The 72,089-nt window shown below is 42.7% G+C and overlaps 2 protein-coding genes across 3 annotated transcripts; one reads left to right on the forward strand and one right to left on the reverse strand.

Annotated features, from left to right (window-relative positions):
• Nucleotides 1-16,843: 16,843 nt before the first annotated feature.
• On the reverse strand, nt 16,844-32,098 carry LOC139461131 (ras-related protein Rab-1B-like). Its single transcript, XM_071242676.1, has 7 exons — nt 31,797-32,098; nt 23,229-23,289; nt 21,570-21,630; nt 20,669-20,746; nt 18,869-18,958; nt 17,946-18,056; nt 16,844-17,440 (listed from the first exon to the last, which is right to left on the reverse strand). Exons 1-7 carry the CDS (start codon nt 31,972-31,974, stop codon nt 17,360-17,362), a joined length of 660 nt encoding a protein of 219 aa, XP_071098777.1. The 5' UTR covers nt 31,975-32,098; the 3' UTR covers nt 16,844-17,359.
• A 2,650-nt stretch (nt 32,099-34,748) lies between these two features.
• LOC139461124 (vacuolar protein sorting-associated protein 72 homolog) lies at nt 34,749-48,304 on the forward strand. Of its 2 annotated transcripts, none has more exons than XM_071242669.1 (7): nt 34,749-34,830; nt 35,284-35,403; nt 36,660-36,812; nt 38,721-38,820; nt 42,478-42,672; nt 44,500-44,647; nt 46,875-48,304. In XM_071242669.1, exons 2-7 carry the CDS (start codon nt 35,293-35,295, stop codon nt 47,200-47,202), a joined length of 1,035 nt encoding a protein of 344 aa, XP_071098770.1. In that variant the 5' UTR covers nt 34,749-34,830; nt 35,284-35,292; the 3' UTR covers nt 47,203-48,304. The 2 variants fall into 2 exon arrangements, with proteins under 2 accessions (XP_071098770.1, XP_071098771.1); XM_071242670.1 differs by having other exon boundaries at nt 34,771-34,776.
• Nucleotides 48,305-72,089: the final 23,785 nt, after the last annotated feature.

Raw genomic sequence — 72,089 nt, forward strand, 5'->3', positions numbered from 1 at the left:
GAGGTGTGGTGAGGAGCGGGGCGGTGAGGAGCGGGGCGGTGAGGTGAGGTGAGGAGCGGGGCGGTGAGGTGTGGTGAGGAGCGGGGCGGTGAGGTGTGGTGAGGAGCGGGGCGATGAGGTGAGGTGCAGTGAGGTGAGGTGAGGAGCGGGGCGGTGAGGTGTGGTGAGGAGCGGGGCGGTGAGGTGTGGTGAGGTTAGGAGCGGGGCGGTGAGGTGAGGTGCAGTGAGGTGAGGAGCGGGGCGGTGAGGTGAGGTGAGGAGCGGGGCGGTGAGGTGTGGTGAGGAGCGGGGCGGTGAGGTGAGGTGAGGAGCGGGGCGGTGAGGTGTGGTGAGGAGCGGGGCGGTGAGGTGTGGTGAGGAGCGGGGCGGTGAGGTGAGGTGCAGTGAGGTGAGGTGAGGAGCGGGGCGGTGAGGTGTGGTGAGGAGCGGGGCGGTGAGGTGTGGTGAGGTTAGGAGCGGGGCGGTGAGGTGAGGTGCAGTGACGTGAGGAGCGGGGCGGTGAGTTGCAGTGAGGTGAGGTGCAGTGAGGTGAGGTGAGGTGAGGTGAGGAGCGGGGCGGTGAGGTGTGGTGAGGAGCGGGGCGGTGAGGTGTGGTGAGGAGCGGGGCGGTGAGGTGTGGTGAGGAGCGGGGCGGTGAGGTGAGGTGCAGTGAGGTGTGGTGAGGAGAGGGGCGGTGAGGTGAGGTGTGGTGAGGAGCGGGGCGGTGAGGTGAGGTGTGGTGAGGAGCGGGGCGGTGAGGTGCAGTGAGGTGAGGTGCGGTGAGGTGCAGTGAGGTGAGGAGCGGGGCGATGAGGTGAGGTAATGAGTGGGACGGTGAGGTTAGGTACGGGGAGGTTAGGTGAGGTGAGGAGCTGGGCGGTGAGGTAAGGTGTGGTGAGGAGCGGGTCGGTGAGGTGAGGTGCAGTGTGGTGAGGTGAGGTGAGGTGAGGAGCGGGGCGGTGAGGTTAGGTACGGGGAGGTTAGGTGAGGTGAGGAGCTGGGCGGTGAGGTAAGGTGTGGTGAGGAGCGGGTCGGTGAGGTGAGGTGCAGTGTGGTGAGGTGAGGTGAGGTGAGGAGCGGGGCGGTGAGGTTAGTTACGGGGAGGTTAGGTGAGGTGAGGAGCTGGGCGGTGAGGTGCAGTGAGGTCAGGTGTGGTGAGGAGCGGGTCGGTGAGGTCAGGAGCGGGTCGGTGAGGTGTTGTGTGTTGAAGTGAGGAGCGGGGCGTTGAGGTGAGATGGGGAGCGGGTAGGTGAGGTGAGGAGCGGGGCGGTGAGGTGAGGTAAGGATCGGGGCGGTGAGGTGCAGTGAGGTGTGGTTAGGTGAGGTGAGGAGCGGTGCGTTGAGGTGAGGTGAGGAGCGGGGCGGTGAGGTGTGGTGCGGAGCAGGGCGGTGAGGTGAGGTGAGGTATGATGAGGTGAGGAGCAGGGCGGTGAGGTGAGGAGCGGGGCGGTGTGGTTAGGTTTGGAGCGGGCGGTGAGGTGTGGTTAGGTGAGGTGAGGAGCGGGGCGTTGAGGTGAGGTTAGGAGCGGGCGGTGAGGTGTGGTGAGGAGCGGGGCGTTGAGGTGAGGTGTGGTGAGGTTAGGAGGGGGAGGAGCGGGGCGTTGAGGTGAGGTAAGGAGAGGGGAGTTGAGGTGAGGTTAGGAGCGGGTGGTGAGGTGCGGGGCGTTGAGTCGAGGTGTGGTGAGGTTAGGAGCGGGCGGTGAGGTGAGGAGCGGGGCGTTGAGGTTAGGTAAAGAGCGGGCGGTGAGGTGAGGTATGGTGAGGTGAGGAGCGGGGCGTTGAGGTGAGGTTAGGAGCGGGCGGTGAGGTGTGGTGAGGAGCGGGGCGTTGAGGTGAGGTGTGGTGAGGTTAGGAGGGGGAGGAGCGGGGCGTTGAGGTGAGGTAAGGAGAGGGGAGTTGAGGTGAGGTTAGGAGCGGGTGGTGAGGTGCGGGGCGTTGAGTCGAGGTGTGGTGAGGTTAGGAGCGGGCGGTGAGGTGAGGAGCGGGGCGTTGAGGTTAGGTAAAGAGCGGGCGGTGAGGTGAGGTATGGTGAGGTGAGGAGCGGGGCGTTGAGGTGAGGTAAGGAGCGGGCGGTGAGGTGTGGTGAGGTGAGGAGCGGGGCGTTGACGTGAGGTAAGGAGCGGGAGGTGAGGTGCAGTGACGTGAGGAGCGGGGCGTTGAGGTGAGGTAAGGAGCGGGCGGTGAGGTGAGGTGAGGTGGTCCACTCACATCAAGCACTGTCAGCGCTAGCATCAGTGCAAGGACAACGAACGGATGTGAAGCTGTCTTCCCGCAAACACCAATTCCCGAGTGACCCATAGTCTGGACCTGGAGGTCGCCCACAGGGCTTTGGTAGATGGAGAAACCTGCATTAGATTTAATCAATGTTACTTCGTTACTTCTCGTGCTGCATTTATTAAGAATTGACCTTCACTTGGTTCATTGGAGTATGAACCCTCATAGAGTGAGGGCCAAACTGGATGAACTTCGGAGCTTGCTTGCGATTGTTATCACCTCAAAGGATGTAGGCCAAGATCTAAACACAATTTTATTTAGTACGTGTGATTTCATGTTTACACTGACAGCCATACAACAACCAGCTATATCGCGGAGTAAAATAGTTCGTGAAAAAGAGAGGTGACAGCGTATAGATGCCCAACTTGCTCTTCAGAAACATCTTGCGCAACACATAAATAATATGTGTCCATTATAATATCACAATTAGATGAGAAAGGTCTGTAAAGAACTACCTCAGTAAGTCAGTCACAATGACAGCGCCTCGTAATACATTTATAACAAGTACAAGACGTCAAAATGGCCGATCATTGAAAGGTGATTAAAGATGCTAAGGTAAATTCATAGATTGCTGGACGGCCAGTGTCAGCCTAGACACGGATCGATTCGATACTACGATAGTTAGGAGGCTCCTGGCTTGGGTTAAACAGTAAAGAACAGGACCAGTCACCACACCAGCTCATAAGCCGACGCCGTGCCTTCCCACGCCAGATTCAAACATTACTTCCCTGATTACGGTAAAACACAGTTGGAAAAATGCTATTTAGAAATGAAACCCGAAGACATGAAAGTTGAACCGAGGCGAGCGGGAAAAAAACAGGCGAGCGAGCCTCCTCTTTTGCTGTTTCATTCCTTCTCGGCCTTCGGTTTCAAAGGGTAGTTTGGACAATGAATATGCATGAAAGTCGTTAAATGTCCTGTGAATGACTATACACGTGAGCAGAAAGGGAATTCCCTCGACTATAGTATGGGATTCCCCGACATTCCGCAGTAATATAGGTAGTGCGCCTCGGTGGGCATGGCTAATTTTTTTTACATTCATGGGGAAATGAATGCAATAACACGTGACCAATTCAGCAAATCAGAATGCAGGAATTTCAATGAACACAACGAAAATGTAGTTATTCATCGATGAGCAAACAGTTCACAAGTTCCTGTCATTTGTTTACATTATCATGCTCTCAGGATCTGTCTCAGGACCTTCGCGAATTTCACCTCAACAATGTAACTTTCTCCATGGTACCAAAATAATCTCTCCTCCATGAATTCTGCACCACGACCTTGTGTCTTCGACTACGGATGACTTAATACTTCTGGCGGGTCAGGCTTCGGTTCAACAAGGCTCAGGTGAACACTTGACTTGCCTTTCCATGTATTTGTGACGGGTGTCGGAATCGTACAATGCATTCTGAGTTTAGTAGTGACTTCTAAGCATTATGGAAATGGTTTTGTAACCTTTATTTACACTCTTTTATTGATTATGTCATGTTTTTCACGCTGGGAGCGGTGGGGTAGCCTTGTCGTTAAAGCGTTGGCTCGTCACGCCAAAGGCCCGGGTTCGATTCCCCAAGTGGGTACAATGTGTGAAGCCCATTTCTGGTGTCCCCTGCCGTGATATTGCTGGAATATTGCTAAAAGCGGCGTAAAAACCATACTCACTCACTCTTCACGTTGAGTTTATTATTAACAGTCATGAAGTAATCACTAAAGCGGTTTTTGAGAAATTGTTCATGTAACACGTATTAAACTGTCCTGGGTGTATCTGATTCCATCCAATATATCGAATTATGAAATGCAGTGGAAAGTTTATTTGACTTCAGAGTCAATATCGAATTCATAATAGTAAGTGAGTGACACTAGAGATTAATTTTACACATGGTACACATGTGGGGAATCGACTGACTCCGAGCTGACTAGTCCTTGTTTTAGCCCCTTAATGCCGAGCGCCAGGCAGGGTAATAATAAGTATCTTCTTTAAACGTCTTTTGGTATGACGCGGCCGGGGATCGAACCCCGTACCTTCCTTTTTAAAATGATAAAATATGTCATCGTACCTACCTCAAGTGTGAAGCCCATTTCTGGTGTCCCCCGCCGTGATATTGCTGGAATATTGCTGAAAGCGGCGTAAAGCCATACTCACTCACTCACTCACTCACTACCTCAAAAGTCGATCTGGACTCCGTTCCACACGGTGGTCTTAGCGCTACGACTATCTCCAGTGGAAGTAGTCAAGTTCTCAATAAATTTGAAACTACGCACAAGCAGCTGCTACCTGATGCATCCAATTAACCAAAGTCTAATGCCAAATTTCAATCATAATGTTATGACCATTCTATATATAAGGGGGTATTTGCGTCATTTTGTGTTCAGTAAATGGGCACAAAATATGTAAATAACTTACAAGTAACGAGGAATGACGGATTATTTGTCAGAGCGAAATTAGAGTTGTTCAACATTAATTTCACACTGACAGATAATATGTCATTCCTCGTCACGAATAGTTTATTAGTTTCATTACCCATCGCCCAGCTTTAATTAAGAAGAGAAGATAAAATGATAAGAAACAGTTTGGTGTTCTGTTAGGCGAAGTCGCATTTTTTGAATATTCATACGCTGTGAAACCGCATTGAATTCGGTAGTTTTTCCTGATAACATACAGTCTACCCAAAACACTAAGATTCCGCGAATGCGAAATAGTTCGTTTGAGCGGCATTAGTAATTATTCTTCCACAATAAATGCATTTTGGCGATAAATATACATTTTGATTCATGTATAACAGTACCACAATGAAATCAAAATGACATGGAATTATTGTTAATACAAAATTAAAACACACGTCGATAGTGTTTCGTCAGTCGCCTCAAAGCCACAAGTTCATTTCATCGAAAAAAAACCAATCCTTTGTCGATCTGAACATTCTTAACAACAACAATCTGTGTAAACTGATTCTACAACAAGTAAGGTTTATTTGACAGACTCTTTCAAGTGATCTCATGTCTAAGACCCGGGTTCGATCCCCGTTTTACGCCGACTTTAGCAATATTCCAGCAATATCACGGCGGGGGACACCGGGAAATGGGCTTCACTCATTGTACCCATGTGGGGAATCGAACCCGGGGCTTCGGCGTGACGAGCCAACGCTTTAACCACTTGGCCCCATTAACCAATGAAGTTACAGGATATCTGAAACAGCCAATCGTCATTAAGCTGCTGCTGTAACCCCCTACATAGTGCCTCGACTGACTTCAGGATCTCCCCGACGTTTCACAACATTCAAAAGCATCTACTCGAATTTCACCTCTGCAATGTAACTTTCTCCATGATTAAGAACATGCTTAGAATATACCAATAGTCGTACAATAAAATCTGCATTTCTTATAATTGTGGAAGGGGCGGTCGGGTAGCCTAGTGGTTAAAGTGTTCGCTCTTCACGCCGAAGACCCGGGTTCGATTCCCGACATGGGTACAATGTGTAAATCCCGCTTCAATCAGTATTCTAGTATCACAACGACGTTACTCGTGTTCTAACAGTTCTAGATGCACCTGATTCCATCCAACATAACACTAACATAACAATACATATACACATGACACATATACAGATGAAATACACGATAAGATCCACTGCAAGAACAAATTAAGATACGTTTTCTATTAGAAATAATTATATGAATATGATTATAGATTTAATTAACATTTTTAATGATTACGAGACATAAAATGGGAAATGAGAAAGAAACCAACTAAACAGTAATGTTTTGAATGATAACGCCAATGAATTGGAGTACACTCCCATGAATTCGTATGATATACTATAAACATTTGATGAGAGGTGAGGCCGGGTTCATTAAAGATCGTTACAATATGTACAGAAGGTAAAACTTAAAGGTATAAAGGTAACATCTAACTAACTAAAGGCCCATTTTAAATAGAAATGTATTGACATAATATAATGTATGTCTCACATGATTCAATATGACTTGCACACAATAAGTTATTGCTTTAAAGCGACTGACCAAAAGACTGTAGCGTGTAGACACATCTTTATGTATTTGCAAAAGAAAAACCTGAGTTTTGAGCAAAGGAAAATATTCTCACCCATGGGCCTGCCAATCCGCCAGTCCTTTTCGCCCATGGGCGGAATATTTTGTAACGCCACAAGTTAGTTGAATTAAGTTAAAATGAGTTGAATCATGTGTCATGATGCTTGTAGACACACCTTTATGTATTTGCAAAGAAAAACATGAGTTTTGAGCAAAGGAAAATATTCTAGCCCATGAGCCACCCATGGGCGACATAGCTAAAATTTTGAGTTTTCGAAAGTTTTTTTTTAACATCTTCTTCCTTTTTATGTACCCATGAGAACAGCATGTTCAATGCTGTATATAGAGACTGGCCACAGCATGGATAGTTTCTTGATAAATGGGTTTCCAGAATTAAAATGGGACGTGTTTAATTTATTTAAAAACAAAATGTATAACATACCCATCAGAAAATGCAAAAAATCTTATCTATTTTTTACGAGTATTGTTTATGCGTCTACATTCCCCACACCTCTGTCTAGGCAACATATGCTGAACTTCCCAAGTTTAGGCATAATATAATTTTTGATGTCGAAGTGTGGTTTTAGTTGCTGCGACAGGTCGGACAGGTTGGTTGGTTTGTTGTTTAACGCCGCACTCAGCAATATTCCAGCTATATGACGGCGGTCTGTAAATAATCGAGTCTGGATCAGACAACCCAGTGATTGACATCGTGAGCATCGATCCACGCAATTGGGATACGATGACATGCATCAAACCAAGTTGGCGAGCCTGACCACCCGATCCCGTCAGTCGCCTTTTACGACTAGCATAGTCGCATTTTATGGCAAGCATGGCTTGCTGAAGACCTATTCTACCCCGGATGTTCACGGGTCATTTGTTATACAGATCATGTGGGAAACAGAGGCATGTTAAAATTGGAAAGTAATTAAGGATGCCCAAAAGATGTGTGCTTGGAAAAATTGAAGGAAATGAGCTCTTATATTTATAACATTTGCCAAATAATGCTGGGTTATTTGACTAATCTGCCAGAACGACCTCATCCTAACGGGCGACTAACGGGATCGGGTGGTCAGGCTCGCTGAAGTGGTTGATGCATGTCATCGATCCCAATTGCGTGGATCGATGCTCATGATATCAATATACTGACTGGATTGTCTGGTCCTGACTCGATTATTTACAGACTGCCGTCATATAGCTGGACTATTGCTGAGTGCGGCGTAAACAACAAACAAACAAACCAACCAATCATCTTGAACTCCGCTGGCCACCTCTTCACGGAGCTAAAGGAAGCAGCGTCATCCTGTAATGTTGCTACCATGTCAACACGGATAATGGTGAGCCATTTTAGTACAGTAAACTACGGTTATAACGAACACGCTTATAACGAACTGACGGATATAACGAACTTAGTTTTTGGTCCCGACTATTTGCTGTAGTTATGTTGTATATATGCTTATAACGAACTACGGTTATAACGAACTAAAATTAGTAGTCCCTTTGAGTTCGTTATAACCGAAGTTTACTGTAATTTGATTACAAGGCGGAAGTCAGTTTGGACCATTGTCATCAACAGGGTGAGGTAAGGTGAAATAGGGTTTAACGTCGCGTCCAAGATTATTGCAATTATATAGTGACGTGCATGTAAGTGTGTGTGTTTGTGTGGCTGCTTGTACTAGTCCGGACTGATGCCGATTTATAGTGCTAGCTCAATGAGATACCATGCCGCAGTTTAACATGAATACCCCACTCAGACACAGTATACTGACTCCGAGCCGACCAGTCCTTGTTTTAGCCCCTTAATGCCGATCGCCAGATAGGGAAACAACAAGTACCATCTTTTAACGTCTTTTGGTATGATGCGGCCGGGGACAGAACCCCGGACCTTCCCCTCTCCGGGCGGACGCTCTACCACTAGACCACGGAGGCGGTCATCATCAACAGGGAATACCCATTAACGTGAGTGAGTGAGTGAGTGAAAGACAGTCAGTGAGTGATTTTGGGTGGTAGAGTGAGTGAGTGAGTGCGAGCGTGCGTGTTTTTTTAACTATTTACACCACGTTGAACAATATCTTATTTATATTGTAACGTCATCAGATTGACGTGGGCTGGGCCCTCAAAGTGACGTAGGTTTAAGAAGTGAAGCCCACGAAAACGGATATGGTGCTGACAAACCTGGAAATCTCATCAGGGAGAAGCTTGGATTCTAAACAACGATCGTAGTGACTCAACTCTTCACTGGGGATTAGATACGACTGACGCCGCCAACTGGTAGTAGGGAGACAATTTGATACAATAGCATGGGTGGAACAGCTGTCGCCCGATAGTTCCTGTAGATTCTAGTGCGGCTTTGATGGACAGGTGTTACACATATTGGTATGTTTGAAAAGTGGTGCCATGGAGCCAGTCATACAACGCCGTCTTCTTATCTGCTTCGTGGCAGTGCTGTCGATGTTAGACGTAAGTATCTTAAGACTTTGGAGAATCTATAGACTCACCTCACCTCAGCAATATTCCAGCTATATGACGGCGGTCTGTAAATAATCGAGTCTGGACCAGACAATCCAGTGATCGTTGTCATGAGCATCTATCCACGCAACTGGGATAAGGATACATGCATCAACCAAGTCAGCGAGCCTGACCACCCGATCCCGTTAGTCGCCTTTTACGACAAGCATAGTCGCCTTTTACGGCAAGCATGGGTTGTTGCAGACCTATTCGTAAAAGGCGACTATGCTTGTCGTTAGAGGCGACTAACGGGATCGGGTGGTCGGGTTTGCTGACTTGGTTGATGCATGTCATCGTATCCAAATTGCGTGGATCGATGTCAGTCACTGGATTGTCTGGTCCAGGATCGATTATTTACAGACCGCCGTCATGTGGCTGGAATATTGCTGAGTGCGGCGTTAAAAACAAATACACAAACAAACAAAACATAATGTAAATACCCTGAAGGCAGCCGATTGGTCAGATGACGTTATGTAATCAATTTGAACAAGGTTAGGTGAGGTGAAATGGGGTTTAACGTCACGTCCAAGATTATTGCACTTATAGCGACGTGCATGCACGTGTGTGTGTGTGTGTGTGTGTGTGTGTGCTTGTACCAGTCCGGACTGATGCCAATTTAAAGTGCTAGCTCACTGAGATACCATGCCGCAGTTTAACATGAATACCCCACTCAGACACAGTATACTGACTCCGAGCCGACCAGTCCTTGTTTTAGCCCCTAAATGCCGAGCGCCAGACAGGGTAATAACAAGTGCCATCTTTTAACGTCTTTTGGTATGACGCGGCCAGGGATCGAACTCCGGAACTTCCGCTCTCTGGGCGGACGCTCTACCAGTAGACCACGAAGGCGGTCCAAATTGACCAATAAATGATGTCATATCGTATTTTTCTCAAACATGAACGTCATATGGACGTCATATGGCTTCAGTTGACCAATGAGCATTAAGAATCGCTAAAATGCACATGTGCATATGTCGGAAAGTTCTTACACACAATGGGTAAATTAAACTCCATTATCCAATCCTTGGTTGATAGGCTAGTGGTACACAGACAATGTAATTGTCTTATATGATAATCAACAAGAATTGGAAAACAAAAGATTCCTCTTGGGGGCAAAGGTCATTTAATAATGTCAAATGTTTAATCGAAAACATAAAACCTCTAAAACCTCTAAACATGTACTTTGCATGTTACGTTTGGCGCCTGTGTCCCTTCCAACAATAAAAAAAAATAAATACCGCTTACAGCATTATCAGCAATTTGACGGCCTGGGTTGTCTCCCCTTGGCCGTTTATTTCTTACATTATACACTTCGTCCTTACCCCACACAGGGGATAACAGACAGCTTCTTCGGCCCTGCCCTGGAGGAGTTGCAGTGCATCCTGGGTACCAGCTTACAGAACGCCAGCCTCCTGCAGCCGCTGCACAACGGGGTAAAGATAGGAGGGTGCTTCCTCTACCTCCTCATCCGCGGCCGCGTCAACATCTACACCATCGCAGTTTCTTCCACCACAGTAGCATGTATTCTGTTTGCGATGCTGCCTTTGATGCCGTCATTCTGGCTGGGTTTGCTGGTAACTGTTGGAATGGGATTAGCTCTTGGAGTTGCGTTGCATGGTTTGTTTGTTTGTTTGTTTGTTTGTTTGTTTGTTTGTTTGTTTGTTGTTTATCACCGCACTCAGCAATCTTGCTATACTCAGCAACAAAAGTTCCTGTGACACCAATATGTTAGTGTATTTTTCAAACAAGTAAGGTTGGTTTTCAATATTGTAGTACATGTATGGAATCAAGTCACAAAAAACGCAAATGCTACAGAAAAGCATGCATTCCATGCAAAAGTTGACTTTTAAGCCCCATACATTTCACTACATAAGAATGGGTATAAAAACATGTGGTTTAACGGGATTCCATATGCATCGTGTTGATAACAACCACTCAGAAAAACAACAAAATTACGCAATTATTCAACATTACGAAATGCTACGCCTGTCCGAAAGTGAGCGTCTGGGAGCCATTGGTATGCTTGAAGCAGGATCGAGTCAACGAGACAATTTAACGTCCACAGAAATACCATTTGGTGTTTATGGCAACGTTTGCAACAGGCGAATGCAGTCAGAGACCATCCTCGGAGTGCCAGGCCACGCGTAACCAATAATCGGCAAGACAACTGGATTCAACACCTACGAAATCGATTCCGACCAGCAACGCTGACAGCAAAAGCATCCCTGGCCTTCGACGAATATCATCACAAACCCTACGTCGCCGCCTCAGATGTGCAGGGATTGTCGCCAGAAGACCCGCCAGACGTCCCATTTTGACAGGAAACCATCGTCAAGCACGTCTACAGTGGTGCAGACAGCGTCTACGCTGGACGGCCATGCAATGGGGACAAGTTCTTTTCACTGACGAGTCTCGTTTTCACCTTAGCCACAGCGATGGACGGATTCGAATGTACCGACGTCGATGTGAATGTTACGTCAATCATTGTGTAATAGAAGAAGATCGGTTCCGGGGCGGCAGCGTTGTCGTATGGGGTGGGATAACAGCAAGACAGAGGACCCGTTTGATAGTGGTAGAGGGAAATCTCAATGGACAGCGCTACCGCGACGAGATCATCGACCCTGTTGTTCTACCGTTTTTGCGTGGTCATGGCCCAGGCATTACCTTTCAACATGACAACGCCGGCCCTCATATTGCTCGACTTATTCAGGATTCTCTTCAATAAATCAACGTGAATGTCATCCCCTGGTCGGCTTGCTCCCCTGATCTCTCACCAATCGAGCACATGTGGGATGAGAAGGATCGGCGCCTTCGATGTCAACCACGTGTTCCACAGACACTCCAGGAACTTCGAAACATGCTCCAGCAGATATGGACAGATGTCCCACAGGACCTTGTGCGACGCCTGGTCCATTCCATGAGACGAAGATGTGTTGCTTGCATTGCAACCAGATATGGACACACACGCTATTGATTTGTAAATTGACATTTTGGCATGTTCATTATTTTTATGAAATCACGCATTTTCTGAAGTCAGTATGGCAAATTAAACCATTTGAACACTTACAGGAGTCTTTTATCTGTCGCAAACCGAAATTGTTTCAGATTTGGTAAAAAAACATAACTTTGCATTAAATCTTATTCAATGTCACAGGAACTTTTGTTGTTCAGTATATATCACGGTGGTCGGTAAATAATTGAGTCTGGACCAGATAATCCAGTGATTGATATCATGAGCATCAATCCACGCAAGTGGGATCGATGACATGCATCATCCAAGTCAGCATGCCTGACCACCCGATTCCGTTAGTCGCCTCTTACGACAAGCATAGTCATGCATTTAGGACATGCTAAATGTTCAGAAATATAAGCTGAGACAGAAATGAATGAGACCTAACTCAGAGTTTTTCTATTTCTCTGGGGTAGACAAGTCGTCTAAGGCCCATAGGCATACCAGAAACCTATGACCGTGGCTGCGAGAGCTGCTGGTTCGCCAGGATTATGCTGCCATGGTTGTGGCCACCAAAGTGGTAGACGTCTAAGACCCGAATCACTTCTGGTTTTCCAGGGCGGTGGGGCAGCCTAGTGGTTCGATTCCCCACATGGGTACAGTGTGTGAAGCCATTTCCTGGTGTCCCCTGCCGTGATGTTGTTGGAATATTGCTAAAAGCGGCGTACTCACTCAATCACTCTGGTTTTCCTTCCACATAAAGCTAACACACTGTTATATGACTGTTGATACTTTTAAAGATCCCCTTTCCTATTCAGCAAGGACAATCCTAACAGGGGAGTTTGGCAAGGAAGGTGCTTTGTCCGTCCATATCATAAACGTGGCTATATGTGTTGGGAATGCTATTGGGCCACTGATTATCTCCCCTTTTCTCAGAGGCACCAGCAAGTGTGGTGGGAATACAACTTCCTGTTATGGTGCTGCCTCACAAGACAATATCACAAATTCGGGAAACGACCTTCCACATACTTTCCGTTCTAATATAATATATGGATTTCTGATAATTCCCGTTGCTGGGCTACTCGTTCAGCTGGCGTTCATGGCATTTCAGAAGATGCTTCGAGATGGTGCGACCCACCCTCAACACAATTTACAGGAACCAAGAAACATAACTAAATTTGACATATTATTTTACGTAACTTTCACAATACTGTTAACAGTCGGTGGGCCGATGAATTTTGTGTACCAGCAATATTTACCTATCTTTGGAATTCAAAGTTCCCTTAATGCCGCGCCCAGGCTGATGGCAACCATGTCTTTTTCTTTCGGAGCTGTCACAGTTGTTGGGCGCTTCATGGGAGGACTTCTCAGTCTTTTCATGAAAAGCACTGTTCTGGTTGTCGTATGCAGCGTCTCCATCGTTCTAGTGTCAGTGGTGCTGACCCACACATCGGAAACGTCCATGGTGTGTCTGTGGGTTGGAACAAGTCTACTAGCGCTGGTGTATGCCCCTTATTATGCCGCAGTGTTAGCATGGTCTTTGGATGTGAATGAGCACAGTACTATTTTGTGCTGCGTTTTAGCCATCTCGGATATTGCTGGCTATTCTCTGATGGCTCTGGTTACTGGGCAACTCATGGCCGTCTTCTTCGTGCAAGTGTTGAACTATATTTTGACTGCTTCTTCTGTTTTGAAATGTGTTGTTTTTCTTGTACTGTATATGACCTCGCGAGCATCTAAAAAGGAAATGGCAAGGAATGGATATTTACACATTGGAAAACAATAGTCTGAAATGATCAGACGTCCACGTGTGTTATGAGCAAAATGTGCATCCGGATTGTGTGGAAGCTATAAAAATAAATTATTTGTTTTTGAGAAGGTGGGTGGCTGTAAGTGCACATTCGTTAAAAGGCCGTCCTGTCGAGATGGTTGAAGTATGGATCGACAGAGTAACAAATGTGAGTCGTTGAGAAATGGGTAATGTCACAACGAACCCGTGAAGATCCGGGGTAGAATAGGTCTTCAGCAACCCATGCTTGCCGTAAAAGGCGACTATGCTTGTTCTTAGAGGCGACTAACGGGATCGGGCGGTCAGGCTCGCAGACTTGGTTGATGCATGTCATCGTATCCCAATTGCGTGGATCGATGCTCATGATGTCAATCACTGGATTATCTGGTCTAGACTATTTGCAGACCGCCGTCATATAGCTTGAGTGAGTGAGTATGGTTTAATGCCGCTTTTAGCAATATTCCAGCGATATCACGGCGGAGGACACCTTAAATGGGCTTCACACATTGTGCCCATGTCGGGGATCGAACGCTTTAACCACTCGGCTACCCGACCGCCCCTCATATTGCTGGAATATTGTGAGTAAAACCTTGTGTTGCGTTATTTCTTGTGAGGGTGTGCGACAGTACCCGAATATGTAGGTATATAGGAGCAACGGTTCTCGGACCCACCACTTCTGGACAAAGAGATCATCACTGTCATGCGAGTACAATCTCAGGCTCTGGCGACACGAAACGCCAATAGGTACCCCAAAACCAGTTCCAATCTCCTCCTGAGTGAGTGAGTGAGTGAGTTGGGTTTAACGCTTTTAACAGTATTCGAGTTATATCACGGCGTGTCAGCTTAATGTGGGAGGAAAGCCCGAAGTGATGCAGGTCAAGGACGTTTTTAACAGTATTCGAGTTATATCACGGCGTGTCAGCTTAATGTGGGAGGAAAGCCCGAAGTGATGCAGGTCAAGGACGTTTACCACTTCGATGAAACCCACGAGCACGGGTATGGTGCTGACAACCCTAGAAACATAATCGGGGCGAACCGGGATTCGAACCCACAATCTTAGGTTTCAGGCGTGCCCAATGAACGCAACTCTGCACAGCGAATCGCGGCGCCTCAGACGACTGGGCACCCTTCCCCTAATCTCCTCCTGAGGAACGGGGCCAGGATCTCTGACTTGCGAGGGTGATATACAGTCAAACTACTCAAAGAGCAAAGCTACTCCAGAAAAGGGAATATGTCGGCCATGTGTTTTTCTGTCATCCAAAAATTCTACAGAAGATATCGCAAGAATGATATGTTTGTTTGTTTGTTGTTTAACGCCCCACTCAGCAATATTCCAGCTATATGACGGCGGTCTGTAAATCCAGTGATTGATATCATGAGCATCCATCCACGCAATTGGGATCGATGACATGCATCAACCAAGTCAGTGAGCCTGACCACCCGATCCGTTAGTCGCCTCTTATGACAAGCATAGTCGCCTTTTACGGCAAGCATGGGTTGCTAAAGACCTGTATATTCTATCCCGGATCTTTACGGGTCCGCTAGAATGAAATTGCCACACAATGCTTTGCAGAGCTTTCGTCTTTTCATAACAAACATATCAAGCATTGGTCTTTTAAACTATGACCGACTCATTTTGATATATATTTGATTCACAGGTGAGGTGAAATGGGGTTTAACGTCGCGTCCAAGATTATTGCACTTATATAGCGACGTGCATGCACGTGTCCGGACTGATGACGATTTATAGTGCTAGCACACTGAGATGCCATGCCGCAGTTTAACATGAAAACCCCACTCAGACACAGTATACTAACTCCGAGCCGACCAGTCCTTGTTTTAGCCCCTTAATGCCGAGCGCCAGACAGGGTAACAACAAGTACCATCTTTTAACGTCTTTTGGTATGACGCGGCCGGGGATCGAACCCCGGACCTTCCGCTCACCGGGCGGACGCTCTACCACTAGTCCACGAAGGGGTGTGATAAGGCATATAGTTTATTGTGCTGTTGTGATATTGCAGTGACAAATCAACGAGTGACGATGCCATTCGTCTAACAAAGCGACGAATGAAAGGCATTTACAAGAGCTTAACTTGTACATTAAGACAGTTATCAACCAGTGACGATGCCATTCGTCTAACAAAGCGACGAATGAAAGACATTTACAAGACCTTAACTTATACATTGAGACAGTTATCAACGAGTGACGATGCCATTCGTGTAACAAAGCGACGAATGAAAGGCATTTACAAGAGCTTAACTTATACATTGAGACAGTTATCAACCAGTGACGATGCCATTCGTCTAACAAAGCGACGAATGAAAGACATTTACAAGACCTTAACTTATACATTGAGACAGTTATCAACGAGTGACGATGCCATTCGTGTAACAAAGAGACGAATGAAAGGCATTTACAAGAGCTTAACTTATACAGTTATCACAGAATATGACCAAGACATGTCATCAAAGACTCACTGGTATTCAGATTAAAGTTGAGTGTGAACATTGTCGTAAACACCGGGTCGGATAATAAATAAGAATCCATATTTATGTACACATAAAATTGAAAGGAACACAGCAGTCTGTTAAGGAGTGGCAACATACACCCAAAAGAAGTTAAAGAACATTCGATTCTTTCATAAATATATTAAATCTGTCATGCAACAATCAGACTGGTATTCTTAAACTTCTTTTGGGGAGTAAATATTTAAACAGTTTAGATCGAACCCTTGAGTAGTATAGACGATGGGGGTACGACGCCAATCCACATTAAGCAAGATGCTAACCTTTACACAAACATTATGAGTCACCACATGATGCTAAGCAGTTTGTTTGATTTTGTTAAGCAGTTGCTACATTTTGTTAAGCAGTTGCTACATTTTGTTAAGCAGTTGCTACATTTTGTTAAGCAGTTGCTACATTTTGCTGAACAGTTTGCTACATTTTGCTAAGATAGTGAGTGAGTTTGGTTTTATGCCGCTTTAAGCAATATTCCAGCAGTATCATGGCGGGGGACACCAGAAATGGGCTTCACACATTGTACCCATGTCGGGAATCGAACCCGGGTCTTCGGCGTGACGAGCAAACACTTCAACCACATGGCTACCCGACCGCCCCCATTTTGCTAAGCAGTTGCTACATTTTGCTAAGCAGTTGCTACATTTTGCTAAGCAGTTGCTACATATTGCTAAGCAGTTGCTACATTTTGCTAAGCAGTTGCTACATTTTGCTAAGCAGTTGCTACATTTTGCTAAACGGTTGCTACATTTTGCTAAGCAGTTGCTACATTTTTGCTACATTTTGCTAAGCAGTTGCTACATTTTGCTAAGCAGTTGCTACATATTGCTAAGCAGTTGCTACATTTTGCTAAGCAGTTGCTACATATTGCTAAGCAGTTGCTACATTTTGCTAAGCAGTTGCTACATATTGCTAAGCAGTTGCTACATTTTGCTAAGCAGTTGCTACATTTTGCTAAGCAGCGTGTGGTACCTCACATTGTTTGTGTAAAAGTTACCTTGCTGCGTCGTATTATTTCATATGATTGGTGTTGTACCCCATCGATTATACTACTCATTGTGACGCTCTGTGAGTGTGAACGCACCGCGACACACTAGCGCGTGTAGCGCATGCATTCAGTGGGCGTGGATGTACTAGCACGATTTCCACGTGCTGTCAAAAATAGTTTGTTTGACACCGAGCCTGCTCGAGATGTGTCACTGGTTTCAGTCACTGCATCAACAAACGATGGTCTGAGTTCCTGTTGAGATGTTCTGTGGGGAATGAAGGTGAAGGTCGCTGTATCTCCGGCGTCGTCAGCTCCCACAGCATCTTCGGCTGCCGTCTTCACTCGTCTCTTCAAGGCGGATAGCGCTACGCATTCCTCTGTTTGAATTCTGAAACAAATAGCATGAACTGGTTTGTTCGTGAAGCAAGTAGTTGGCTTGGTTGGTTGGTTTGTTGTTTAACGCCGCACTATTCCAGCTATATGACGGCAGTCTGTAAATAATCGAGTCTGGACCAGACAATCCAGTGATTAATGTCATGAGCGCCGATCCACGCAATTGGGTTCGATGACATGCATCACCTGACCACCCGATCCCGTTAGTGACCTTTTACGACAAGCATAGTCGCCTTTTACGGCAAGCATGGGTTGCGGAAGACCTATTCTACCCCGGAATCTTCACGGGTCCCCCCAGAGGAGCTGGGCAGGCTCGGTGCCTCCGCTGACGTGTCATCGCGCCCTGATGCCGCGGCTAACCTTAATCACCGGATTGCCTGGTCGAGACGCCACACCTTACAGGTCTCCATGCAGTAGCTGGAAAAATGCTGACTTTGCGATTAACAGCATTCATCCACATGTAAGAACGGAGCGACTCATTCATCAGCCTCAGGTCGTACCGGTTGTAGATTCCGCCATGTCTCCCGAATCAAGGTCTCAAACGCCTCTTTGACATTGCCTCCCGTCTTGGCACTGACGTCATAATATGGAGCACAGAAGAAACCCGCTCTCTACAAAGACAAAAAGAATATAGGACCGAAATACATATACAATTACAACCCCAACCCTACCCGTCTCCTGTGTGCAATATCCAACTACAAACTGATATCACTCGAAATTTCTTAAAATGTCCAATCCATGTTTATCGTCGCACCACTTTATTGTCATCCTTGATTAACAATGATGTAATATCTTCATTCAATTAACATACTCTTCACTATCTGTCACCACCCTGACCCCAACCTCTTCAGCCTGACCCCGCCCTTTTCAGTCTGACCCCACACTCTTCAGGCCGACCCTGTCATCGCCTCACCACACCCTCTTCACCCTGATCCCGCTCTATTCAGCCTAACCCCATCCTCTTCAGCCTGACCCCAACCTCTTCAGCCTGACCCCGTCCTCTTCAGCCTGACCCCGCCCTCTTCAGCCTGACCCCGCCCTCTTCAGCCTGACCCCGTCCTCAAAAATCTGTCCCTATCATCACACTGACCTCGCACTCTTCAGCCTGTCCCTGTCATCGCCTGGCCCAACCCTCTGCAGCCTGACCCTACCCTCTGCAGCCTGACCCCACCCTCTACACCCTGACCCCACCCTCTTCAGCCTGACCCCGCCCTCTTCAGCCTGACCCCACCCTCTACACCCTGACCCCACCCTCTTCACCCTGTCCCCGCCCTCTTCAGCCTGACCCCACCCTCTTCAGCCTGACCCCGCCCTCTTCAGCCTGACCCCACCCTCTGCAGCCTGTCCCCGCCATCACCTTGACCCAACCCTCTTCTTCCTGTTTCCGGCTGTGACACTGACCCTACGTGACATGTCTAGTTACCGCATTGGCCTGGTTCATCTCTATGGTCCTGTGGGCGGTGAGGTCATGTTTGTTTCCAACCACCATCAACTGAGGCTTTGGCTCAATATCCTGCAAATAACGAAAACATGTCGTGCACTACTAGTACTACCACGACCACTACACTACCACTACCACCTCCACTACCACCTCTACTACTACCACCTCTACTACTACTACTACCACTACCACCTCTACTACTACTACCACTACCACCTCTACTACTACTACGACCTCTACTACTACCACGACACTACCACTACCACCTCTACTACCACTACAACCTCTACTACTACTACTACCACTACACTACCACCTCTACTACTACTACCACCTCTACTACTACCACTACACTACCACGACACTACCACTACCACCTCTACTACCACTACAACCTCTACTACTACTACTACCACTACCACCTCTACTACTACTACTACCACCTCTACTACTACCACTACACTACCACGATCACTACATTACCACCTCTACTACCACGGCCACTACACAACCACTACCACCTCTACTACCACTACCACTACACTACCACCTCTACTACTGCCACCACTACCACTACACTACCACCTCTACTACTACTACCACCTCTACTACTACTACTACTACTACTACCACCTCTACTACTACTACAAATGCACTACCACTACCACCTCTACTACTTTATCACTACCACGACCACCTCTACTACCACTCCCACCTCTACTACTGCTACTACTACTACTACCACTACACTACTACTACCACCTCTACTACTACTACCACCTCGACTACAACTACCACTGCCACGACCACTACACTACCACCTCTACTACTACTACTACCATCTCCACTACTACTACCACCTCGACTACAACTACCACAACCACTACACTACCACTACCACATCTACTACTACTACTACTACTACCACTACACTACCACCTCTACTAGTACTACCACTACCTAATCTACTACTACTACTACCACTACAATTACCACAACCACTACAATTACCACAACCACTACTACTAGCAGCACTACAACTACCACTACCACTACCACTATCACTACTACCATAACAACTGACGCTTTTTACGGCAAGCATAGGTTGCTCAAGATATATTCTACCCCGGATCTTCACGGGTCTCTGTTTCTACTGGACCTTTTTCTTCACGACGCCGTTGGGTAGCCCAGTGGTTTAAGCGCTGGAAGGTTCAAGTTCGATTCCCCGTGTGTTCAGTGTGTGAAGCCCATTCTGTTGCCCCTTGCCATGAATTGCTGGAATATTGCCAAACGTGGCGTAAAACTCACTCACTCACAATGTATAAAGCCGTGAAACTGCTGTAAAACGACAAAAGACCCGTGAAGATCCGGGGTAGAATAAATCTTCAGCAACCCATGCTTGCTGTTAAAGGCGAGAATGCTTGTCGTATGAGGTGACTAACGGGATCGGGAGGTCAGGCTTGCTGACTTGGTTGATGCTTGTCATCGTATCTCGACTGCGTGGATCGATGCTCATGATGTCAATCACTAGACTGTCTGGTCCAGACTCCATTATTTACGGTCTGTAAATAATCGAGTCTGGACCAGACAATCCAGTGATTGATATCATGAGCATCGATCCACGCAAATGAGATTCGATGAAATGTCGCCTCTTACGACAAGCGTAGTCGCATTTTAAGGTAAGCATGGGTTGCTGAAGACCTATTCTACCCCGGATCATTACGGGTCTTCAGCTTGGTCTTCATCTCGTTATATGACATTACCCATTCCACAACGACTCACATTTGTCACTCTGTCGATCCATCCTTCAACCATCTCGAAGCTTTGCTCGTTCGTCACGTCGAACACTACCATAATGCCCTGTGTAACAAAACAACCATCAATTCAATATTTGAGTATTGCCCGGTAGGAGTTGCGTCCCTTATCCGTGCCAGAATCCTATGTTCGGGGTTTCGAATTCCAGATTGTAACTACAGATCTACTAAATCACTATTTGTACGTTGTTTAACGCCGTACTCAGCAACGTTCCAGCTGTAAGAGGGAAGTCTGTAAATAATAGAGTCTGGACCAGACAATCCAGTGATTGATATCATGAGCATCGATCTACGCAATTTGAATACCATAACATGCATCAAGCAACCAGCCAGCCACCCGATCCCGTTAGTCGCCTCTTACGACAAGCATAGACGTCTTTTACGGCAAGCATGTGTTGCTGAAGATTTCGTCTACCCGGATCTTCACGGGTTTGAAGAGTGTGGGGTCAGGCTTGAGAGGATGGGGTCAGGGTGAAGAGGGCGGGGTCAGGCGATGACAGGGACAAACAGCGAGCTTGACCACCCGATCCCGTTAGTCGCCTCTTACGACAAGCATGGTCTCAATTTGCGGCAGCATGGGTTATTGAAGACATATCCCCCCCCCCCCCCCCCCTTATCCGTGCTTCCCCCGAATCTTCAGGGAGTAAATCACTCTGCACAATCAATTAATGTGGGAATCACTATATTAGTTGATTGACATCATGAGCATACGTATCATGGTATACGATGACATGCATCAACCAGGTCAGCGAGTCTGGACACCTGATCCCGTTAGTCGCCTATTACAACAAGCATCGGTTGCTGAAGACCAGGAATCTTCTAACCAGGAATCTTCACTGGACGTATATATATGCTGTCAACGAACTTACGTTAGCGTTTCTGTATATACTCCTTATAAGAGACTTGACGTCAGCCTGCCCGGCCGTGTCCCTGTAAACAACAGACATTGGAATGAGATCGCACTTTGGTGAGATATGGGTTATAACAGGGAGTTTCATTTGTTTTCATATTCCCTTAAATAATTAAGTTGAATACATTTATGTAATAATATTAATAGCGTAGTCAGCTCTGATAGATAACGGGGCGGTCGGGTTGGCTTGAGGGTAAACGCGCGCTCGTCACGCCAAAGACCCGGTTCCGAATATTGACATTAAAATTGAGAACTGGACAGGAAAAAAAAATGGCCAGTAGATTAAATTAATGTTGCACCTGAACACGACCATATGGTGACCCCGATGTGTCTTCAAAGCCTGACGTTTAACAAATATCTAATACAGCACAGATAGTTGATAGTCATAGAAATATCTGGCATGGTGGTGATTTTCATCCTCACCTGGGGGCACGGGTGGCCCAGTCGTCTAAGACGCCGCGATGCGCTGTGCTGAGTTGCGTCCCTTGGGCACGCCAGAAACCTATGACTGTGGGTTCGAATCCCGGTTCGCCCCGATTATGTTTCTAGGTTTGTCAGCACCATACCCGTGCTCGTGGGTTTCACCGAAGTGGTAAACGTCTGAGACCTGCATCACTTCGGGCTTTCCTCCCACATTAAGCTGACACACCGTGATATAACTGGAATACTGTTAAAAACGGCGTTAAACCCAACTCACTCACTCATCCTCACCTCCTTGTCCCCCTCAGCTGGTCTGATCATGCCTATGAGTGAGTAGGTGAGTATGATTTTACGCCGCTTTTAGCAATATTTCAGCAATATCACGGCGGGGGACACCAGACATGGGCTTCACACATTGTACCCATAGGGTAAAAAAAAAACCGCGGGTATTCGGCGCGGCGAGCGAACGCTTTAACCACTGGGCTACCCCGCCGTCCCCCTAAAGATGATGAAGCAAAACTTGACAAATACTGAGTGGAGTGAGTGAGTTAATATTTAAAATCCCATCGGCACTTTTTCAGCCTTATCGTTACATGGGCAAGTTATGCATTAATATTATTCATAAAAAACCTGTCGTCGAAGGACAGTACAACAACTAGCAATATATCACAGATTATAATTGTAAAACTAGTTTTAGAACAATAAAATGATCAGATTATAACAGACGACACATTATAAAAACGGGCTGTAGATCGCCAGCAACTAAAGTTACCATACCAGAAAGACAAACATTTAAGATAAATACCTTTACGAAGTGAAACAAAAAGGTCTGGTCAGCGTTTGATTGGTTGGTTGGTTTGTTGTTTAACGCCGCCCTCAGCAATTTTCAAGCTACATGACGTCGGTCTGTAAATAATCGAGTCTTGACCAGACAATCCAGTGATTGATATCATGAGCATCGATCCACGCAATTGTGATCGATGACATGCATCAACCAAATTAGCGAGCCAGACCAGCCGATCCCGTTAGTCGCCTTTTACGACAAGCATAGTTATCTTTTACAGGTTGCTGAAGACCTATTCTACCCCGGTATCTTCACGGGTCGATCAGCGTTAGCGAAATGCCATGACAGTGTCGGTGCTGTGGTAAACTGACAATCATAACACCTAGCAACGCCACCCGCATGTGTGAAACTTACACAAATTTGAGTTGAATTCGTCTGCCATCGACCAGCATTTCCTTTTCGAATAAGTCGCCACCTGAAAGAAACACACATCTTTACAAAGTGAATGAATTGTGTTAAACGCCGCTTTGAAAAGTATTCCAGTTATATCACGGCGTGTCAGCTTAATGTGGGAGGAAAGCCCCAAGGGATGCAGGTCTCAGACGTTTACCGCGTTGGTATGGTGCTGCCGGGATTCGAACCCACAATCATAGGATTCTGGCGAGCCCAAGGGACGCAACTTTGCACAGCGAATTACGGCGCCTTGGTGTGCCCATATATATATATCACAAGCGTATCACAACATATAACAATATTATCATCACCGATTGATTTTGTAGTCAGTGAATTGCGGATGAGATATATGCTCGTGATGTAATATAGTCAGTGTTTCTTCGTTTTTTTTAGGAGCGGTGAGGTAGCCTAGTGGTTAAAACGTTTAATCGTCACGCCGAAGGCCCGGGTTCGAATCCCGACATGGGTACAGTACGTGAAGCACATATCTGGTGTCCCCCGCTGTGATATTGCTGGAATATTGCTAAAAGCGGCGTAAACACTATACTCACTCACTCACTCGTTTTCTTAACCCGTTAATGTCGGGTTAGAAATAATCAGGAGAAACCTGTGCATGTCACAAGAGGCGAAATAATGGATCTGATGTGTATGTCCGATTCGCAGGGTAACCTCACAGTGGCCCTGCCGTCGCTCACACTTCTATTGTTTGTTTGTTTGTTTGTTGTTTAACGCCCCACTCAGCAATATACCAGCTATATGACAGCGGCTTGTAAATAATCAAGTCTGGACCAGACAATCCAGTGATTAATATCATGAGCATCGATCCACGCAATTGGGATACGATGACATGCATCAACAAAGTCAGTGAGCCTGACCACCCGATCCCGTTAGTCGCCTCTTACGACAAGCATGGTCTCCATATACGGCAAGCATGGGTTGCTGAAGATCTATTCCACCCCGGATCTTCACGGGTATCACGCTTCTAACCAAACAAGGTCACGTGGTATATTAGGAGTCAAAATTGCATTTTTAAATTTGTAACCGGCTAAAAAAAATAATTATATATCCCCTTCCCTTCCCGGGCTGTGAACTCATCAATCAACGCTTCCCTTGATATCGATACGACGTTTGTTTTACATCGAAAGACAGGCCGTGTGATGGGACGATTGAGCATGTGATGAGTGCCCTGACCTCATAGGTCAAAGGTGACTGAACTTCCATCAGTGTCCAAACGTCCGCGCAACACGGGAAACATGTGAATCTTGCATATATCAGGGTTGGGGCCGCAGGGCGCATAGCAGAGGAGATAACTGCTGGTATATATAGCAGGGAAGCGTGCTTTGTCCCCGGTTATCTGTGCTGGCGGTCCCCGTCAGTATTTCACTGGTTTCTGCAGCACGTCGCTTCATCATCCGTGAGTAAGTGAGTGAGCTGGGTTTTACGCCGCATTTAACAAAATTCCAGTTATATCCAGTGCTCGTGGGTTTCACCGAAGTGGTAAACGTCTAAGACCTGCATCACTTCGAGCTTTCCTCCCACATGTGATGGTATATCGTCGCTTTTCACAATATTCCAGTTATATCGCGGCGTGTCAGCTTAATGTGGGAGGAAAGCCCGATGTGATGCAGGTCTCAGACGTTTACCACTTCGGTGAAACCCACGAGCACGGGTATGGTGCTGACAAACCTAGAAACATAATCGGGGCGAACCGGGATTCGAACCCACAATCATAGGTTTCTGGCTAGCCCAAGGGACGCAACTCTGCACAGCGAGTCGCGGCGCCTTAGACGACTGGGCCACCCGTGCCTGCATGGGTTAGTCAAGATATTTCATATTCTCTGTCGATGTTCAGACAGAGATCAGAAGACTGTGGAAAACAAAATATTTTTAGTATTATCAATGATTCAAAACGACTTGCACATTATAAGAATATTAAGTCATTGCTTGCTGTTGAATATCATGTTACAAATATCAATGTTAGGGAATTAAGGAGATATATGTTTGTTGAGATTGCATGAACTGCCGCTGCGTTGTAATATCAGATGTAAAGAAGCTATAACTGTCAGCCGAATTTGTAGGATGTGTAATACTAATAGCATTGAAGATGAACTCCATTTCATATTTGATTGCGAGGCATGTGTATCGTTGAGACACAAGTACATACCGAAATGGCATATTTCATCAAATATTTGTAAATTTCACAAATTACTGACTTCTAATGATGTCAATCCTTTTCAAATGTGCTAAGTTCGTGAAAGAAGCTCTGAAATGTAAATATGAACTTGATGTTTCATTTACCGCCTTATTGTCATATATATACTCAACAACAAAAGTTCCGGTGACACCAATATTTTAGTGTATTTTTCAAACAAGTAAAGTTTGGTCTCCAATATTGTAGTACATGTATGGAATCAAGTCACAAAAACGCAAATGCTACAGAAAAGCATGCATCCCATGCAAAAGTTGACTTTTATACAAGCCCCATGTATTTCACTACCCAAGAATGGGTATAAAAACATGTGCGTTAACGGGATTCTATATGCATTGTTAAGCATCGTGCTGACCCCTCAGAAAAACAACAAAATTACGCAATTATTCAACATTACGAAAAGCCATGCCTGTCCGAAAATGAGCGTCTGAAAGCCATTGGTATGCTTGAAGCAGGATCGAGTCAACGTGATGTTGCAAGACAATTTAACGTCCACAGAAACACCATTCGGTGTTTATGGTAACGTTGGCAACAGACGAATGCAGTCAGAGACCATCTCGGAGTGGCAGGCCACGCGTAACCAATGATCGACAAGACAACTGGATTCGAACAACACATCTACGAAATCAATTCCAGCCAGCAGCAGTGACTGCAAGAAGCATCCCTGGCCTTCGACGAATATCTTCACAAACCGTACGTCGTCGCCTCAGATGTGCAGGGATTGTCGCCAGAAGACCCGCCAGACATCCCATTTTGACAGGAAACCACCGCCAAGCACGTCTACAGTGGCGCAGACAGCGTCTACGCTGGACGGCCATGCAGTGGGGACAAGTTCTATTCACTGACGAGTTTTCACCTCAGTCACATCGATGGACGGATTCGAGGATTACAGCAAGACAGAGGACCCGTTTGATAGTGGAAGAGGGAAATCTCAATGGACAGCGCTACCGCGACGAGATCATCGGCCCTGTTGTTCTACCGTTTTTGCGTCGTCATGGCCCAGGCATTACCTTCCAACTTGACAACGCCCGGCCTCATATTGCTCGACTTGTTTAGGTATCTCTTCAACAAAACAACGTGAATGTCATCCCCTGGCCGGCTCGCTCCCCTGATCTCTCACCAATCGAGCACATGTGGGATGAGATGGATCGGCGCCTTCGACGTCAACCACGTGTTCCACAGACACTCCAGGAACTTCGAAACATGCTCCAGCAGATATGGACAGATATCCCACAGGACTTTGTGCGACGCCTGGTCCATTCCACGAGACGAAGATGTGTTGCTTGCATCGCAACCAGAAGTGGACACACAATTGATTTGTAAATTTACATTTTGGCATGTTCATGTTGTTTTTTTATGAAATCATCCGTTTTCTGAAGTCAGTGTGGCAAATTAAACCATTTAAACACTTACAGGAGTCTTATATCTGTTGCAAACCGAAATTGTTTCAGATTTGGTAAAAAAGATAACTTTGCATTAAATCTTATTCAATGTCACAACCTGAGACCCCTTATCAGCCTGAGACCCCTTATCAACCTGAGACCCCCTTATCAGCCCCAGACCCCCTTATCAACCTGAGACCCCCATATCAGCCCCAGACCCCTTTATCAGCCTGAGACCCCCAGATCAACCTGAGACCCCCATATCAGCCCCAGACCCCCTTATCAACCTGAGACCCCTTATCAGCCTGAGACCCCCTCATCAACCTGAAACCCCCTTATCAGCCCCAGACCCCCGTATCTACCTGAGACCCCGTTATCAGCCCCAAACCCCCATATCACCCTGAGACCCCCTTATCAACCTGAGACCCCCTTATCAGCCCCAATCAACCTGAGACACCCATATCAGCCTGAGACCCCCTTATCAACCTGAGACCCCCATATCAGCCCCAGACCCCAATATCAACCTGAGACCCCCACATCAGCCTGAGACCCCCATATCAGCCTGAGACCCCCTTTTCAACCTGAGACCCCTTTATCAGCCCCAGACCCCCTTATCAACCTGAGACCTCCTTATCAGCCTGAGACCCCCTTATCAACCTTAGACTCATTTATCAGCCCCAGACCCCCTTATCAGCCTGAGACCCCCATATCAGCCTGAGACCCCCTTATCAACCTGAGACCCCCTTATCAGCCCCAGACCCCCTTATCAACCTGAGACCCCCTTATCAGCCCCAGACCCCCATTTCTACTTGAGACCCCCATATCAACCTGAGACCCCCTTATCAGCCTGAGACCCACATATCAACCCGTGGGCCGAAGGCCACAGGGCTGGTATTGGGTCGAGGTTTGATAAATAATAACCTAAAAATATGATTTCATGAGCAGTTGTGCTACTGCTGTCTCACTTCCGCACTTACACAGGCACACATACAGAGTCAATAAGCAAACACTACATTAATGACGTCACGTGTCACACAAACCGGATATGACTTGTTCACGTATGGTCAGACAAACAGACATATTCACAATGAATGAGATAAAAAATATCACGTGTTTCACGCTTTATATAACAGCTTGTGTTGTCAAGATGAGAATGCCATTCTAAATATATGGAATGTTAATTAGTATGTCAAATGGATTTGTATGTAACCAGTCGTCGCAATTCGCTGCACGATCGTAGATCTGAGATGCGTCCTGTGTGTCTTCAAGGTCACGGGGGGCACGGGGGACCCAGTCGTCTTAGGCGCCGCTATTAGCTGTGCAGAGTTGCGTCCCTTGTGCACGCCAGAAACCTATGATTGTGGGATCGAATCCCAGTTCGCCCCGATTATGTTTCTAAGTTTGTCAGCACCATACTCGCAGCGTTGAAACAAAGTTCACTCACTCTTTATGAATAGGACATATCTATACGATTATCCTAGTACCAAGTTAAGACGGTATGGGGAAGTTTTTTTTAGGCCTTATCTAAACAGACAACCCATTGCTTACGGCAATAGTTTTTAATTTCGGTTTCAAGCATAATGGTTATATTTAGAACAATCGGTGTTTCGTCACCTCGAGGGATTTCCAGAACGCATGTGACACGATGGAAACGATTCAAATGAGGAGTGGGTGTGTTATGTCGTGACAAGTTGTAACACGCGAGGCACATCACGACATAATATCAGTTGTTGCGTGTTGTTTAACCCTGCAATGGTCCAGCTACATGGCGCCGCCTGTAAATAATCGAGTATGGACCAGGCAATCCAGTGACTGATATTGTAAATAACGATCCACGCCTTAGAGGTACGATGAAACACGATCAACCACGCCTGACGCACTGGTTGATTGGTTTGTTTGTTGTTTAACGCCGCACTCAGCTATATGACGGCGGTCTGCAAATAATCGAGTCTGAACCAGACAATCCAGTGATTAATATCATGAACATCGATCCACGCAATTGGGATCGATGACATGTATCAACCACTCAGCGAGCCTGACCACCCGATCCGGTTAGTCGACTTTTAAAGCATCGTCGCCTTTTACGGCAAGTATGGGTTGCTGAAGACCTATTCTACCCCGGAATCTTCATGGGTCTATCCTACAAAGGAGTATGAAACCCAGCTCCTTCACCCCTTCACTAACACTACCCCCAAACGTACCTGTTGGTCCCCGGCTAAGGTCATGTGGAACTCTGACGGCATAAAGATCAATACTACCGTATTTCCTCTATTAGACGCCCGGGCTTCTATTTATTTCGGACAAGCCTTTGACCCGGCGTCAATTAGAGGCCCGGCGTCTATTGGAGGCCCGGCTTCTATTGATACCCCTATTTCACTATGATCAAGAATGTCCCGTTGTATCAATTGATCGACCCGGCGTCTATTGGAGGCCCGGCTTCTATTGGAGGCCCGGCTTCTATTGATACCCCTATTTCACTATGATCACGAATGTCCCGTTGTATCAATTGATCGACCCGGCTTCTATTGGAGGCCCGGCTTCTATTGGAGACCCGGCTTCTATTGGAGGCCCGGCTTCTATTGGAGACCCGGCTTCTATTGGAGGCCCGGCTTCTATTGGAGGCCCGGCGTCTATTGGAGGCCCGGCTTCTATTGATACCCCTATTTCACTATGATCACGAACTTCCCGTTGTATCAATTGATCGACCCGGCGTCTATTGGAGGCCCGGCTTCTATTTTTTGCACTGAAAAATTGACCGGCTTCTATTAGATACCGGGCGTCTAATAGAAGAAATACGGTAGTTTTGTTATGTAGCATTTAGATAGCAGTGTTGCCTAGTAATAACGGCATTAGCCTTAGCGCCTGGAACTTAAATCAGTAGAACAAATTGAAGGTTTGTTCATTGCCGATTTGAATTGGCAATTCTTCTTTTTCATTTTAATACTCACTTGATCGTATAATTAAAATGTCTGTTTCCATATTACTCTTAACTCGGTCTTACTATTGCCGCGTGTAACACACTGGCTGGCGAGTTTCTTGATTACAAAGGCTTAATCTCTTACCCACATGCGACCGCCTCCGTGGTCTAGTGGTAGAGCGTCTGCCTGGAGACCGGAAGGCCCGGGGTTCGATCCCCGGCCGCGTCATACCAAAAGAGGTTAAAAGCTAGTACTTGTTGTTACCCTGTCTGGCGCTCGGCATTAAGGGGCTAAAACAAGGACTGGTCGGCTCGGAGTCAGTATACTGTGTCTGAGGGGGATATTCATGTTAAACTGCGGCATGGTATATCAGTGTGCTAGCACTATAAAATCGGCATTAGTCCGGACTAGTACAAGCAATAACCTTGGACGCGACGTTAAACCCAAATTCACCTCACCTCTTATCCACATTGGCTTGTATGTATTGGCTTGTTGGTCGCCGCATTCCGGTTTATCTTCAATGTCCCAATTCTAAGATTCTAGGAGCGGTCGGGTAGCCTAGTGGTAAAAGAGTTCGCTCGTTACGCCGAAGACACGGGTTCGATTCCCGACATGGGTACAATGTCTGAAGCCCATTTCTGGTGTCCCTTGCCGTGATATTGCTGGAATATTGCTAAAAGCGGCGTAAAACCACACTCACTCACTCTAAGATTCTAACATGCCCTTTCCCTCATATGTTTTATTATTCGTGTTACAAACACCTTTATGTCAATGCAACCTCTTGATAAACTCCCTTATTTGATGATAAACGATCTAATTTACACAACTAGACCCCTCTATCACTCAATGCTTAAACGAATATATATGACGATTATATGTGATATTTTAGTTCTATTGCGTCACGTAAGTCTAAAAAGGCTGGGCGTTGCCTTTATACTTTAATGTTGGAGAAATGTACAGTTTTATGTAACCTGTGAAACGTTAATATTATGCTGTGTTTTCTTCTCCGTGTAAACGCCTTGACCACGTGGGTGGGACATGGGCGTTCCAGTTGTCTGAGGCGCTTCAATTCGCTGTACAGAGTTGCGTCCCTTGGACACGCCAGGCGCCAACGAAATACCTAGAGCATGTTTGGCTTTCCTCCCAAATTATGCTGGCACGCCATGATATATTGTTCAAAGCGACACTCACTCACTCATGCAATCATTGTCATGTGGAAGGTAAAAAACAATTGCATCGTGGGGTAGTTAGAGACCAAGAATAAAAAAATGCTTGAAACTGGGATTCGAACCAACAACAGTGTTAACTGAAGGGTGATACAACATTGAAATGGGCGGCACAAATAAAAATCAACTTGCCAAACGTTAGTTAGCAATAAGATGTAAAGATAAAACTAACAGTGCTTGATAAAAAGGTCGTCTATGCTTGTCGTAAAAGGCGACTAACGGGATCGGGTGGTCAGGCTCGCTGACTTGGTTGATGCATGCCATCGTATCCCAGTTACGCGGATCGGTGCTCATGATGTCATTGACTGGATTGTCTGGTCCAGACTCGATTATTGACAGACCGCCGTCATTTGGTGGAATATTGCTGAGTGCGGCGTTAAACAACAAACAAACAATCAAAATCATTGACATATTGGCATATCAGGGCTGTCAGTCTGAACCAGTTCCTAATTCTTCAGCTTGGATCCAAACTGGAACTGAATAAAACTGACAAAAATGTGACCGTAGTGAAGTGTTTTAGTATTTCCTATGATCCAAATTATGCATTTCAATTTCAGTGTACAAATGAAACACGATGAAAATGATCATTTGGGACAGATTTCTACCCCTCCACACCCATCTACCCACCCATCCACTGCACCCCATCCAACCCTCCACTTTGAAATTCCCTCCCCCGGGTCTGACTAGCTAGAAACTCGGAGTAGTGAAATAAGATTAACACTTGTCCTCTGGAGTAGTTTTTTGGTTGTTGTTTTTTTAAACACAACAAAAAACGAAATTCTAAGGTTGCCTACCTCGTGTGTGAGTATACGCTGGGTTGTACACGTTGTTCACATATCGCTGCAACAGTGACGTCTTGCCGACGTGCTGGTTGCCGAGCAGCACCAACTTCAACCTCCCTGGCCTCGCCTCGTCCGTCTTGGACATCACAGTGACTTGGTTACTCAACATCAGTGTTTGAGGAGCATCCATAATTTATCAACAAATAGAATCAGATCTACACAGGGTTTGGTACATGCAAGACTCTCTCGTCATATGATCCATCCTTGAATATTTAACGGCCAATATACTCGCATGTCATCCCCAATCTCGCATAACTGACTGAGATAAAATCACGTGCAGCGTTTGCATGAGACTGTTAATTGTTTCAGCGTCATCAACGGTTGTGTCTGTATCTAGGGGAGGTAACTGCGGCGGATTAAAATACTGTTGACGTCACATTATTGTTGTTATCTATGTGTTGTCGGTATAAATAGTAATACAGCTCGACCAATCACCAGGAACTGTATTCAATACATATTCATTTTCGCCTGGAGTATCATAGCGATATGCGAGTTCAAGCATTTTGAAAGTAAATATGGTCGAGTAATATGACGGAGTTTCTCTTAAAATAAACATAAGAGTTTTATCATTTTTATGTTTTGTGACATAATTGAAACTTTTTTTAAAGTTGTGTACATTTACATTTTCAAATATTTTATTTTTAAGTTTTCACATTTGTTTTCTTTCCTCGGATGTAGCTTGGAAACACACAGAAAAAAAGATTGCCCAACGGCGTTTCGGTGTACAAAAAGATTATTGACAAATATATAAACAAAAATTATTTTTACATGTCTCCAATTATTTCCACAGTTCGCAAGAAGCCATATTTTTCTGTGTAATTTTTATTTGCAAAGGGGGCACGTGAACATAGGCATAGTTTCCTACGTGATGTCGGCAACGTTGCTGTATTCATGGGCGGATACAGCTTTTTTGAAAAGATACGAATATCAGAAATCTCCGAAAACAATAGATGATGTCACAGGAGGGGTCTAAAGTCCAAGGGTATTATGACATGGGTAATCCCCGTAACAGTGGGATTCCCGAGATTATATATAGACGATGACCACGCGAGCAATATGATATTGTTCAGACAGAGTGGAAGGTCAATGCGGTCGGGTAGCTTAGTGGTGAAAGCGTTCGCTAGTCACGCCGAAGACCCGGGTTCGATTCCCGACATTGGTACAATGTGTGAAGCCCATTTCTGGTGTCCCCCGCCGTGATTATTACTGGAATATTGCTAAAAGCGGCGTAAAACCATACTCACTCACTCACTCAAAATTGACAGTCAACTGGTACTTACAGCAATATTGCTCCAGAATGTCAATTTGTTTATGTAAACAAAATACAGTATCTGATATTGATATCATATCGTTTACAAAAACAAAACAAAAATCTGAGTGATATCTGGATGAAGCTGAATTCAGTATTCATATGAACTGTTTCTTTCTTTCGCTAATTCATTTATAAACATTGAGAATAAAAAAGGACTGAGAGCGCATCCCCGTCGAACACCAATATCACAATCAATCAGCTGTGAATAAAAATGATTAATTTTAGCACAAGCAGATACGTGGTTGTAGATTGATTGAATAAATTTATATATTTTTGGAGAAATACCTCTTTGCTATAACATTGACCAAAGTTTTCATCTATTAGTTAGATATATTTTCCCTTTTCTTTTTGATAAATAACGTTCTTATATTGATTGCAGAATTAAAACAGTATCAATAGGGGAATATCCGACGGAAACCTGCTTCAGATTCAACAATCTGTATGCGGCAGTCCAGAAAGACCATCTTCTGTTGAACATAGAATATTTATACACTTTACTAAATATACTGAAAATAGTTACGCCTCTATAGTTATTTGGCGCGGGAACATCACAGTGAACATTTTAAACAAAGGAACAATTACCCCTACAGTCCAAGATTTAGGAAAATGGTCAAATAAAGTATTAGTTTGTTGTTTAACGCCGCACTCATCAGTATTCCAGCTATATGACGGCGGTTCTGTAAATAATCGAGTCTGGACCCAGACATCCAGTGATTGACATCATGAGCATCGATCCACGCAATTGGGATACATGCATCAACCACCCGATTCCGTTAGTCGCCTCTTACGACGAGCATAGTCGCCTTTTACGTCAAGCATGGGTTGCTGAAGACCTATTCTACCCCGGATCTTCACGGGTCAAAACAAAGTATTAAATGACATCAACATCAACAAGTAAGGTAATAATATGTCATGCGCACCCTCAAACAATTCAGCAATCACCCCGAGACGATTCCTCGGCTAAATGTTATCTATGAAATATTTTCATCAGAGACGAGCATTTAACCAACTAATCATAACTTGTTGAAATGAAAATATTTTGGTAGTCTTTGATTTAATTAAAGGAACATATTAAATGTGAGTACAGTTTGCTTGTTTAACTGGGTTGAAGTCAAAACGGCCTCATGTAAAACGGGCCACGAAAAAGGCTATACTGACCCCCAAAAAGTCAAAACGGCCACAAAAAAATATCAAAACGGCCCCATACCCATAGTCAAAAAGTCGGCTGCACGTGCGGTTCCAAATTCAATTTAGCGCGGTTAAATCTACATGTAACCCCGATCTGCATTGAAAACACAGTTCTCCTAAATGAACTCAAAGTCATTTCTTAATTAATTAAATATACTTGCAATTGTTATGAAGTATTTGAGCATGACACGGTAAATATAGAACCTTGCATGTGATCAGAGACCATATAATAGATTATAATAATCTATTATATGGTCTCTGATGTGATCAAGTATATCGAGCTCCCCACCACAATATATCTTTCCCAGAACTCTACAGTACAATATGGGTTGCATACGCTGGCGTGGAGTTTGTTGGCGAAATGAGACAAGGGAGATAATCGTCTTTACTCTTTGTTTGCGGAGGTAATAAAAGTGTAAACTTCCGGTGGCGGTATGTGTTGATTTGTTTTGGGTATCAGTTGAATAGAAAGGTTACAGAAGAAAGGTGGGTTATAAAAGACATTTTTGTGCAATGATCTACTGAGTGCAGTTTAAATGTTTCAGTTTCTGATTTACTTTGCACTGATTTTGTTGTTGTTTTGCCAAAAAAACTGGTCGATTTCTCTCTTCAGTCGAGACGAGACTAACTATCCAAAGAATCTCTATCGAACCATTCAATTTTGTTGCACATGTTAATCATTTGAACAGAAATATGCAATGGAATGTCTTTTCCATTCTTAATATGGGACAAAAACAATTGTTTTCTTTGACACTTTGACTTCATTCTTTTTCGTGAAATTGATATCAAAATCTAAACATTAATGGAAAATTACATTTGGTGCATGACTTACGTGATGTATGCTCACAAACCTTCATCAGTCACCACCATACTGGATTGTTGTTTCTAGCCTAGATACTTCAAATATATATTTAAGAGAAATCTGGACTTTGTCTTCAGATATCAACCATGGCAGCAACCCGAGAGAAAAGGAGCAATGCTGGTGCTAAGATGGCTCGTCTCCTTGATGACGAGGAGGAAGATGACTTCTATAAGACAACATATGGGGGCTTTACAGAGGTGAGACTGCTTGCTGTCCTCAACAGAATTTGTCAGTAATTCTTGTCCCCTAAGATACATCTTCATTTATCAATCAGTATTCCAGCTTTATCACAGCTGCCTGTGAATGGTGAAGTCTGGACCAGAAAAAGCAGTAACATTAATGACGTGCAATGATTTAGGCACAGTAAACTGAGTGTAATATATCTCCATATCACCCTCGATTTGTTTTTAGCTCGATTCATAAAAAAATGACGCGACCAGTAGCTGTCCAATACAAAATTCTGTGATCAGAGATGCGAGCGATGGTGGTGGCAGGGCTTTTTTTCTTACATGAGATATCAACATTATGTACAGTCTCTTTAAAGATGCTGATAAAATGTACAAGCTTTTAAAATATTTTCCCAAATTTTAATAATGATGGCATCCTGAATAGATTCCGACCTCGGAAATGTCGAACAAGTCCATTCTACGAACTTGTTGGTTGAGTTTGGTATTTCCTGCATATTCTCACAATCCTCACATTGATTAACTGTACCTTTTCTCCTGATACCCATTGTCATATCTCTCCAACCTTTGGATGCGATCATTTATCTGCGTAGCCCTGCTACATCTGTGGTAACAACTTACTACACACTTCCCTCTAAAATATAACGTTCTTCAATATATGATGCCATCATGTTGCAAGAGCATATTCAAACCTCCAAAAAAGACGTCATGATAGAGAAATGTTTTATCGTGAAATAAACCACGCTTCGTTCTTCAGTGTTCTTTGTGATTTATCGTGTAGCTATCCTACATTTGGTAATAAAGGAATTATTACACTCACATTTGTGCCATACTGATTTTACAAAATATGGGTACCGTATTCGATGCAATAAGCGCCCTGCTCTAATAAGCGCCCACGGCGATATTTACTAATATATTTGCTGGTGAACAATTTCAATTAGCACCCCTTCCGATTGATCAATGTACAAAAGATTTATTTATTCGCGTATAATACACAATTAAATTCTGGAAAAATATGTCTGTCGTATATAAACATTTCAGGCTGTCAGCATAAACCACAAAGTTTATCTTTCAACTCTGTTTTTATTTTCACCAAAATAACATTCTATTAAGAGCCCCCTCTTTCTAATTGTGAGAGCGCCCTGGGCGCTTATTACGTCGAACACGGTAACCTTCACTCATGAAATACAAAAATTCTGACCCTGGTTATGTAAATTCAGTATGACAGTATGTGATGATCATCTCTATATGTTTCCTTTGCCTTTCAGGAAGTTGAAGACAACGATTACCAGTCTGAGAATTCTGAATCGGATGCAACAGACTCTGACATAGACATTGATGAAGATGACGAAGCCCGCAGCGATTTGGACGATGATGAACCTCTGCGTAAGAAGAGGGGCGTGGATACCAAAGCTTATAAGGTAAGGAGACAGTCTGCAAACAGGCTTGTTAAGAGCAAGTCCATTGATATGCTGAGGGCCTGGGATTTAAACAAAATAATAATCTGTTGAAATCCTTGAAAAAAATACTTCTCCTGAGGTTTTTAAAAAAAAAGAAGTTTTATGTAAAAACAAATTGTATGGCTGCTCCATTTCAGTACTGTACTGAAGCATGTCATCAATCCCAATTGGGTGGATCGATGCACATGATTTCAATTACTGAATTGTCTCGCCCAGACTTGATTATTTCCAGACCGCCGTCATATAGCTGGAATATTGCTGAGTGCGATGTTAAACAACAAACCAACCAACTCCAGACCATATCTATGACATAATCAAAACAGATTTGGATTATGAGGGTTCTAGAGAATTTATATTCAGATGGTGTCCGATGCAGTCAAATTGCAAGGTGTTAATGGAACGGAAAGATATTATTGCAAAGCGCAAAGAAACCAACAAAGAAACCAAACAAATATGAACCTGAATATAAAATACTTTCCCAGCATTTATTTGACAACTTTGTGGTCGTCTACAACTTTGTTTCCTGTTTCTATGGTCACCATGCACCAGTAATAGACACATAATGTACAGGATTTATTTGACAACTTTGTGGTCGTCTACAACTTTGTCTCCTGTTTCTATGGTCGCAATGCACCAGTAATAGACACATTATGTACAGGATGCTGGTCACGAATATAAGCTTTTTCGATCACAGGGAACAGTTGCTAATTTTTCATTTCGATTTCATTATTTCAATTTGACTTTTGACATTTCATGCTTTTGTTAACTTTGGCATCAAGATGAAAATATACATGATTTTGAAAAACACAATGTACCAATACTTTCCAAACATATTGTGATACGTATTCATTTGTTCTTCATATTGGGGTATGTCATTTACACTGCACATCTCTAGGCCTTTCAGGGGAAGAAATCCCAATACAGTATAGACAATAGATGCCTTCACTTGAGAATGTCTTGAATTTAACCTTGCCCTACTCATCTGATTAGTAAGGGCATGGTGTATTATCGGTATATCGATATATTGAGGAGGTTCATTCTTTCCCCGATACGTATTACTATATAATTTTTTCATGCTCGATATATTGGATGATTTCAATTTGGGAGTTTTATGATGTTTTTAATAGGGCCGCAAGGAATACACTTGGGAAAATACAGTTTGTATCATGAATATAGGGTAGCGAATACGAATAATAATTCACGAATACAATAACAAGTCAGCAGTTGATGTATTATTTGTCATATTCAGCATGTTCAGTGAGGCAACAACAACATAAATTATTTGACATGGTTTGTTAATTTTTATTATATTATTAAATATATTATTCAATTATATACTGCATTTATCCAGGTACTAGTATCTGCTCAAATGCAACAATGACCAGTGACCACAATACTGTCAAATTAAATAGTATAAGAGTGTTGTCTTATGAAGAAATCTATGCATAAAATATGTTCTTATGGGTATTTTTTTTATGTAGATGCATATGCTTGCATATTCATAAATATTCGATTCTAGTGGCCACGAATTCAACTCATGAATGGATACGGTTTGATTCACCGAATACGCGAATGAATCGTAACAGCCCTAGTGTGTAATGATATGTACTTGCCAAATGCCCTCGCTGTATTGTGTGAGATGGATATGTATACAAATATACAAATTTACTTGTAAAATAAACAAAACAACATTATTGGCATTGTACAGTGCAGTAATGCAACACAAGCCCCACCCCTTCTATTATTGGGAAACGTTAGTCCATCTGGTCATTTGCTGGTATAAAGGAGAATGCTTGCTTCGTAGCCAATCATGTTCAACATAATCATTTGTATCAACATGAAGAATGTGTGACACTTTCTTCTCTTCAGGAGCCTGTGAAGAAAGACGCCTCGGAGAGAAAGCCGGCAGAGAGAAAGAAACACAAGGCCAAGTCTGAGATTTCTTCTGTCCAGATCTACTCCTCAAACGGTAGACTTCTCCTCATATTGCAGTGTTAGAAATTGGCACTAGTCCTATAGTCCTAGTCAAACTGCCCAATGGTAAAGGTATCATAAGGACTAGTAGAAATTTGTCTTTTTTTAGGGTTTTGCTATATGCTATCATTATAAGAAGGGGCGGTCGGGTAGCCTAGTGGTTAAAGCGTTTGCTCATCACGCCGACGAACCGGGTTCGATTCCCGACATGGGTATAATGTGTGAAGCCCATTTCTGGTGTCCCCCGCTGTGATATTGCTGGAATATTGCTAAAAGTGGCGTAAAACTAAACCCACTCACTCATTATAAGGACTAGTGGACTGTACTGTTAGTTTCTAACCCAGTAATGCTCAAACAGTGTGTGTTTAGTTTGTCGCCACACTCAGTAATATTTTACTTATATTATTATATGAAGGTAGTCTGTTAGTAATACATTCGGGGGCTCATCTATCATGTCTATTAATACCATATTCGACGTAATAAGCACCCTGCTCTAATAAGCGCCCACGGCGATATTTGCTAATATATTGGCTAGTGAACAATCTCAATTAGCACCCCTTCCAATTGATTAATGTACACAAGACTTATTTATTTGTGTATAATACGCACTCGTATATTATATGCACCATTAATTATGGGCAATTAAATCCTGGAAAAATATATCTGTGTTGTATATATACATTTCAGGCTGTCAGCATAAACCACGAAATTTACGATCTTTCAACTCAAAATAATAGTCTAATAAGAGCCTCCTATTTCTAATTTTGAGAGCGCCCTGGGCGCTTATTACGTTGAATACTGTATACATAGTTTAGTTTCTAAAACAATTTATGACCTAAGTGGAATAGTTATTGAATCATGAACTTTATCAAAGGGACAGGGAAAAATTATTTCACTTGGGAGTTATTTCTCTTTATTGCAAAAATGATTTTCATCAATCATGAACAAAGTACCTCTAAATTTGCAAGCCTTTTACACAGAAACCGTACGTATCAGTTCATGAATCTATCCATAGCTAACATATAATAATGGCTGCCGATAACCCAACAGAACTTGTTATGTTCAATATCAGAACATTTTCAGAGTATTTTTGCGACAACTCTTTACATAGGCTGATGATAGTAGACCTTATCCGTAAATGGTTTGATGATGAGACGACAACATTTTATGAAAGCATATCATTTGCACACATGACAATGTGTATGTAGCTTTTCGTAACATGTTCAGTAATTTTCTTTGTTGAAACAAACGATAATAAAAGTATAAATGAAAAAGTTAATTATTTTTTAAGAAACATCAGCTTTGTTCCTTACAAACCTTTTTATGACAGAGAGACATCACCATTAGCATCAACCACCACCTGGACGTCCATTTGAAATGCTGCATGACCCGGTTTGTTAGTGCAACAAATGTCTTTCTGGGGATGCTTCGAAAATTCATAAGAATTGGGGTTGGACGTAGTGACCCACTATGAGCCTATTTCGGAGGGGGTTTGGTGAAAATCCGAAAGAATGAACCCGTAGATGATGCAGTTAGCCTTCAGAGGATGGTTTGATTTGATCTAATGTTAAGATTTGGCAGGCAGGGGGTTGAACATTCTTTCCATTTCTTTCCATGTCGATGTTTGATGTAATAAGCGCCAAGCTCTCAAAATTACAAATAGAGGGATCTCATTAGAATTATTCTGGTGAAAAAAAAAACAGTTGAAAGATACATTTCGTGGTGTGTGCTGACAGCCTGAAATGTTTATATAAGGCAGATATATTTTTCTAGAATTTAATTGCCCATAATTAAGGTTTCACGAGTGCGTATTATACGCAAAAAAATAAATCTTGTGTACATTGATTAATCGGAAGGGGTGCTATTTGGGCTGGGTCACTAACCAATATATTAGGAAATATTGCCGTGGGCGCTTATTACAGCGGAGCGCTTATTACATCGAATACGGTACTCTTTAAGCTGTCATGATGCAGTGGGGTAGCCTAAAGCACTCACGGAAATGAAAAAAAACCTGTTTTTTTTACCTCAGATCTTAAATACATGCAGTTAATATACAAAATATGTAAATATTCAAACAACTAAATTAGTACTTATTTGGCCGTTGCACAAATACAGCGTATCAAATGTTTTTATGCCTCTTTACATGTAAAAGTGAGTAAAAATGTGAATAAAACAGACTATTGTGAAACAGGGTATAACGAGGTGTAATTAGATCAAGGTGACCTATGACACCTTGACGACAGGTGAGAACAGGTGCATAATGCCTATAGTCTGTTTCTGCTATGTCAATTTGGACTTAGTTTTATTTTTGAATGTTGAAAGTGCAGACAAATTCCTCCTGTAAAGTACATTTTGTATTGTTCACTGAGATCAAACTAGCAAATCCAGACTAGTACTTTTCGAGTTGTTTTGTTATTTCATATTTATAGCTACGTAACACGTTGTGTCGATTTTTAAATTGAGAAAAACAGTTGTTTTTTTCATTTCCGTGAGTACTTTAGCGGTCGCTCATCATACCAAAGACCTGGGTTATATACGCCACATAGTGTGAAGGCCATTTCTGGTGTCCCTGGCCAAGATATGGCTGGGATAGTGTTGAAAGCAGTGTGAAATCTTACTCAGTCACCCAGGCTATGACACAGGGATTAATCTAGGATTTGTAAATAAATTGGGACAATGTAATTATTTTGTTGAAAATTTGTATATTTAATTGTTTTTTTTCTTCTTCCATTCAGAGGTCTTTTAAAATTGGATTTTAACATTACATTAAATGCAATAATGTAAATCTAAACGTTAAGGCCTCTTCTTCCTTATAGGCCCTCTACCAGTGAAATAAATACTAGTGATAGCTATAACACCATGGCATCAGTTATAGTGAGTGAGTATGGTTTTACGGCGCTTTTAGCAATATTCCAGCAATATCACAGCAGGGGACACCAGAAATGGGCTTCACACACTGTACCCATGTGGGGAATCAAACCCAGGCCTTCGGCGTGACAAGCGAACGCTATAACCACTAGACTACCCCACCGCTCCTCATCAGTTATAACTACGCAGTGTATGTACAGGATATTAGAACTTCTTAATTTGGGAATTTTTGCTGATGTTTGCTGCAGATTTGGGGCCGAACATTTGCCTCTGAGCAGGTCGAGATATATTTTCAGCTGCAGCTTGAAAACCACATATATAAATATTTTTTTATTAAAACTATCTTGCAACAATGTATTTTTTGTGGCGGGCGATTTCATAATTTTTTCAAAAGTCTAAAGCATCATTATTATTTTTTAGCATTGTCTGGGATACGTTTTTCAGTACAGGCAGCCACCAGAATATCAGAGTTAGAAATTGGCACTAGTCCTATAGTCCTTCTCAAACTGGCCAATAGTTTAAGGGGGTGGAAGACCCAGGTTCGATTCCTGACATGGGTACAATGTGTGAAGCCCATTCCTGGTGTCCCCCACCGTGATATTGCTTGAATATTGCTATAAGCGGCGTAAAACCATACTCACTCACTCAATAGTTCAGGTATCATAAGGATGAGTAGAAATTTGCCGTTTTTAAGGGTTTTGCTATATGTTATCATTAGAAGGACTAACTATGTTAGTTTCTACCCCTGAATGTCCAATGAAATACGGACTTGTGTCTATTGTAGAGAGGAAGTCGCTGCGCCATTCGACTGCTGTCAAGTCCCAGGCGACCGCCAAGCGAGAGCAAGAGCGGGAGCAGAAGAACAAGATGATGAAGGAGATCGCCGCCAAGAAGAATGTGACGTCCGTCAGGCGCCTCACACAGGATGAACTTCTGGCTGAGGCCAAGATCACAGAACAGCTGAACCTCAAGAGCCTGGGTGAGTTGCTGTCTGTCTGTGAGCGTGTGTCTGTCTGTCTGTCAAAAGATTGCCTTGCAACTCAATGTAATAACTGCTTTACTTGGTGCCTTTGACTCAAGAGCCTGGGTGAGTTGTGTCTGTTGGCCATATTTACAATACAAATAAATAAACTGCCTGTCCGTCCATCCGTGTCTGTCCATCCATCCATCTGTCAAAAGGTTGCTTTGCAACTCAATGTAATAACCACTTGACTTGTTGCCTTTTACTCAAATTTCAACTTTTCTCTCACCTACCTAATGTTAGTGTTCTGTAGCCAAAGTAATGCTTGGAGCCAATGTAAGGTTTGAAGCTATGGTAAGGTTTGGAGCCAACAGCTGAAAATTAAATTAGGATATTTTGTTTTTTTTCCGTTTCATTTTTGTTTATCTTGAGTCTTGAATAGGAAAAAACCTTGATTGATATTGTGGTACGATGACGCAGAATAAACAAAGTCACGAAACCTGCCTCCTAGTCAAGCCCATGCTGCTTGAGACATGGAATCTCCAAGAAGTCTTGATGATGGCTAACTGCTAAACAAACTTTGGATTAACATTGCACTTAAGACCGTAGGTGTTCTGCATCATCAGTGATGTGCCAGAGTCTCATGAATGGCCCCTGGTGTTTGTTCTACCTTTAGGCCAGACAAAATATAATTATGTTTCAGGTAACATGGACCCAACAACTATGGGTCAGTAGGTCAGGTTCTATTTTTTAATAGTATTTTTTTGTACAATGTTTAACGACGTTGTCTTGTTTAGGACTATTATGTAGTTACAATCTTTCTGCAATTTGTAGGTCAAAATAATGACTCCATGTGATTTTTGTTCCAGTGTTAAATATGGACTTTTCTGATTAAATGCAATGTTTTTATTCTTATCTGATGCGACCCGTGAAGATCCGGATTAGAATAGGTCTTCAACAACCCATGCTTGCTGTAAAAAGTCACTATGCTTGTCGTGAAAGGCGATTAACGGGATCGGGTGGTCAGACTCGCTGACTTGGTTCATGCATGTCATCGATCCCAATTGCGTGGATCAATGCTCATGATATCAATCACTGTATTGTTTGGTCCAGACTCAATTATTTACAGACCACCGCCTCCGTGGTCTTGTGGTAGAGCATCCGCCAGGAGAGCGGAAGGTCTGGGATTCAATTCCTGGCCGCGTCATACCAAATGACGTTAAAAGATGGTACTTGTTCTTACCCTGTCTGGCGCACGGCATTAAGGGGCTAAAACAAGGACTGTTCGGCTCGGAGTCAGTATACTGTGTCTGAGTGGGGTATTCATGTTAAACTGCGGCATGGTATCTCATTGAGCTAATACTATAAATCGGCATCAGTCCGGACTAGTACAAGCAGCCACACACACACACACACACACACACACACACACGCGACGTTAAACCCAATTTCACCTCACCTCACCTATTTACAGACCACCATTATATAGCTGGAATATTGCTGAGTGTGGCGTTAAACAACAATCCAACCAACCAAATCTTATCTGATGCTGACCAATAACACTGTGTTGCGTCAGGTAAGGTAAAACATGGGTTTCTCATCAGCTTTTGTCAGCGGTGATAAAAAACATTTGGTTAAAAAGGGAAGCAATGGGTCATTCTGGTACCTGAAACACAAGTATTATTTTTGTTTCCCAGCACTTTTGCTTTTATTTGCAATTTTGAATGAATGTTCCCTCAGTTCTGTTCATTGCCCGTCTTGTTAGCCAGGGAACTGTATCTCCATACTACCATGATTAACACCTGGACTCAGCAATAGCTTCAGTACCATCTGTTATGTTGTCAGAAACCTACGAACGTCTGGAATCCGAGAAGAAGAAAGTGCGGGTTACGAAGCAGGCGTACCGAGGTCCGATCATCCGCTACCAGTCACTAGCCATGCCTGTTGTGGAGGAGGTCGTCACTGAGCCGGACATCAATGTTGATGAAGACAGGTGGGATACTCCAGGTCATGCGTGTCTTCAAGGTCACAGGGGGCACGGGTGGCCCAGTCGTCTAAGGCGCCGTGATTCGCTGTGCAGAGTTGTATCCCTTTGGCACGCCAGATACCTATGATTGTGGGTTTGAATCCCGGTTCATCCGAATTATGTTTCTAGGTTTGTCAGCACCATACCCGTGCTCATGGGGTTCACCGAGGTGGTAAACGTCTGAGACCTTCATGACTTCGGACTTTGCTCCCACATTCAGCTGACACGACGTGATATAATTGGAATACTGTTGAAAGCGGCGTTAAATCCACCTCACTCACTCACTTCAAGGTCACAGGGGGGGTAGCCTAGTGGTAGCCTAGTGGTTAAAGCGTTTGCTCATCACGCCGAAGTCCCGGGTTCGATTCCCGATATGGGTACAATGTGTGAAGCCCATTTCTTGTGTCCCCTGCCATGATATTGCTGGAATATTGCTTAAAGCGGCATAAAACCATACTCACTCACTCAAGGTCACGGGGCCTTTTTGTTAAAACATTTGGATAGGAGATGATTATGTAAAAAGGCTGTGTCATTCATTGCCAGGCCTGGAGGGCATCGGCGCCGTAATTTGCCATGCTGACTTGTTTCCCTTAGGTATGTCAGAAACCAATGATCATGGGTGACAACCATGATTAGACCTGTTTATCACTACAGGCTTTCCTGCCAGACCGCCTCCGTGGTCCTGTGGTAGAGCGTCCGCCCGGAGAGCGGAAGGTCCAGGGTTCGATCCCGGGCCGCGTCATACAAAAAGACGTTAAAAGATTGTACTTGTTGTTACTCTGTCTGGCGCTCGGCATTAAGGGGCTAAAACAAGGACTGGTCGGCTCGATGTCAGTATACTGTGTCTGAGTGGGGTATTCATGTTAAACTGCGGCATGGTATCTCAGTGAGCTAGCACTATAAATCGGCATCAGTCCGGACTAGTACAAGCAGCCACACACACACATACACGTGCATGCACGTCGCTATATAAGTGCAATAATCTTGGACGCGACGTTAAACCCAATTTCACCTCACCTCACCTTTCCTGCCAAATCAAGGTGTCATGCCGAGCTATGACTTTGTTTGTTCAACGCTGCAGCTATATTTAAGAAAACGTTTATGATAACAATTTCTGGTTTATTGCATATATATAGCCATGTTTTGATGTAAATCCTTACACCGTTATCATGCTGGAGTGACAAAAACCTGTTTGCTAGTTGTCATCTATTACCTGTTGATGTCAATGTTAATCTGCCATGCATATATACCTCTCTTCACTTGGTTGTGGGGCAGTCAGGTAGCCTAGTGGTTAAAGTGTTCACTCGTCACACTTAAGACCCGGGATCGATTCCCGACATTTGTACAATGTGTGAAGACCATTTCTGGTGTCGGACGTGATATTGCTTGAATATTCCACTAGGGGTGTCATGATAAATCGAAATTGCGATATTGCTATTGGTAGGCACTTCAAGTCAATAAATCGATTGTTAAATCAGTTAGGAATATCGATAGTTTGGACTGTATTTACCATATTTCCGATTGAGTCACCAAAACACGCTCGCAGTTAAAAATAATAATGTTGAAGTTTCTTTTTCTTAAATTATTAGGGTAAAAAAACTTCACATTTCTCAAACTTTACTTTTATTTGTTGTTATGGTTATCATATTTAAAGGAAACTTCAGTTCCAAAGTTTAATTCAACTCTAAAATCCATCTAAAATGATACACTGAAAACTATCGATATTTATCACAATAGTTGCTTGCAATATCAATAATTATCGCAATAGTGATTTCAAGATGAATAGTCACCCCTATTTTCCATATTCTCCCTGATTATGATCCTTGGGTTGTCATGGCCAGCAACCAATACTTGCCGTAAAAGGCGACTATGCTTGTCGATAGAGGCGACTAACGGGATCGGGTACTCAGGCTCGCTGACTTGGTTGATGCATGTCATTGATCCCAATTGCATGGATCGATGCTCATGATATTAATCACTGGATTGTCTGGCCCTGACTCGATTAATTACAGACCGCCATCATATAGCTGGAATATTGCTGCGTTCATCAACAAACCAACCCAACCAATACCATGCCCAGACCATTGGTGTTAGTTTTACCAAAAAAGTTCTGCATAAAACTGCCTTTCCTGCCACATTAAGCTGACATGTGGAATACATGACAGCCTGCTCACTCTCAATATTCTGTCTTCAGTTCGGATGCTCACAGGAAGACGGATGTTGTAAGGACAGGGGAGCGATGTGAACGGACATTTATTACGTTCACAGATGAAGGCACATACAAGGATGTTTTCCCCCAGAAGAGGTCAAGGCCACCTGCGAAACAGCTCTGTCCAATCACACGCCAGCCTGCTAAGTATTATGATCCAATCACACAGACCCCCTACTCCACACTCCAGGCATTCCGGTGTATACGAGACGCGTATTCCCAGCAGTTGGAGGGACAGAGAGCTCTTCAACAGAAGAAGAGAGAAAAGACCCCCGTGCCATCAACATCGCAGACAGTGACCGTGTCTTCATAGCTGTGCTCGTGGGATTGTGCACATCCTCGAATATCCAGGGTAGCCATGGACTCACACACCTCCATTGTTTCATTTTGAGTCTGATTCGAAATGACATACCGTATTCGACGTAATAAGAGCCCCGGGCGCTCTCAAAAGTAGAAAAAGGGGGCTCTTATTAGAATAAAATTTTGGTGAGAAAATAATTTGAGTTAAAACATTGTAAATTTTGTAGATTATGCTTACAGCCTGAAATGATACAAAAGAAAAGTATGTGCATAGCATACATACATGGCAGACATATTTTCCAGAATTTAGTTGCCCATAATTAAGGGCGAATATAACACAAAAAAGCGTATTATACACAAACAAATAAGTCTTGTGTACATTGATCAATCGTACGGGGTGCTAATTGGGATTGTTCACTAGCCAATATGAGCAAATATCGCTGTGGGCGCTTATTATGTCGAATACGGTAATTAATCCTAAGGTAACGCTCCAATCATGTGACATTGCCTTGTCATTGACAAACAAAGGACTCAACTTGTTGTGTTCCAGCGTTGGAAATATAGAATATTGCAAGGCTGCCATCAGGACCCACAGACTTTAGATGCTGCAGGCCCTGACCAAACTCTTCAGATCCTCATTTAATAAATTGCATCTTATTCTGACCAATAGTAAATTTTACTACATACCCTCAGGACCTATACAAATTTGGAACCTGTGAAGAGCAGGGGTAGAATAGGTCCTCAGCAACCCATGCTTGCCATAAAAGGCGACTATGCTTGTTGTAGGCTCGCTTGTGGTCAGGCTTGCTGACTTGGTTGATGCATGTCGTATCCCAATTGCGTGGATTTATGCTCATGATGTCAATCACTGGATTGTCTGGTCCAGACTATTTACAGACCGCCATTATTTAGCTGGAACAATGCTGAGTGACATGTTAAACAACATATAAACAAACAAACAAACAAACAATCAAAACAAATTTGGAAGTACAGTCACGACATTAGATGTACCTATGGCAGATGCTAATTTCGAAAACTGTTGTATACTGAATACATCTCAAGATCAACTGGGATCTCCTGATAGCACTAATATCCCACCCCCTCCCCTCCAGGGCAGTGGGGTAGCCTAGTGGTTAAAGCGTTCGCTCGTCACTCAGAAGACCCGGGTTCGATTCCCGACATGGGTACAATGTGTGATGCCCATTTCTGGTGTCCCCCGCCGTGATATTGCTGGAATATTGCTAAAAGCGGCGTAAAACCATACTCACTCACTCACCCAAGGGAGCAAGTTAGTTGCAGTGAGGTGGCCCAGTGATATAAGCATTCGCTCATCCTCCGAAGACCTGAGTTTGAGTCCCCATGTAGGTACTATTCTCCACATGAGTTCACACCAATTTCTGGTGTCCCCCCGCCATGGTATTGCTAGAATTTGGCTATATCACTAACTCAGCTGAAGCTCAATGCCCTGGTGCCCAGTGCCGGTCTAGATCAAGATATTGCTATAAACTCAATATGTGGAGTTATAGCATAATTTCGGGGGCACGGGTGGCTCAGTCGTCTAAGGAGCTGTGATTCGCTGTGCAGAGTTGCGTCCCTTGGGCATGCCAGAAACCTATGATTGTGGGTTCGAATCTCGGTTCGCCCCGATTATGTTTCTAGGTTTGTCAGCACCATACCCGTGCTCGTGGGTTTCACCGAAGTGGTAAACGTCTGAGACCTGCATGACTTCGGGCTTTCCTCCCACATTAAGCTGACACGCCGCGATATAACTGGAATAATGTTAAAAGTGGTGTTAAACTTAACTCACTCACTCACTATAACATAATTTCAGTGTAACAAATAGACAGTTTGTTGTATATCATAAACTCAGTGCATCATATATTCCCCAACCAGAAGGGATTGTTCAACAGGAAGTTGTCATCACTTGATGTAGTGTTATTTATGTACTGCATTAGGTACCTCCTGGGTTGGTGGTCCAGTGAACTATTTGTCACCTACAATGAAAATAACTGTAAATAAAGTATGTTCTTTTGATAAGTAGGTGTTTGTTTTGTGCTGTGGCTCTATTATACTACTCAACATTTGATTTTTGTTTTTTTGTTGTTTAACGCCGCACTCAGCAATATTCCAGCTATACGACTGCGGCCTGTAAATATTCGAGTCTGGACCACACAATCCAGTAAGCCAAAGGTTCGATCCCAGACGAGTCATACCCAAAGACGTTACGAAATGGTACTTGTTGTTACCCTGCCTGGAGCTAGGCATTGAGGAGCTTATCAAGGACTGGTGGGCTTGGAGTCTGTATACTCTGTCTGAAAGGGGTATTGATGTTAAACTTCGGCTTAGTATCTCAGTGGGCTAGCCCTATAAATCAGCATAAGTCCAGACTAGGACAAGCAGACGCACCTCACCTTTTTCTGACGTGGTGCAACCGTCTCCTGCAGGCTATCATGGCTTGTAGATGGTTGGATCCTGACCTGGCGGCAATGATTGGGTTCAATGACTCTCAATCAGCCTAGTCACAGAGCCTCACCATCCGATCCTCATAAGTTGCCTCTTATGCATGCATGGGGAGATGTAGATCTATTGTACCCATGATCTTATGGGGTTGTTCAGTCAGTAATTCCAAGTCATTACAAGGGGCACGGGGGTCCAGCCCCCTAAGGCTTTGCAATTCGCTGTGCAGAGTTGTGCACCTTGGCACACCAGAAACCTATCACTTAAGGTTCAAATCTGATTCACTCTGATTATGTTTCTAGGTTTGTCGGCACCATACCCGTGCTCGTGAGTTTCGTCGAAGTGGTAAACGTCTGGGGCCTGCATCACTTAGGGCTTTCCAACCACATTAATCTGGCATGCTGTGATACAACTTGAATACTGTTAAACGCAGCGTTAAATCCAAATCACTCACTCTATGCGATTACAAATCACACGAAAAGGACCCAACATGGGTGTAATCAATTCATAAACATACGCTCGTGAGTCCTCGTATGCTTCAGCTGGAGAGCGGAACGTTCGGGGTTCGATCCCTGGCCGCGTCATACAAAAAGACGTCCACAGATGATCCTGGATGCTACCCTGCCTGGCGCTTGGCATTAAGAGACTAAAACAAGGACTGGTCGGCTCGGGGTCAGTATACTGTGTCTGAGTGGGGTTTTCATGTTAAACTACGGTATTGTATCTCAATGGGCTAGCACTATAACATCGATATTAGTCCGGACAAATACAAACAGACAGACCCCACCCACACCCACCCACACATGCAAGCGCGTCACTATAAAAGTGCAATAATCTTGAATGCGACATTAAACCCTATGTCACCATACACACACACACACGCACACACACGCACACACACACACGCACGCACACACCCACACAGTCGTAGCGCAAGGGCGATTGTAACTCCCATACTTTAAGACCGACTTACGAAGTCATAGTGCTAAGGAGCAATCTATCCATGGGGATTCCAGGTTAGTACAGATCCGAGCAATCTATCCATGGAGATTCCAGGTTAGTCCAGATCCTAGCAATCTATCCATGGAGATTCCAGGTTAGTACAGATCCTAGCAATCTATATGACTTTTAGATGTGGAAACCTTTATCCTAGCAATCTATCCATGGGGATTCCAGGTTAGTCCAGATCCGAGCAATCTATCCATGGAGATTCCAGGTTAGTATACAGATCCTAGCAATCTATCCATGGGGATTCCAGGTTAGTACAGATCCGAGCAATCTATCCATGGAGATTCCAGTTTAGTCCAGTTCCGAGCAATCTATCCTTGGGGATTCCAGGTTAGTACAGATCCGAGCAATCTATCCATGGGGATTCCAGTTTAGTCCAGATCCGAGCAATCTATCCATGGAGATTCCAGTTTAGTCCAGATCCGAGCAATCTATCCATGGAGATTCCAGGTTAGTATACAGATCCTAGCAATCTATCCATGGGGATTCCAGGTTAGTACAGATCCGAGCAATCTATCCATGGAGATTCCAGTTTAGTCCAGTTCCGAGCAATCTATCCTTGGGGATTCCAGGTTAGTACAGATCCGAGCAATCTATCCATGGGGATTCCAGTTTAGTCCAGATCCGAGCAATCTATCCATGGAGATTCCAGGTTAGTATACAGATCCTAGCAATCTATCCATGGAGATTCCAGGTTAGTACAGATCCGAGCAATCTATCCATGGAGATTCCAGTTTAGTCCTGATCCGAGCAATCTATCCATGGAGATTCCAGGTTAGTACAGATCCGAGCAATCTATTCATGGAGATTCCATGTTAGTACAGATCCGAGCAATCTATCCATGGGGATTCCAGGTTAGTACAGATCCGAACAATCTATCCATGGAGATTCCAGGTTAGTACAGATCCGAAGAATCTACCCATGGGGATTCCAGGTTTGACTAGATCCGACCAATCTATCCATGGGGATTCCAGGTTAGTACAGATCCGATATTTGCAGTAAGCAGTGACTTGATGGTCTTGGTTCTCATAATATCAGCCACTGAATTATTCTGGTTGCGTGTATACAGTGTGGTAGAAAAGAACAAACAAAAATGCAAGATGAGTAAAATGCTTCACACAAAGGTATAGATTTCGCTTATTCTCGTGTATAGGGTCATAATCATTATTGGCCCGTGAAGATTCCGGGGTAGAATAGGTCTTCAGCAACCCATACTTGCCGTAAAAGGCGACCATGCTTGTCGTAAAAGGCGACTAACGGGATTGGGTGGTCAGGCTCACTGACTTGGTTGATACATGTCATCGATCCCAATTGCGTGGATCGATACTCATGATGTCAATCACTGGATTTTCTGGTCCAGATTCGATTATTTTACAGACCGCCGTCATATAGCTGCAATATTGCTGAGTGCGGCGTTAAACAACAAACAAAAAAGCAAAACAAAACAAAACAAAACATAATCATTATTCCGTGGACATTGGAACTGGGATTTCTGAAAACGAGTTCGGTGTTTTCAAACATGTTTCCAATATGCCCTTGGCAAATAAATTAGATAAAAATCAGGTCGTAATTATAATGAATGGCCCCCTTTTCGCTCTTACATAGGTACATACAGCTTTTTATAAATTGTCTCATCTATAGGAACTTTTGGAACAAATAAGCCTGCCTTGCTCATCAACAGAACAAGGGTACAAGCCTAGTGGTTAAAGCGTTGGCTCGTCGAAGACCCGGGTTCGATTCCCGACATGGGTACAATGTGTGAAACCCATTTCTGGTGTCCCCTGCCGTGATATTGCTGGAATATTGCTAAAAGCGGCGTAAAACCATACTCACTCACGCTCGTTTCGGAACACACCCACGCTGGACATGGCTCGCTGCTGCCGACTCAGCAATATTCCAGCTTTATGACGACTGTCTGTAATTGATTCTGGACCATACAATCTAGTGACTGACATCATGGGTATCGATCTACGCAATTGGGATACGATGACATCCATCAAGCAAATCAGCGAGCCCGACGACCGGTTCTCTTTAGTGTCCACTTATCCTCTTTCTGAAGACCACTCCTAACCTAGCATCTTCATAAGAATATCTTCACGTAATGTGATGAAGGACGATATCACATATCCAGATAACTGTCGTTAAGGATAGCGGTGTGCAAAACTGTAAACTAAAAATGTTTTAACTTCTTTCAGTGGCATTTAGACTGACAGAGTATGGTTTTACGCCGCTTTTAGCAATATTCCAGCAATATCACGGCGGGGGACACCAGAAATGGGCTTCACATATTGTACCCATGTCGGGAATCGAACCCGGGTCTTCGGCGTGACGAGCGAACGCTTTAACCACTAGGCTACCCGACCGCCCCTAGTGGCATTTAGAAGTTGGTGGTATGAAGAAAGACGAGTTCTATGGATGAACAACTTCTTTATTACAATTAGTGCTACGTTTCGGTGTAGATTGTAATAAAGAAGTTGTTCATCCATAGAACTCGTCTTTCTAAAAATGTTTTATCATGGTTGTTCGTTTCTAAGATTGCAAAATCCAACAATTCCTTCCTTGGTTGTATTTAAGGATTACGGTTATAACTTTGTTATTCAGGCTGGAAAGACACTGGCCTTTCTGTCTCAAACGTCGGGACGCCCACAAATCAAGTATGTTAGGATAATTGTTCGTTTGAGGTGAGGTGAGGTGAGGTGAAATTGGGTTTAACGTCGCGTCCAAGATTATTGCACTTATATAGCGACGTGCATGCACGTGTATGTGTGTGTGTGGCTGCTTGTACTAGTCCGGACTGATGCCGATTTATAGTGCTAGCTCACTGAGATACCATGCCGCAGTTTAACATGAATACCCCACTCAGACACAGTATACTGACTCCGAGCCGACCAGTCCTTGTTTTAGCCCTTTAATGCCGAGCGCCAGACAGGGTAACAACAAGTACAATCTTTTAACGTCTTTTTGTATGACGCGGCCCGGGATCGAACCCTGGACCTTCCGCTCTCCGGGCGGACGCTCTACCACAGGACCACGGAGGCGGTCTTGTTCGTTTGAGAGTTTGCAAGCTAATTTCTCGATTGCCTTCGCCACATTTTCTACCTTTGTTGTTTGTTAGTTTTTTGTTTGTGGCCGCACTCAGCAATACTCCATCTCTATGAAGGCGGTCTGAACATAACGGTCTGGAAATAATCTAGTCTGGCTCATACAATCCACTGATTGATATCATGAGCACCGATCCACAATGTCAGCCAACCAGCCCGATCCCGTTAGTCTACTCTTACGCAAAGCATAAGTTGCAGGAGATGTATTCTAACCCGGGTATTCTCTACTTGATGTGTGTGTAGTCTTTCGGAAACTACATGAACTAAAGTATGGCAAATCTTTTGTACCAGCCCCCAATGCGTTTTCAATATCTACTTTTACGTTCTCAAGATAATCTAGAAAAAGAAGATATATATATTTGAGCAGGAATAGCGTACACCAGGTACACTTCAAATAAGATTGTTAGAATAAATTTGTTTATATTTTGTAAAAACTTCGATGAGTATGTCTCGTGATATGACGTGTATCACATTGCATAAAAAGTAGTCAGACTTCCTCTGAACAAACTTTTATCCTAGTACCTAAACATTTCAATTTCCCTGGAATGTTGCGTATTAATATATGTTACGTCAGAGGGTAAGTGATGTGTCAATCAGACAGTGGCAGTAGCCAATATAGTTCCAACAGAAACCTGTTTCTTATACTGGCGTAACTAAATATATATGAAAACAATTGCCTACACAAATTGTTTTTACTTGCCTTTCGCGGCAATCCACCGGTCTGTCCGATAGAGTAACTGCCCTTTATAAAAGGGAAGCTACTCTAACCCTAGTCTATGAAACGTCACGGCCACAGTCAGACGCTGTTGACAGTCGGTCTGTCCTGTCATAACGTTACGAAGTGCAGTCAGATGTACGCAGAGCGACACAACGAAACAAGGTAACAATTCGAACATATTTCGACCAAACCCAACAGTTTTAATTTGTGCAAAAGGTTCCAAGCCGCAAAAGTCTACAAGAAGCGATATGTAAAGTGATCCCGTGGTCAATGTTTTTCGCCAAATTGTTTCGCAAATTATATCTTCAAAGCTGCTAGAAACTTGTAAAATGCCTTAGCTACGTCACAGTTAGACACTGATTTTTAGTTTATTAAACTATTCGTTTCATAATGGTAGCAACTATCCAAGTAGTTGCTCCAGATTCCCGATGTTTAGGTTCTGACTCGATCGCCGAATGACATCGGCGACGCCATGTTTGTTTATAAACAGTGAAAGTAGTCCCCACTTGAGTTTGATATTTCCATCTCTATCCGCATGTGAACCCAACAGATATCGTTTTTATCATCGCACTCTCAGTACAACACTTGTACGCCCATCGCACATACACATCGCACTCTCAGTACAACACTTGTACGCCCAGCGCACATACACATCGCACTCTGAGTTCAACACTTGTACGCACATCGCACATACACACCACACAACTCGCACGAATATATGCCAAACAGAGCTTCATGATACGCTGATAATTATAAGGATGTCATTACACTGTCTGTGTAACATATATACTTGGCACAAGCTCGGCAAAAACAGCATGAACCAATGCATAGGGCCCACGCAAAGGTGTACCAGTGTTGGTGTCGGGTTCAGTTGGGTCAACGTGGATCTATTTTTAGCATCCGTGTCTCCATGTGTTATACATCTTCCGGGTAGCATACAGACATCCCACGCTGAGACCCGATTCCTCTGTCAGATAAAAGACCAGGTGTAAATGTGTATACAGACCCCCCTGTATGTCAGATACAGCACCAGGTGGAAATGTGTATACAGATCCCTCTGTATGTCACATACACCACCAGGTGGAAATGTGTATACAGACCTCTCTGTATGTCAGATACAGTACCAGGAGGACATGTGTATACAGACCCCTTTGTATTTCAGATACAGCACCAGGTGGAAATGTACCTACAGACCCCCCTGTGTGTCAGATACAGCACCAGGTACAAATGTGTATACAGACCCCTCTGTATGTCAGATACAGTACCAGGAGGATATGTGTATACAGACCCCTTTGTATGTCAGATACAGCACCAGGTGGAAATGTACATACAGACCCCTCTGTATGTCAGATATAGCACCAGGTGTAGGTGTGTATACAGACCCTCCTGTGTGTCAGATATAGCACCAGGTGTAGGTGTGTATACAGACCCTCCTGTATGTCAGATACAGCACCAGGGGGAAATGTTTATACATATCCCTCTGTATGTCAGATACACCACCAGGAGGACATGTGTGTACAGACCCCTTTGTATGTCAGATACAGTACCAGGTGAAAATGTGTATACAGACCCCCTGTATATCAGATACAGCACCAGGAGGAAATGTGTATACAGACCCCTTTGTATGTCAGATACAGTACCAGTTGGAAATGTACATACATATCCCCCTGTATGTCAAATACAAAACCAGGTGTACGTGTGTATACAGACCCTCCTGTAAGTCAGATACAGCACCAGGTGTACGTGTGTATACAGACACGTACCCTGTATGTCAGATACGGCACCAGGTGAAAATGTGTATACAGACCCCCTGTATGTCAGATACACCACCAGGTGGAAATGTGTATGCAGATCCCTTTGTATGTCAGATACAGTACCAGGTGGAAATGTGTATACAGACCCCTCTGTATGTCAGATACAGCACCATGAAGAAATGTGTATACAGACCCCTTTGTATGTCAGATACAGCACCAGGTGGAAATGTACATACAGATCCCCCTGTGTGTCAGATACAGCACCAGGTGTACGTGTGTACACAGATCCCCTGTATGTCAGATACAGCACCAGGTGGAAATGTGTATACAGACCCTCCTGTGTGTCAGATATACCACCGGGTGGAAATGTGTATGCAGATCCCTTTGTATGTCAGATACAGCAACAGGTTGAAATGTGTATACAGATCGCTTTGTATGTCAGATACACTACCAGAAGGAAATGTGTATGCATACTCCTCTGTATGTCAGATACAGCACAGGTTGGAAATGTGTACACAGATCCCTCTATATGTCAGATACAGCACCAGTTGGAAATGTGTATACAGATCCCTTTGTATGTCAGATACACTACTAGGAGGAAATGTGTATACACATCCCTCTGTTTGTCAGATACAGCAGAAGGTGGAAATGTGTGTACAGATCCCTCTGTATCAGATACAGCAGAAGGTGGAAATGTGTATACATATCCCTCTGTATGTCAGATACAGCACCAGGTGGAAATGTGTATACAAATCTTTTTGTATGTCAGATACAGGACCAGGTGGAAATGTGTATACAGATCCCTCTATGTCAGATACAGCACCAGATGGACATGTGTATGCAGATCCATTTGTATGCCAGATACATTACCAGGTGGAAATGTGCATACAGATCCCTCTGTATGTCAGATACAGCACCGGTTGGAAATGTATATAGAGATCCCTTTGTATGTCAGATACAGCACCAGGTGGAAATGTCTATACATATGCCTCTGTATGTCAGACAGCAGAAGGTGGTGATGTGTATACAGATCCCTCTGTATGTCAGATACAGCACCAGGTGAAAAAGTGTATTCACATCCCTCTGTATGTCAGATACAGCACCAGGTTGAAATGTGTATACAGTTTCCTCTGTATGTCAGATACAGCATCAGGTGGAAATGTGTATACAGATCCCTTTGTATGTCAGATAAAGCACCAGTAGGAAATATGTATACAGGCCCCTCTATGTCAGATACAGCACCAGGTGGAAATGTGCATACATATCCCTTTGTATGTCGGATAAAGCACCAGTAGGAAATATGTATACAGGCCCCTCTATGTCAGATAGAGCACCAGGTGGAAATGTATATACAGATTCCTCTATTTCAGATACAATACAAAGTGGAAATATGTATACACATTCCTCTATGTCAGATACACCACCAGGTGGAAATGTGCATACAAATTTCTCTGTATGTCAGATACAGCAGCAGGTGGAAATGTGTATACAGATCCCTTTGTATGTCAGATACACTACTAGGAGGAAAAGTATAGAAATCTTTTTGTATGTCAGATACAGCAGCAGGTGGAAATGTGTATACAGATCCCTTGTATGTCAGATATATATCCAGGTGGAAATGTGCATACAGATTCCTCTATTTCTGATACAATACAAAGTGGAAATATGTATACACATTCCTCTATGTCAGATACACCACCAGGTTGAAATGTGCATACAGTTCCCTCTATTTCTGATACAATGCAAAGTGGAAATAAGTATACACATTCCTCTATGTCAGATACACCACCAGGTTGAAATGTGCATACAGTTCCCTCTATTTCTGATACAATGCAAAGTGGAAATATGTATACACATTCCTCTATGTCAGATACACCACCAGGTTGAAATGTGCATACAGATGCCTCTATTTCTGATACAATACAAAGTGGAAATATGTATACACATTCCTCTATGTCAGATACACCACCAGGTTGAAATGTGCATACAGATGCCTCTATTTCTGATACAATACAAAGTGGAAATATGTATACACATTCCTCTATGTCAGATACACCACCAGGTGGAAATGTGCATACAGATGCCTCTATTTCTGATACAATACAAAGTGGAAATATGTATACACATTCCTCTATGTCAGATACACCACCAGGTGGAAATGTGCATACAGATTCCTCTATTTCTGATACAATACAAAGTGGAAATATGTATACACATTCCTCTATGTCAGATACACCACCAGGTTGAAATGTGCATACAGATGCCTCTATTTCTGATACAATACAAAGTGGAAATATGTATACACATTCCTCTATGTCAGATACACCACCAGGTGGAAATGTGCATACAGATTCCTCTATTTCTGATACAATACAAAGTGGAAATATGTATACACATTCCTCTATGTCAGATACACCACCAGGTTGAAATGTGCATACAGTTCCGTCTATTTCTGATACAATGCAAAGTGGAAATATGTATACACATTCCTCTATGTCAGATACACCACCAGGTTGAAATGTGCATACAGATCCCTCTATTTCTGATACAATACAAAGTGGAAATATGTATACACATTCCTCTATGTCAGATACACCACCAGGTGGAAATGTGCATACAGTTCCGTCTATTTCTGATACAATGCAAAGTGGAAATATGTATACACATTCCTCTATGTCAGATACACCACCAGGTTGAAATGTGCATACAGTTCCGTCTATTTCTGATACAATGCAAAGTGGAAATATGTATACACATTCCTCTATGTCAGATACACCCATACTCAGTATGTCAGATACAGTACGAGAAGGAAATATGTATACAGATCCCTCTCTATGTCAGATACAGCACCAGGTGGAAATGTGTTTACAGATCCCTTTGTATGTCAGATACACCATCTGGTGGAAATGTGCATACAGATCCCTCTTTCGTTTTTGATTTTGACATTTCCATTTTAGTTTTAGAAATTTTCTCTTCACATTTCAACGATTCAATAGCTACTTGAAAGTACATTTTCCATGCTTTCGCTTGTTTTTATACATGATTTATCCCATATTTGTATGACAAATTATGTTAATTTGCAAAGGTTACGATAAAAGTTAGTGAAATATCAAAATATTGATAAACAGACTCCATGTCCCATCGTAGAATACCAATATTCCGAAACACGGCGACGTGTGAGGGAAAACAGAAACATTACGGCCTCTGAGCTCTTTATTCGCGACTCCCTATGCTACGAAACAAGCGACCCTGAGTGTAGGCAGAGGGGCATAACTCCTGCGAGTTTTGTAACCATGATATTACACACGAGTCTTCCCACCAGGTCAATGCAAATGAGTGGGGGAAGGCTCCTATGTGCCGTGTGCCGGGAGCCACACAGGTGCCAGTAAGCGTGAACCCAGGGGAGAGTTAAGTTACATAGACTGGCGGCAAGTCTCCCTCGCCAGATCCCTTATTACGAGGCTGTGGAAATACGGGACGCCCCCAGCTCACCATCTGTCTCCAGAACTCTCACGCCGACTTCTTGAGACTTTTTCAATGTTCTGTACTTTTTAATATCAAAATACATTTAGTGTTTGTCAGAAGAGTTAATCAATTCTAAGTCGATTAAATGGTTTGTTTACGGTAGACGAAATTACATGACCATAGTGTCATTGCCAAACCCTTCAGTTCAATTCTAATTGATCCAGACTGCACAATATCGGGGGAAATCATCATTACATCTCTAGTTTTTTGGTACCGTTAACGAAGGCGAAAATATTGCATTAGTGTGTCACATCATGTATGACGAACAATACCCAATACATTACTTAAAATACAACATCTGGCCGATTCAAATGACGGGGATTGCTAATTGTAACAACCTGTAAATACCTCCTATTATCATTGAGACGCCTATTATGCATTTCAGATCGAAGTGCGGCGAGGGGGTTAAGAAAAGTAGAACTTGACATTAAATTAATGTACAAGCTTTTCAACTACTACGTATATAAAATTAGATCTAGGGAAAGTAAATCTTTCCCAAAATCTAAGACCATAGTAAGATTGAAAATGAACTTCATCTTCAACAGTATCACAATAACAGAATTTACAAAAATCGTTTTTTAAGTGAACATTTTAATGATATTTTTGTTTAAGTATTTTTAACAATCCTATTTCGTAAAAATGATTTCTTAGCTATGCTTTGTTAAAACCTACATTTGTAGGTTTCAATAGGTAGGTAGGCTGCCTTCTCACGTGAGCAAATTCCGACCTTCTTTGATGTTATTGTTAGACATCGGGGAATTCGTAATTCGAATTGATAACGCAATCACGCTAACGGGATCGGGTGTTCGGCTCGCTGACTTAGTTGATGTATGTCATCGTATCCCAATTGTGCAGATCGATTCTCATGATGTTAATCACTGGATTGTTTGGTGCAGGTTCGATTATTTACAGACGCCGTCATATAGCTAGAATACTGGTGAGTCTGGCGTTAAACAACAAACACACAAATGTAGATCTTCAGTCATTTGGTGTAGCCTACCGTGAGGACGAGCGCAGAATTCTCTGGAATGCAGAGAACATCGCAATCAATAAGTACAAAGCTTTGAAATTCATTTTGCCTCCCACATTTGAGAGAATTACCCTATCGCATCTGCATTGCGCATTCATGCAAGGGGCTCTTGACGTTCATTGTGTATTGTGTAGTGCAGTGGAATATCTGCTTTAGACTTCATTAAGTCATTGTTTTGACATCCAGGCGAAATGAACGTTTTACTTTTTGTGGGGTCAAAAGTTAGTCTGATTTAGACATAGGTCCGTATTAGGAATAGTATAACAGATGATAACACATGTAAATGGAAACAAAGTTCAAAGAAGTGTTATTATTAATCGGAGTAAATTCGGCACAACTGATGTCGCCTTGTATTACTATGCTGATTAGTTAAAGTCCTGACTCGGCAGATTCCAGTGTGCACGGTAATATTTGTAAATGTAATATGTGTGAAGAAAATATGTCCATATTAGCGATAAAGTAGCTCAGTGTCTCAATCAAGTCTTGGCACGTCACGCCCAAACTGCCAAGCTCGATTCCTTTCATCGGGGTAATGTTTCTAATGAAGCCCATTCCTGCAGCCACCCGACGCCGTGATATAGCCGTTGAAGCGTATAACACCATACACCTGTATTAAGTGCACTTATCAACTGATTTAAAAAAAATATTTTCACATTCCTTAACTATTTACTCACAAAATAACGTTTAAAGGAATCGCTCTGTACCCCGTTTGGATAACTTTATAGCTTCCCTTTAAGACGGAGAGCTGTCTATGCAAACGTCTCTATGGAAAAAGCTTGAAAACTTTGAGGCACATCTGGGAGCCGCGCATTTTTCGCATCAAAATACTTTTAAATACGGATTTGAAATACTATTTTCTCCTTCCTTAACTATTTCGGTATAAAATGAGGTAAAATGAGTCGCTCAGTACCCCCTTTGCTGAACTATACAGCTTCCCTCTAACACCGGGGGGTGTCTATGCAACTGGGAGCCTCGCATTTTCGAATCAAATTACTTTAAAATACGTATTTGAAACACTATTTTCTCCTTCCTTAACTGTTTATGTGTAACATAACGGGAAAGGAATCGCTCTATACCCCCGTTTTTGAGAACTATACAGCTTCCCTTTAACACGTACGCGGATCTATACAAGCGTCCTTCTGGAAATAGCCTGAAAACTTAGTGGCACATCTGGGAGCCTCGCATTTTTCGCATTCAAATACTTTAAAATATGGGTTTGAAATACTATGTTCACCTTCCTTAACTATTCAGGTATAACATAAAGTAAAAGGAGTCGCTCAATACCCCCAATGGAGAACTATACAGCTTCCCTTTAACACGGGGGGTTATCTATACAAACGTCCCTATGGAAATAGCCGGAAAACTTAGTGGCACATCTGGGAGCCTCGCATTTTCCGCATGGGAATAGTTTAAATACAGGTTCGAAATATTATTTCCTCCTTCCTTAACTCATTAGGTACAACATAACGTAAACGGAATCGTTCTGTAACCCGTTTGGATAACTATATAGCTTCCCTTTAATTTAAGACAGGGGGGCTGTCTATGGAAACGTTCCTGTGGAAATAGCCTGAAAACTTAGTGGCACATCTGGGAGCCCCGCATTTTCCTCATCAAAATACTTTAAAATACGGGTTTGAAATACCATTTTCTCCTTCCTTAACTAGTAAGGCATGAAATAACGTGAAAAGGAATCTACCTCTGCCCCGTTTTGAAAACTAAAAAGCTTCCCTGTAAGACGGGGGCTGTCTATGCAAACGTTCCTGTGGAAATAGCCTGAAAACTAAGTGGCACATCTGGGAGCCTCGCATTTTTCGCATGGAAATAGATTAAAATACGTGTTTGAAATATTATTATCTCTTTCCTGAACCATTTAGGCATATATTAACTCTAAAACAGTCGCTCTATATCCCCTTTTGGAAACTATATCGCTCCCCTTTAACACAGGGGGTTGTCAATGCAAACGTCCCTATGGAAAATAGCCTAAAAATTTGGTGGCACATCTGGGAGCCTGGCATTTTTCGCATGGAAATAGTTTAATATACAGGTTTAAAATGTTATTATATCTTTACTTAACAATTTAGGCATAAAATGAAATAAAAGGTGTACCTCTAGATCCTGTCTCGGAAACTATATAGCTTCCCTTTAACACGGGTCGTCTATACAAACGTCCTTATGGAAAAAGCTTGAAAACTTAGTGGCACATCTGGGAGCCTCGCATGTTTCTCATGGAAATAGAGTAAAATACGTGTTTGAAATATTATTATCTCTTTCCTGAACCATTTAGGCATACAATAACTTTAAAACAGTCGCTCTATATCCCCATTTGGAAACTATACAGCTTCCCTTTACCACATGGGGTTGTCTATGCAAACGTCCCTATGGAAATAGCCTGAAAACTTAGTGGCACATCTGGGATCCTCGCATTTTTCGCATGGAAATAGTTTAATATACGTGTTTGAAATATTATTATATTTGTACTTAACCGTTTCGGCATAAAATGAAGTAAAAGGTGTAGCTCTATATCCTGTCTCGGAAAATATATAGCTTCCCTTTAACACAGGGGGTCGTCTATACAAACGTCTCTATGGAAAAAGCCTGAAAACTTAGTGGCACATCTGGGAGCCTCGCATGTTTCGCATGGAAATAGTTTGAAATACATGTTTGAAATATTATTATCTCTTTCCTGAACCATTTAGGCATACACTAACTTTAAAACAATCGCTCTATATCCTTTCTTGGAAACTATATCGCTTCCCTTTACTACAGAGGGTTGTCTGTACAAACGTCCCTATGGAAAAAGCCTGAAAACTTAGTGGCACATCTGGGAGCCTGGCATTTTTCGCATGGAAATAGTTTAATATACGGGTTTACAATATTATAATATCTTTACTTAACCATTTAGGCATAAAATGAAGTAAAAGGTGTAGCTTTATATCCTGTCTAGGAAACTATATAGCTTCCCTTTAACACAGGCGTCGTCTATACAAACGTTCCTTTGGAAAAAGGTTGAAAACTTAGTGGCACATCTGGGAGCCTCGCATGTTTCGCATGGAAATAGATAAAAATACGTGTTTGAAATATTATTATCTCTTTCCTGAACCATTTAGGCATACAATAACTTTAAAACAGTCGCTCTATATCCTTTCTTGGAAACTATATCGCTTCTTTTTACTGCAGGGGGTTGTCTATACAAACGTCCCTATGGAAATAGCCTTAGAACTTAGTGGCACATCTGGCATCCTCGCATTTTTCGCATGGAAATAGTTTGAAATACGGGTTTACAATATTATTATATCTTTACTTAGCCACTTAGGCATAAAATGAAGTAAAAGTTGTAGCTCTATATCCTGTCTAGGAAACTATATAGCTTCCCTTTAACACAGGGGTCGACTATACAAACGTTCCTTTGGAAAAAGGTTGAAAACTTAGTGGCACATCTGGGAGCCTCGCATGTTTCGCATGGAAATATATAAAAATACGTGTTTGAAATATTATTATCTCTTTCCTGAACCATTTAGGCATACAATAACTTTAAAACAGTCGCTCTATATCCTTTCTTGGAAACTATATCGCTTCTTTTTACTGCAGGGGGTTGTCTATACAAACGTCCCTATGGAAATAGCCTTAGAACTTAGTGGCACATCTGGCATCCTCGCATTTTTCTCATGGAAATAGTTTGAAATACGGGTTTGAAATATTATTTTCTCTTTCCGAAACCACTGAGGCATAAAATAACTCTAAAACAGACCCTCTATACCCCCATTTGGAAACAATATTGCTTCCCTTTAACACAAGTTGTTGTCTATGCAAACGTGCCTTTGGAAATAGGCTAAAAACTTAGTGGCACATCTGGGAGCCTCGCATTTTTCGCATGGAAATAGTTTAACGTACGAGTTTAAAATATTATTATATCTTTACTTTACCATTTAGGCATAAAATGAAGTAAAAGGTGTAGCTTTATATCTTGTCCAGGAAACTATATAGCTTTCCCTTAACACAGGGGGTCGTCTATACAAACGTCCCTTTGGAAAAAGCCTGAAAACTTAGTGGCACATCTGGGAGCCTCACATGTTTCGCATGGAAATTGTTTGAAATACGGGTTTGAAATATTATTTTCTCTTTCTGAAACCACTGAGGCATAAAGTTACTCTAAAACAGACCCTCTATACCCCCATTTGGAAACAATATTGCTTCCCTTTAACACAAGCTGTTGTCTATGCAAACGTCCCTATGGAAATAGGCTAAAAACCTAGTGGCACATCTGGGAGCCTCACATTTTTCGCATGGAAATAGAGTAAAGTACATGTTTGAAATATTATTATCTCTTTCCTGAACCATTTAGGCATACAATAACTTTAAAACAGTCGCTCTATATCCCCTTTTGGAAACCTTATAGCTTCCCTTTAACACAGGGGGTCGTCGATACAAACGTCCCTATGGAAAAAGCCTGAAAACTTAGTGGCACATCTGGGAGCCTCGTATTTTCGCATGGAAATAGTTTAATATATGGGTTTACAATATTATTATATCTTTACTTAACCACTTAGGCATAAAATGAAGTAAAAGTTGTAGCTCTATATCCTGTCTAGGAAACTATATAGCTTCCCTTTAACACAGGGGTCGACTATACAAACGTTCCTTTGGAAAAAGGTTGAAAACTTAGTGGCACATCTGGGAGCCTCGCATGTTTCGCATGGAAATAGATAAAAATACGTGTTTGAAATATTATTATCTCTTTCCTGAACCATTTAGGCATACAATAACTTTAAAACAGTCGCTCTATATCCTTTCTTGGAAACTATATCGCTTCTTTTTACTGCAGGGGGTTGTCTATACAAACGTCCCTATGGAAATAGCCTTAGAACTTAGTGGCACATCTGGCATCCTCGCATTTTTCTCATGGAAATAGTTTGAAATACGGGTTTGAAATATTATTTTCTCTTTCCGAAACCACTGAGGCATAAAATAGCTCTAAAACAGACCCTCTATACCCCCATTTGGAAACAATATTGCTTCCCTTTAACACAAGTTGTTGTCTATGCAAACGTGCCTTTGGAAATAGGCTAAAAACTTAGTGGCACATCTGGGAGCCTCGCATGTTTCGCATGGAAATAGTTTAACGTACGAGTTTAAAATATTATTATATCTTTACTTTACCATTTAAGCATAAAATGAAGTAAAAGGTGTAGCTTTATATCCTGTCCAGGAAACTATATAGCTTTCCCTTAACACAGGGGGTCGTCTATACAAACGTCCCTTTGGAAAAAGCCTGAAAACTTAGTGGCACATCTGGGAGCCTCACATGTTTCGCATGGAAATTGTTTGAAATACGGGTTTGAAATATTATTTTCTCTTTCCGAAACCACTGAGGCATAAAGTTACTCTAAAACAGACCCTCTATACCCCCATTTGGAAACAATATTGCTTCCCTTTAACACAAGCTGTTGTCTATGCAAACGTCCCTATGGAAATAGGCTAAAAACCTAGTGGCACATCTGGGAGCCTCGCATTTTTCGCATGGAAATAGTTTAATGTACGAGTTTAAAATATTATTATATCTTTACTTTACCATTTAGGCATAAAATGAAGTAAAAGGTGTAGCTTTATATCCTGTCTAGGAAACTATGTAGCTTCCCCTTAACACAGGGGGTCGTCTATACAAACGTCCCTTTGGAAAAAGCCTGAAAACTTAGTGGCACATCTGGGAGCCTCACATGTTTCGCATGGAAATTGTTTGAAATACGGGTTTGAAATATTATTTTCTCTTTCCGAAACCACTGAGGCATAAAGTTACTCTAAAATAGACCCTCTATACCCCCATTTGGAAACAATATTGCTTCCCTTTAACACAAGCTGTTGTCTATGCAAACGTCCCTATGGAAATAGGCTAAAAACCTAGTGGCACATCTGGGAGCCTCGCATGTTTCGCATGGAAATAGAGTAAAGTACATGTTTGAAATATTATTATCTCTTTCCTGAACCATTTAGGCATACAATAACTTTAAAACAGTCGCTCTATATCCCCTTTTGGAAACCTTATAGCTTCCCTTTAACACAGGGGGTCGTCTATACAAACGTCCCTATGGAAAAAGCCTGAAAAACTTAGTGGCACATCTGGGAGCCTCGCATTTTCGCATCAAATTACTTTAAAATACGGGTTTGAAATACTATTTTCTCCTTCCTTAACTGTTTATGTGTAACATAACGGAAAAGGAATCGCTCTATACCCCCGTTTGAACACTATACATCTTCCCTTTAATACGTACGCGGATCTATACAAGCGTCCTTCTGGAAATAGCCTGAAAACTTAGTGGCACATCTAGGGCTCGCAGTTTTCGCATTCAAATACTTTAAAATATGGGTTTGAAATACTATGTTCACATTCCTTAACTATTTAGGTATAACATAAAGTAAAAGGAGTCGCTCAATACCCCCTTTGGAGAACTATACAGCTTCCCTTTAATTTAACACGGGGGGTATCTATACAAACGTCCCTGTGGAAATAGCCTATAAACTTAGTGGCACATCTGGGAGCCTCGCATTTTTCGCATCCAAATACTTTAAAATATGGGTTTAAAATACTATGTTCACCTTCCTTAACTATTTAGGTATAACATAACGTAAAAGGAGTCGCTCAATACCCCAAATGGAGAACTATACAGCTTCCCTTTAACACGGGGGGTTATCGATACAAACGTCCCTATGGAAATAGCCTGAAAACTTAGTGGCACATCTGGGAGCCTCTCATTTTCGCATGGAAATAGTTTAATATACATGTTTGAAATATTATTATCTCTTTCCGGAACCATTTAGGCATAAAATAACTTAAAAACAGTCGGTCGATATCCTCTTTTGGAATTTTTATAGCTTCCCTTTAACACAGAGGGTCGTCTATATAAACGGCCCTTTGGAAATAACCTGAAAACTTAGTGGCACATCTGGGAGCCTCGCATTTTTCGCATGGAGATAGTTTAATATACGGGTTTAAAATATTATTATATCTTTACTTAACCATTTAGACATAAAATGAAGTAAAAGGTGTAGCTCTATATCCTGTCTCGGAAACTATATAGCTTCCCTTTAACACAGGGGGTCGTCTATACAAACGTCCCTTTGGAAAAAGCCTGAAAACTTAGTGGCACATCTGGGAGCCTCGCATTTTTCGCATGGAAATAGTTTGAAATACGGGTTTGAAATATTATATACCTGAGTCTTATTGAGAGTATATTGTGATATGCCCTGAGTATGTAGAAGTTGGACGATATCACAACATTATGAAAGATCTTAGATACTGTGATTATTGTCAAGCTAGAAGTGTTAACATACTTGAAGATGAATATCATTTTCTATTAATATGTCCCAAATATAAAGATATCAGAGTAAAATGTATACATAAATACTATTGGGAAAGGCCATCTGAATTAAAACTAGTTAGCCTGCTACAAACAAGTTGTAAAACACACACTGTTATACATTTCTAAATATATTAAATCCTTCTTACAGTAAATATGAAATCGTGTCCTTCCTCCATTGTCAATATATATTTTTGTTGTATCTGTTATACGAGTGGCTGAAGTCCAAGTCATTTTCATGAATAAATACATGGTCTGTTCTGTTAAAGGCTGACCACTGTCTAAGTTTCCAACATATGTAGCTAGCTGGTGTTAGCACTCTTATCATGCAGCAGGATGCTCCTTGTTTATACGTATCAGTTAGCCCTGTCAACTCCAGGAACTTCACTCTTACATAAGGTGGCCCCATTCCGGGTTTCAGGTAGTATAGTACCAGGCCAAATGCAAGAAATGTGCTTATCTTTTGGGATCTCACAGAAGCACTAAATGAGTCATCCAGTTATTGCTGTGACATCTCTGGAAACTCCTCTAGGATTTGGAACTTGCCACGGAAAGTATCATGTTACAATAAACAAACAAGTCCCCTAACAGACCCTATAAAGAATGGGTCTAGAAAGTCTAGACTTTTTGTTTCTAAAAATGAAGAAATTCATTCTGGATTAAGAAAGGGCTACCGAACATCAAGTAATGTATTTGTTCATAAAATATTTATTTAATAGTTAAAAAGTAAAAAGAAAAAAGTATACACTTGCTTTGTAGACTTTCAAAAGGCCTTTGATTCAGTTGACAGAGCACTACCCCTAACAAGTCTATTTCAAATAAAAAGTCAGGAAATAGCTCTTAAAAAGTGAAAATTGACGAGGGCATTTCACAATCCTTTAAATTCAACATCGGCATAAAACATGGGTGAATTTTGTCTTCCACATTATTTGATATATTCCTCAATGATCGTCCACCACATATCAAACAGGAAAATAAAAAAATAACACTTAATGTTTTAAACATTTGTCATTTGTTGTTTGCCGATGACTTCATACTATTTGCCACTTCCAAAAAATCTGCATGAGTTATTTGATGGTCTAAGAGTATTTCGTGTAACAAATAACCAAAAGATTAAAGGTGAAAAAACAAATGTTGCAGTGTTTGGCAAATCAAGTAAAATAGAAGAAACGAATACTTGGACCGTGGTTGGTGCAAAAATTCTAGTTATGGATAGATATAATTATTCATAAATAACATTTGAAGCAAATGGTAAACAAAATAATAGCGCCAAACATACCTTGAAAGAGGGCCTAGGTCCTACCATAAGCTTCAGTCTACCAATAAACTACTCTGGGGTATAGAAGCAATCCCCCTAGTCTGAACAACTTTGATTAATTAATCCCCGAGAAACTGCTGCGCATATGTTGTAAATCCATGTTAGGTGTCAACAAAACAACACACAATTGGGCAAGGCGAGCAGAACTAGGATTCTATACTCTTATGTACACAGTACTAATATAAATTACGAAATGATATCACTATGTTGGTTCTTCAACATAGTGAAATTCTGGTTCTGGGATGGGAATACCAACTCAATCTATTCTCAGAAAAACAAAATATGTAAGTCTTTCAAAGAGACAATAAAGTCTAAATTCCACTCCCTCTTCAAGTGAGTTGGGTTTCACGCCGCTTTGAACAATATTCCAGTTATATCACGGTGTGTCAGTTCCATGTGAGAGTGAGTGAGTATGGTTTTACGCCGCTTTTAGTAATATTCCAGCAATATCACGGTGGGGGACACCAGAAATGGGCTTCACACATTGTGCCCATGTCGGGATTCGAACTAGGGTCTTCGGCGTGACGAACTAAGGCTTTAAAGACTAGGCTACCCGACCGCCTCGTTCCATGTGAGAGGAAAGCCCGAAGTGATGCAGGTGTCAGACGTCAAACACTTCGGTGAAACCCACGAGCACGGTTGTCGTACTGACAAAATCTAGAAACATAATCGGGGCGAACCGGGATTCGAACCCACGATCATAGATTTCTGGCGTGCCCAAGGGACGCTCATTCCGGCACAGCGAATTGCTGCGCCTCGGCCGACTGAGCCAACCATGCCCCAAAAGGCGCAAGAAAAAACTGAGGACATTCAGGACAGTTAAAAATGAAATAAAATTAGAATCCTATTTCAGTCACTGTAAAATAAGAAAATATCGAGTGCACTTTTCTAAACTAAGAGTAAGTAACCATAAATTAACTACAGAACTTGGAAGACATACAAAGCCACCCTACCCACAACATCAGAAACTATGCCGTACATGTTCAACCATTGATGAGGAAAAACACTACCTACTTTATTGTACCAAACACACAAAAGAAAGAAATATACTATTTGGAAAAGTATCCACTCAAAATGTAAATGTCCACAATAATGAAAACATATTATTTCACCACATCCTCTCAAATATTGAGCCATCAACATCAATTTCATATGTTTCAAATGGATGATGTCAAGCAATAGATTCCTTTTGATCAACCTATGACATTTTATGTATAATATCATCAAATCTGTACTGTTGATATTTTCTATACATCAAATCATTTCTTTGTGTTTTCAGGTATGTATGTCTGTCTGTATATGTGTATGTATGAATTATGATGTGTGTTTTTTTCGGGAAAGGAATGTTTTCTGCAATGAATATCCTTTCAGATACAAATAAATCAGATCATGAAACAAATATATCCATTACAGTCCCTTCCAAGTCTATGGTATTTAGCAAGTCTAGATTGCTGCAGTATCAGGGTTTGTACAAATCTGCTGAATTAATCTGTTAATCTCCAGCTGGTATTAGTGACACCACACCAAGACTCCTGCTCTTCCCCCTGCCACTCGAGCACTGGCCAGACATGTGTGATTTTGGAGACCTGGTGACATATACGATCTTTGTATTTTCTTTACTTTTTTAATTGGTTGGCATTTCCGGTTAAAATTAATAGGAACATTGATGACTTAATTGCTTTATCACCAAAGAAAGCAAATATACAGAGCAATCCGTCTTCGGTTCCATTTGATTGATATAAAAAAATAACAGTCTTTTCAAATGACTTCACAAGTTGGCTTAAAATATTGTCCACTCAGGTTGCCTCGCATAGACATGTTCGACACACGTTATGTGAAGAACATTCTCGATGTACTGCTCTTTGAAAACTTTGCAGTCAGAAGAAATGTCTCTGTCTTAGAACTTCCAATAAAAACGTATATTCTGTTCGATGCTACATCAATCAAACTACCATACAACAATCAAGTCTCGTTAATCCGACAATCGGCTTTATCCGACACTAATGATGGGAACCGATTAAATCAGTGCTATTTAGACCCGTTAATCCGACAGTCTCGCATTCCGACTCCGACACACCTAATTTGCAACGAATCACCGAAATCACTCATTAATCAGTCTCGTTAATGCGACACAGTGATCAGCTTACTCCGTGGTCATCTGCCCTTTACTTCTATTTTAAGTGAAAGAATTAATAATTATCTAGAAAATAATAATTTGTTATCAGAATCACAAGGAGGATTACGATACGGATATTCTACTGTTGATAACATGTTCGTATTGCACTCCCTCATTGAATACCTCAGGACACACAAAAAAGAAACTGTATTGTACATTTATAGATTTCTCTAAGGCCTTCGATAACGTTTGGTGCTTTGGACTCTGGCAAAAATTAATAAAAACAAATGTACAAGGTAAACGTTTCGAGATCATATTTAACAATTATATCAAGACATAAAGTCGTATGAAAATTCATCGTTTTTCTCTAGTAATATCGGAGTTAGACAGGGGAAAAATCCATCGCCAATTCTCTTTGCCCTGTACCTAAATGACCTTGAAGAATATCTAAAACAGAAAATATGTAAAGGTATTGATGTCATATCGGAAGATGAAGTAGTTAGATGATACTATTATACTTG

This window comes from Haliotis cracherodii, unplaced genomic scaffold, assembly GCF_022045235.1.
Source record: "Haliotis cracherodii isolate W230 unplaced genomic scaffold, xgHalCrac1.p SCAF_14, whole genome shotgun sequence".
In the NCBI taxonomy this organism is placed as follows: Eukaryota; Metazoa; Mollusca; class Gastropoda; order Lepetellida; family Haliotidae; genus Haliotis; species Haliotis cracherodii.

Excerpts from the sequence above, each read along its gene's own strand:
- LOC139461124 (XM_071242669.1), top strand. The coding sequence starts at position 35,293 with ATGGCAGCAACCCGAGAGAAAAGGAGCAATGCTGGTGCTAAGATGGCT. Across the intron at positions 38,821-42,477 it reads CCAGATCTACTCCTCAAACG|AGAGGAAGTCGCTGCGCCAT; the intron begins GTAGACTTCTCC and ends TGTCTATTGTAG. Across the intron at positions 44,648-46,874 it reads ATCAATGTTGATGAAGACAG|TTCGGATGCTCACAGGAAGA; the intron begins GTGGGATACTCC and ends TTCTGTCTTCAG.
- LOC139461131 (XM_071242676.1), bottom strand. The coding sequence starts at position 31,974 with ATGGATGCTCCTCAAACACTGATGTTGAGTAACCAAGTCACTGTGATG. Across the intron at positions 21,631-23,228 it reads CGAATTCAACTCAAATTTGT|GGACACGGCCGGGCAGGCTG; the intron begins GTAAGTTTCACA and ends TGTTGTTTACAG. Across the intron at positions 18,959-20,668 it reads GGATCGACAGAGTGACAAAT|GATATTGAGCCAAAGCCTCA; the intron begins GTGAGTCGTTGT and ends CGTTATTTGCAG.